This window comes from Jaculus jaculus, chromosome 7, assembly GCF_020740685.1.
Source record: "Jaculus jaculus isolate mJacJac1 chromosome 7, mJacJac1.mat.Y.cur, whole genome shotgun sequence".
Classification (NCBI taxonomy): Eukaryota; Metazoa; Chordata; class Mammalia; order Rodentia; family Dipodidae; genus Jaculus; species Jaculus jaculus.
The window spans coordinates 95230816-95302904 of record NC_059108.1 but is presented as its reverse complement, the minus strand read 5'-3'; positions in this window follow the sequence as shown (position 1 = coordinate 95302904).

Sequence of the window (72089 nt, the reverse complement as noted above, 5' to 3'; positions counted from 1 at the left end):
ATGTTGCTATGTGAACTTGAAGCTACCAGTTTGTTCAGCAAATAATAGTGTGACACTCATTCTATTATGATCATTTTTTTTTTCTTGAAAGTTAAGTTACTTTTATACATTGCTGTTTTGAGCAAATAGCATTGTCTTTGGATATGTACTGACTACCTAGATTATGTGGAAATTTCATTTTAAATTGTTTAAAGAACCCCTGTACATTTTTTTTTTCCAAAATGAGTACAGCCATTTATAGTCCCACCAACAGTACATGGGTGTTTCTTTTCCTTTGTATCCTCAACAGCACTATTCAGCTTCTTCCAATTTTTATCAATATTCACCCCAACATCCAACTACATTGAGGTGAAATATCACTGGTCACTTGATGATTTTCACCACATTTGATCAATGCTACTAAGATGAATCAATGGAATTTTGCAACATTAATTGCATGAAAGTTGAAAGTAGAACAGAGGCAATCAGAGACCTAGAGTAGTTGAAAGGAAGATTTGATGTGGAAGGTTTGATTGACAGCTACTATGTTATAGTTGGACATGAGTTCTATTGAGCAGTAGAAAAACTATATACAAAATTAATATATGTGTCTTTTCATGATAGGAGATATTTTTCATTATGTTTAATCAGAATTAATTGAAGGCTGAAGAGACGGCAAGGCAGTTAAGGAAATTACTTGCAAAGCATAAAGCCAGATGCACAAGGCAGCACATGTGTCTAGAGTTCATTGCAGTGGCTAGAGTTGTGGTGTACACATTCTCTCTTTCTAACTGCCTGGTTTCTTCTCTTTCTCTTTCTCTCTCTCTCTCTCGCTCAAATAAATAATTAAAATATTAAAAACATAATTTATCAGTCAGGTGTAGTGGTGCACGCTTTTAATCCTGGCACTTGTGAGGCAGAGGCAGGAGGATTGCCATGAGTTCAAGACCACCCTGAGACTCCATAGTGAATTCTAGGTCAGCTTGAACTAGTGTGAGACCCTACCTTGAAAAACCAGAAAAAAAAGAATTTATCAGTGTTTGGGTTGATAATATGTCTACCATGATGAATGATGAGTATTATTTAGTTTAAACACTTATCAAAACATCACATGCTATCCAAGAATTATGTATTATTATGCATCCATTTAAAACAAAATAGTACATCAAAACCACAGTAGGTTCAAATCCTCCTAGCTTGAAATTCATCAGGTCAAATGGTACTACACTTATCTCTCATGTAGTTATACATAGCTATAACAGTTATTTTCATATTCCTCAGACAAAGCACCTGATCAGAATAAGTTTATGGATGGAAAGGGCTTATTTCAGCCTTACAGTTTTAAGGGGAGATTTTATCAGGGCAAAGAAAAGCAACTGGCTCACATCCATAGCAGAGAGAGAAAAGTAAGCTTGAGCTGACTCTAAATATGCAGTAGAGTCATCAACTCCAATATCCACCTCCAGCAATACACCTCGAGCAGCAAGACTCCACCTCCCAAAGATTCCACCAGCTGAAGATTAAGTGGGAAGCTTAATTACTAACACCTGAGACTACGAGGGACATTTAAATTTAAAACAACACAATAGATAAAGACAGTGCATCTACTTTTCAGGATCTTCTCTCTCTCTCTCTCTCTCTCTCTCTCTCTTTGTGTGTGTGTGTGTGTGTTACAGGTGTTTGAAGATGGAAGATGGACATAGCCACCATGTGCATAGATAGAGGACAGAGGAAGATGCTCAGTGTCTTCCTCTATCCTTCTTCCACCTACTCTGTTTCATACCAGGTCGTCACTCACCAATCCTAAAGCTCCTTTTTTTTTTTTTTTTTTTTTTTTTTTAGTGAGAGTGGCAGACAAAGGAGCCACAATTATCCTCCACACTCTGTTCCTATCAGTGACATCCATGGTCATGTAGCTCTTTTTACCTTGGCAAAAGGGATTAAACTCAACTTCTCGTGCTTTTCCAGAAAAAGGTATTACTCATTGAACCACTAGCCAAGTCCCACAGTATGCTTTCATTAACCCCTGAGCCATCTCTCCATCTCAGATCACTATGACTTTTAAATGTCATTATAGGAACATAAGAATACCATTAATTCTTTCCATGAATCGTTTTGTATTGTCTTTAAGCTTAGACTTGACCAAGGCTAAGCAGATTTTACTATTTGTTAAATATATATATTTAGACAGCAACAATGAAAAAGAGTAATGCTGTTTAAATATGTAATGAACTTTCTAAATATGACTGGCCTGGTTTAAATGGGAAATGTCCACCTTAGGCTCCTGTGTATGAACATATATTCTCTAGCTGGTTGTACAATGAGGTAGTACTACAAATAACTTGTAGAGAATGAACTGATTTCTTTTCTTATCATGTATTTGTGGAATGTTACAAAAACAGTGCAGATATAAAGATATTTAAGTCCATCTGAAAATTATGTGACCAAAATTGTGTATGTATACACACACACACACACACACACACACACATATATATATATATATATAATGAATAAAACTGTTAGTTTTTAGGTTGTTACCTATTTACAAAAGTTTCACTGTAGTAATCTCAATGTTTGAAATTATATGAAATGGCAAATCTGAAAATACAAGTTTCCAAAATTAAAAAAATAAATAAAAAGTAAACCTTATTTTTTCCTAAGGTAGGGTCTCACTTTAGCTCAGGCTGACCTAGAATTCACTATGTAGTTTCAGGATGACTTCAAAGTCATAGCAATTGACCTTTCTCTGCCTCCCGAGTGCTGGGATTAAAGGTGTGCACCACCACACCCCAAAATAAAAATTAAAATAAACTTTTCTTTTTAATATTTTCTTTTTATTTATTTTTTTACTTGACAGAGAAAGAGCAGGAGAGAGAAAGAGAGAGGGCAAAGAGGGAGATAGTAGTCAGAATGGGCATGCCAGAGTCTCCAGCCACTGCAAATGAACTCCAGATGCATACACCCCCTCGTGCATCTGGCCAACATGGGTCCTGGGGAATTGAACCTGGGTCCTTTGGCTTTGCAGGCAAATGCCTTAACTGCTAATCCATTCCTCCAGTCCCTAAAAAAAAAAAAAAAAAAAAAAAAAAAAAACTTTTTAAAGATAACAATGGCTATAAGGAAATAAACATAATAAACATTTCTGGTAACTATATTTATCCTTATATTAAAATTAATGAATATGATAAAAAATAGAGAAATATGTTAATAACACAATGTCACTGGAGAAATGAGTTTGAGTTTATAGAAAATCAAGACCAAATAATTAAAATTAATAAAATAAATATCTACAACATTAAATAAAATGAGTTCTTAGGTAAGGAGAATGGCACCTCCTTTAACTCATGTTTGGCCAATTTGATGTTGGGAAAGAAGTTAATAAGATTATATAAAAATTTTCTCTGGACTCAGTGAGAAAAATGAGGCATTAATATGGACAGGAAAAGAGATATAAAGGGAAAAGAAAGGGAGGGAGAGGGACTTAATAGGATGGTATTGTATATATGTAAGTAGAAGAACTGATTAAGGGGTGTGAAAAGGCCGAAGTAAGGTCAGAGGAAGAGACTGAGTAAAGGAAAGGTGTAGGGAAGGCTAATCAAAGTCTAATAGGATATAAATATGTCATATGGAAACTACTTTTTTGGACAATGGAACACACAGGAGCCATAGATTGTTATTAGAAATTTTTTAGTGCCAGGGATGGGATACCTTCCAGTGAGTTGTTGTCCAGGGAGGTCCCTGATGCCCCCAAAACATTATTGCCAAGGCCCTTGTTTTCCCACCAGGAATAGATGGTAAAAACCTATTACTGAAGATTCCACATTCTTGGCCTGCAAGGTCACTGATTAATCCTGCTGGAGCTGAGCTGAAAACCTCCTCCATGTAGACCAGCCAACAGAAAGCTGGAAAAAGCTACACTGCATGCAGGTCAGTGGGAGAGAGAGAAATCACCTGTGAAGATACTCATCAGCAGACACTGCAAGCCTTATCTTTGGCTAGCTGGGCCAAATGAACCAATGGTACAATAGTGGCTCATCTGTTGTAGGGGAAACCAATCACCCTCTAATTTGACTGGAAGCCTGCTCCATGGGAGGGAATTCATCCCTGATACTGAAAACCTAAATCGGGGTAGTTATGAATCCTAGGGGTGTAACATCTGCTGCTGTCTTACTAAATGTATATACTATGCTCACCAAACTGCCCAGTAAGCACTTCTCGTAATGTCCATACCCATTTATTAATGCTACTTTCACTTTTGGTTAGAGAACATTCTCTTTTCAGATGGAAGTGACTTTGAGATGACTTAGAAGGCACCATGGAACCTAGAAGAAGTGACATAGGAGTGCTCAACACTGTAATATCTCTATCACACCTTCTAAGACTCAGGGTCCATTGCAGAAGAGGTGATGGAAAGAATATAAGAGCCAAAGGAAGGTTAGGACTCCTTAAAACATGCTCCTCCAGACCCAAAATGGCATGGATATCCATGACCTCACAGTGTTTGACACTACCTACACAACCCCATCATAATATAAGGAAAAGATCATAGCATCCAAATAAAAGAGAGATTGATTGAGAGGCAGAGGGGATATGATGGATATTGGAGTTTCAAAGGGGAAGGTGGGAGGAGGGAGAGAGGTAATTACTATGGGACATTATTTGCAATCAGGGTAGTTGTAAAAAAAAAAAAAGAAAAATAGATAAATAAAAAATTAAAACAACAAACAAAAAAAAGTAAAAGAAAGCCAGGTGTGGTAGTGCACACCTTTAATCCCAGCACTTGGGAGGCAGAGGTAGAAGGGTCACTGTGAGTTTGAGGCCATCCTGAGACTACATAGGTAATTCCAGGTCAGCCTGGATCAGAGTGAGACCCTACCTTAAAAAATCCCAGAATAAATAAAAAATAAAATAAAATAACAGGAACAGGAACATCAAAAGTTTGATGGAAACTTGGGAATGTCCATGGCAAGTTCATAAATGGAAAGAGAATAAAAGCTATTGAGGTGCCTAAGGGCATGCAAATAAAATAAGTTCCAATGGGACAGGGCTAAACAGATTATATTAAAAGATGCTCCCAGACAGTAAAATCATTTTGTGTTGATGTTTATATTCATCAATTTGAACTGGAGATAACATCTTGCAACTGAAAAAATAAATTTCTCTAGATGAGTTCCAGATTATGAGAGCTCACAAGTGATTGAGGAATATTTATATTGTTAATATGCAAAAAAAAATTACCCACAGCTTATAGAAATAAATATTTGACTCTAAATGCTGTTGTTAAATAAAATTAACATAGCATGTGTACCTTTGTGGAAAAAATTATAAATGATACAATATTGAATAACTTAACAATTTAAGATTGAAATTCATGGGGCTGTTCTTTACACTTGAGCTATATTAACATATAATGTATGATAACATAAAATATTAGCATATGTATGTATTACTGCCATGTATTAGAGTTTGTATCTAAATCTTTTAAGTATATATTACTAGTAATTCCTCTTAAAATTAATACTAATCTTTATGCTATTTTTGGTATGATCCTTTCATTCAATACATATCAAACTATGTGCTATAACAGTATACAGATTCCAGAATGCATTAATGACAAGGATGAAAGAATGATACTTAATCTTGCCCTCATTAGGTTTTTTTTTTTATCAAAGATAACAATCAGGAGCAATGGTTGTTCAAGTTTGTAGTTCAGATAGCTATTTCTATGATTCAAGAGACTTTTTTTTAAAAAAAGATTTCTTCTATTCACATAGAACTTTTTGGGATAATGTTGATCATGTCCAATTACAAATTCCAACAGAAAGTATTTAGTATGTAATTAACTGAACCAATTGTTACTACAGCACCATAATGTTTCAACACTTCTTTGTAATATATGTTGCATAATTTAGAACCAGTTTCATGCTTGCAATCATCTTTACATTTCTAGCCTATTGTCACTTATGCTGGGTAACTGAGAAAACATCTTTAAAACACAGTGCTTCATAACCAAAACTGTGAAATTGTATACTTAATGATTGAGAGGCTTCAGCTCACATAAATGTATTTAATATACACATATAAGTGGACAAAAGACAATTTAGGAAGGCTTTTCTTAAAAAAAAATATTTAATTTCTTTACTTACTTGAGAGAGAGAGAATGGGTGTGCCAGGACCTCAAACCACTGACACCAAACCACATGCATCTGCCACTTTGTAGGTTTGGCTTACGTGGGTATTGGAGGAAGGGACCTTGGTCTTGAGGCTTTGCAGGCAAGCAACTTAAATGCTAAGCTGTCTTTCCAGCCCACATTTTTTGATATATATCATATATGTCATGTGGTTTGAGTATCAGTAGTGTTCATATACATACACCTTATCAAGTTGTTCAAGTTAAATATTTACAGTTCTTTATGCATATGTTATTTCAGTGAAGCTCATAAAAATATTTAAGTCTGGATAAACATGGGATACAGAATTAGGAAAGTTATTTGGTAGAATGATAACATATATGTTTATGTATATCACAGATTAAAGCAGATGGTTCTTCATAAGCAACTGAATCACAAGTAGATATTTAGTGTATCTTCAGTAGCAATAAAACAAGTTTAGAAACAAAGATGCCTCAATTTCTTTTTTTTTAATTTTTTTTATATATTTTTTTAATTTTTATTAACATTTTCCATGATTATAAAATATATTCCATGGTAATTCCCTCCCTTCCCACCCCACACTTTCCCATTTGAAATTCCATTCTCCATCATATTACCTCCCCATTACAATTATTGTAATTACATTTATACAATATCAACCTCTTAAGTATCCTCCTTCCTTCCTTTCTCTACCCTTGATGTCTCCTTTTTACCTTACTGGCCTCTGCTACTAAGTATTCTCATTCTCACGCAGAAGCCCAATCATCTGTAGCTAGGATCCACATATGAGAGAGAACATGTGGCGCTTGGCTTTCTGGGCCTGGGTTACCTCACTTAGTATAATACTTTCCAGGTCCATCCATTTTTCTGCAAATTTCATAACTTCATTTTTCTTTACCGCTGAGTAGAACTCCATTGTATAAATGTGCCACATCTTCATTATCCACTCATCTGTTGAGGGACATCTAGACTGGTTCCATTTCCCAGCTATTATAAATTGAGCAGCAATAAACATGGTTGAGCATGTACTTCTAAGGAAATGAGATGTGTCCTTTGGATATATGCCTAGGAGTGCTATAGCTGGGTCATATGTTAGATCAATATTTAGCTGTTTTAGGAACCCCCAGGGTTTTCCACAATGGCTGGACCAGATTGAATTCCCACCAGCAGTGTAGAAGGGTTCCTTTTATTCCACATCCCCGCCAACATTTATGATCATTTGTTTTCATGATGGTGGCCAATCTGACAGGAGTGAGATGGAATCTCAATGTAGTTTTAATCTGCATTTCCCTGATGACTAGCGGCGTAGAACCTTTTGTTAGATGCTTATATGCCATTCGTATTTCTTCCTTTGAAAACTCTCTATTGAGCTCCATAGCCCATTTTTTGATTGGCTTGTTTGATTCCTTCTTATTTAACTTTTTGAGTTCTTTGTATATCCTAGATATTAATCCTCTATCAGATATATAGCTGGCGAAGATTTTTTCCCATTCTGTAGGTTGCCTCTTTACTTTTTTCACTATGTCCTTTCCAGTGCAAAATCTTTGTAATTTCATGAGGTCCCAGTGATTAATCTGTGGTTTTATTGCCTGAGCAATTGGGGTTGTATTCAGAAAGTCTTTGCCAAGACCAATAAGTTGGAGGGTTTCCCCTACTTTTTCCTCTAGCAGTTTCAGAGTTTCAGGTCTGATGTTAAGGTCTTTAATCCATTTGGACTTAATTCTTGTGCGTGGCGAGAGAGAAGAATCTATTTTCATCCTTCTGCAGATATATATCCAGTTTTCCCAACACCATTTGCTGAAGAGGCTGTCTCTTCTCCAATGAGTATTTTTGGCATTTTTATCAAATATCAGGTGGCTATAGCTACTTGGGCTTACATCTGGGCCCTCTATTCTGTTCCACTGATGTACATGTCTGTTTTTGTGCCAGTACCATGCTGCTTTTGTTACTATGGTTCTGTAGTATAGGTTAAAATCAGGTATGGTGATACCACCAGCCTCATTTTTGTTGCTCAGTATTATTTTAGATATTCAAGTTTTTTTGTGATTCCAAATGAATTTTTGGATTGTTTTTTCTATTTCCATGAAGAAAGCCTTTGGAATTTTGATAGGGATTGCATTAAATGTGTAGATTGCTTTAGGTAAGATTGCCATTTTCACAATATTGATTCTTCCAATCCAAGAACAAGGGATGTTTCTCCACTTTCTAGTGTCTTCTGCAATTTCTCGCTTGAGTGTTTTAAAGTTCTCATTGTAGAGATTCTTTACTTCATTGGTTAGGTTTATTCCAAGGTACTTTATTTTTTTTTTGATGCAATTGTGAACAGGAGTGATTCTCTGATTTCATCCTCTGTGTTTTTGTTGTTAGCATATATGAAGGCTACTGATTTCTGTGTATTTATTTTGTATCCTGCTACATTGCTATAGGTTTTGATCAGCTCTAACAGTTTGCTAGTAGAGTCTTTAGGGTCCTTTATGTATAGAATCATGTCATCTGCAAATAATGATAACTTGATCTCTTTTTTTCCAATTTATATCCCTTTTATGTGTGTCTCTTGCCTTATTGCTATGGCTAAGACTTCCAAAACTATATTAAATAAAAGTGGAGACAGTGGACACCCTTGTCTTGTTCCTGATTTTAGTGGAAAAGCTTCCATCTTTTCCCTATTTAGTAATATGTTGGCTGAAGGCTTGTCATAAATACCCTTTACTATATTGAGATATGTTCCTTCTATTCCCAGTCTCTGTAGGACTTTTATCATGAAGGGATGTTGGATTTTGTCAAATGCTTTCTCTGGGTCTAATGAGATGATCATGTGATTTTTGTCCTTCAACCCATTTATGTAATGTATTACATTTATAGATTTGCATATGTTGAACCATCCCTGCATCTCTGGGATAAAGCCTACTTGGTCAGGGTGAATGATCTTTTTATATATTCTTGTATTCTGTTTGCCAATATTTTGTTGAGAATTTTTGCATCTATGTTCATGAGGGAGATTGGTCTGTAATTTTCTTTTTTTGTTCTATCTTTGCCTGGTTTTGGTATCAGGGTGATGCTGGCCTCATAGAAGGAGTTTGGTAGAATTCCTTCTTTTTCTATTTCCTGGAAAAGCTTAAGAAGCAATGGTGTTAGCTCTTCCTTAAAGGTCTGGTAAAATTCAGCAGTAAATCCATCTGGGCCTGGGATTTTTTTAGTTGGGAGATTATTGATAACTGTTCGGATCTCCATGTTTGTTATAGGTCTATTTAAGTGATTAATCTCATTTTGATTTAATTTAGGTAGGTCATATAGATCAAGGAAATCATCCATTTCTTTCAGATTTTCATACTTTGTGGAGTATATGCTTTTATAATATGTCCCTATGACTTTTTGAATTTCTCTGGAATCTATTGTGATGTTACCTTGTTCATCCTTGACTTTATTAATATGTGTCTCTTCTCTCTTTCTTTTGGTCAGATTTGCTAAGAGTTTATCAATCTTGTTTATCCTTTCAAAGAACCAACTCTTTGTTTCATTTATTCTTTGGATTGTTCTTTTTGTTTCTATTTCATTAATTTCTGCCCTAATCTTTATTATTTCTTCCCATCTTCTGATTTTTGGTTTGCCTTGGTCTTCTTTTTCCAAGGCTTTAAGGCGAAGCATTAGGTCGTTTACTGGTGACCTTTCTAATTTCTTAATATAGGCACTTAAGGCTATAAATTTACCTCTTAGAACTGCCTTCATTGTGTCCCAGAGATTTTGGTATGTTGTGTTCTTATTATCGTTTGACACTATAAAGTTTTTGATTTCCTTTTTGATTTCTTCATTGACCCATTCATCATTTAGTACTGTATTGTTTAGTTTCCATGATTTTGTGTATGCTCTATAGCCTTTCTTGCTACTGATTTGTAGTTTAATTCCATTGTGGTCAGATAGAATGCAAGGAATTATTTCAATTTTCCTGAATTTGTTAAGATTTGCTTTGTGTCCTAATATATGGTCTATCTTAGAGAATGTTCCATGTGCTGCTGAAAAGAATGTATATTCTGCAGCCTTTGGATGAAATGTCCTGTATATATCTGTTAAGTCCATTCCTTCTATGACCTCATTTAGTCAAGATGACTCTCTGTTTATTTTTTCCTGGGATGACCTGTCAATTGATGAGACTGGGGTGTTAAAGTCACCCACCACCACTGTGTTTGGTGTTATCTGTGACCTTAGTTCTAATACTGTTTGTTTGACGAATTTGGGAGCCCCCATGTTAGGTGCATATATGTTTAGGATTGTAATGTCCTCCTGTTGGAGTGTGCCCTTAATCAATATAAAGTGACCTTCTTTATCTTTCTTGACTAACGTTGGAGTAAAGTCTAAACTGTCCAATATTAGGATAGCAACCCCTGCTTGTTTTCTAGGCCCATTTGCTTGAAACACTGTCTTCCAACCTTTCACCCTAAGGTAATGTCTATCCTTTGTATAAAGGTGAGTTTCTTGGAGACAACAAATTGTAGGATCCTGCTTTTTTACCCAGTCTGCGAATCTATGTCTTTTCGTTGGGGCATTGAGGCCGTTGATATTAAGAGATATTATTGAAAGGTGTGTATTTATGTTTGCCATTTTTTGTGTGTGTGGTTCTGGTTCTACCTGTGCTCTCTTCTGTTAAATAGTATTTGAGTATTGCTTGTTTTTTCTAGGTTCCTTATATGAGTGCTTTTCCTTTTGTTCAGCATGGAGGATTCTATCAAGTATTTTCTGTTTAGATGGTGTTGTCTTCAAATACTCCTTTAACCTGCTTTTGTCATGGAATATCCTTATTTCTCCATCTATTTGAATGTATAACTTTGCAGGATAAAGTAACCTTGGTTGACAGTGGTTATCTTTCACAACTTGGAATATATCACTCCAAGCCCTTCTGGCTTTAAAAGTTTGTGTTGAATAATCTGCTTTAATCCTTATGGGCTCACTTTTGTAGGTAATTTGATTTTTCTCTCTAACTGATTTCAATATTTTTTCTTTGGTGTGTGTATTTGGAAGTTTGATTATAATATGGCAAGGAGAGGTTCTTTCCAGGTTTTGTCTGGCTGGGGTTCTAAAGGCTTCCTGTATCTGTATTGGCACCTCCTTCCCAATTTGGGGGAAATTTTCTTCTATGATTTTGTTGAAGACACCTACTATGCCTTTGGATTGGAATTCTTCTCCTTCTACTATGCCCTGAACTCTAATGTTTGATCTTTTCATATTGTCCTGAATATCTTGAAATTCCCACTCATACTTTTCTATAAGTTTGTCTTTCTCTTTGTTGGCCTGTATTAGATCTGCCACCTGGTCTTCTAGCTTAGACATTCTGTCCTCTCCTTCATCCATTCTACTGGTGAGATTTTCTACAGAGTTTTTTATTTCATTAACTGTGTTCTTCATTGCTAGTAATTCTGACTGGTTTTTCTTTATTATTTCTATTTCCTTATTTATGTCTTGTATTGCCTTCTTTATTTTATGAAATTGGTGTCCTGCATCTTCTTTGATTCCTTTGATTTCCTCTTTAAGTTCCTCTTTGACTCCTTTGATTTGTTCTCTTACTTCTTTGAACATATTTACAATCATTCTTTTGAAATCTTTTTCAGGCATTTTCTCTAACTCGTTCTCACTGGAGGTCGTTCCTGATGCATTAATATCTTTAGGTGGATTTATATCATCTTGCTTTTTAGTGTTTCTTGTGTTATAATGTGTACATTTTTGCATCTTGGATTAAGTTAATGCTTAGATTTTCTAGCTAGCTGGGTATTCTTAGCTGTATCAATTGATTTGATGTTATATATTTTCAGGGTAGGAGCTTAAGGTGTTAGATGTGGCTCTTAAGACTCTCAGAGTATCTACAAAGGTGCTCCTAGGTGTTGAGTTTCCCTGCTATGGGAGTATTCAAGTAGGCTGAGTGGAATAAAATACCAGTAGATTCTAAAATTTAGCTAAACACTGTACCCATTCAGTCAAAAACAGCCCGAAGTATGTATGCCAGAGTAGTTTTTATAACAACCAGATCCTCTATCAACACAGAGGTTAAGATTTCTGGTCTGTTGAGGGATCCCAGTCAGCTTGTGGCCAAGTGAGACCCTTCCCTGGTGCAAACCCAGTTACCTTGGATGATTTTGGTCTCAGTCAAGTTGCTGCCTGGGTCGTCGGGCTGCTGTTCTGATTTCTGGAGCTGGGCACTGGCTTTTCCTGCAGGGTAAACTAAGCCTGGCAACTGTGGCCCTGCAGATAAGTACCCCCGCTGCTGGAACTGCTGCTGCTTCTGGGTCTGCTGTTGTTGCCGCTCCTGGGTCTGTTGCTGCTGACGCTCCTGGATCTGCTGCTGCTGGGGCTGCTGGTACCGGTTCTGGTGCTGCCGATGTTGATGCCGGACTCTGCTCCTTCTTGGGTCCCACTGTCAGCTCAAGTTGGCCTGGCTGGGTCCCAGGAAGCTGCTCTGTTCGCTGGAGCTGGGCTCAGGCACTGGGGGAGGGGAGGGAGCCGCAGCTGCACTGGTTGTCTCGCTGCCCCACGTGTTCTTCTACCTCGCGGTCTGCTCCTCCACTGCTCACTGCCGCTCTCCCTTCATGTTTCCTGAGTTGCAGAGAGCGCGGTGTGAGGGGAAGCTCCCGCACCTGGCTTTTCTTGCAGCCGGAGCCAAGTCTGGCGGCTTTCTGGTGCGCCCCGCCACAGCGGCTGTTGGCGGAGCTGCCGGGGCCACTTTTGCCGGCCTGTGTGGGCTCTGGATGCTCTGGATCTCTCCTACTTCTCTGCTGCCGCTTCAGTTTCCTATACACCTCACTTTTTAGTAAAAGTGTGTATTTTGCTGAGGTTTTTTGGTCTTTTCCCCCCCAGGCTGCTTTGGCGTGGTACCTACACTGCCATCTTAACCGCAAGTCCCTCAATTTCATTATCAGTGTTCTCCTTGGAATATCTGTAAAGAACAAAAATATATGTTTAGGAATAGGCCCTATTAAGCATGGGCCATCTTTCAGTGTCACACATGGTCATTTGTCACTTGCAAATGCAACTGGAAGATGCTGTGCAGACATGCATCATTGATTGATTTTCAATGTGATAATATTTATCTCAAACAAGACCATGATTCATGTCTGTGATATATGTGACCTAATTACAAAGATGATACAATTACTACCTGTAATATTTTATGAAGTTCACCTTATTTTTTTTAAAAGTTAGTTGTGCTATTATTATTTATTAGATCCTGGATTGACATTGGAACCACCTTTGTCAGCATACTGCACTGCTCACCACAACTCAGGTACTGTTGTGGTATTTCTTCTCTTATTGGAGTCATACTTATAAATATTTATGCATGCTACTTTAATATCCTATTTAGAGCAGGTTTCATCTGACAGGAACTCATGCATAACTTCTTTAACCCCAATCATAGCTGTGTTCTTACTATAATGCTTTTCTGGCTATGGGTATACATGATGGATCCCTGCAGTTGTGAAATTTCATTGTTTCATTTTTTTTCTTAATTCTGAGTAGAATTTCATTATGTAAATATACCATAATTTGTTATACATTTATCCAATGATGGACAACTGTGTTGGTCCAAGTTCATAGCTATTATGAGTTGATCAGGTATATACATGGTTGAGCAGATATCTCAGAACTGATATAAGGAGCTTTGGGGGTAAATACACAGTAAAAAAATAAATGGGTCTGTTGGTAACTCTATATTCATCCTTAATGCTATGAATTTTTCCCCAAGGACTGCCTTCATTGTGTCCCATATGTTTTAGTACAATGTGTTTCCATTGCCATCCAATACTAAAAATTTTACAATTTCATCCATTATGCATTTATTGTTTAAAACTGTGTTATTCAGTATCCAGGAACTGGTATATTTCTTGGTGCATCTCTCTTTTTTTTTTAATTAGTTTTTTTTTTTTTTAATTAGTTTTCTATTCTGCAAGTATAGGCAGTTTGGTACCATTATTAGGCTCATCTGTGGCCTACCAACTCCCCATTGGCCCCTCCTTGTTGAGGTGTATGGGTCATGCATTGTGGGGTTAGCCCACAGTTATTGGTATGTAAATGTCTCTGTATATCATGACCCAACATGTGGCTCTGACATTCTTTCCGACCCCTCTTCCGCAAAAATTCCCTGAGCCATGTTGTGTTCAATTTTGGTCTGCTTCAGTGATGAGGTGTTGGGGGCCTCTGAGGCTCTGGCTCTCTGATTTGGTAGTCATTGATTTTTCTCTGTGTAGGTCTCCTTCCCCCTTGTGCTGGTATCGGGTTCATCAGGAAAACAGCACCCTTGCTTATTTCGCCAGTTTTCCTTAGTTTCAGTCAGGGCCCTTTTGAGGTGATGGGGTGGCTCTCTCCTTATGATCTGCATCTATCTGAAAAAGATCATCGGATTCTCCAACAGAGAGTAAGTTAGCACCAGGTCAAATGAGATAACCATTACTTTTTTTTATAGAGACGGTATCTTGATGTTGGAGAGTGGGCTTATGTTTGCATATGTTTCTGACTTGTTTTGCAGTTCCAGCTATGGGTCTTGTACCACTGAGGGCATCAGTCAGCTGAATCAAGAGCAGTTGGTTCCCCATCATGGCTGTGTGCCACAATTGCACTTATGTGGGCATAAAAACAAGTTATTTGCTGCTACGTAGGTTGGACCATGAGTTGTGTGGACAGATATTGGTCATTTCCCCAGTTGCCCATGTAGCACCTTCTGGCACTAGACACACTGACTATCTGGGGACTGACTCTCTCCTGGCTTCCAGCCATGTTGTTCCATTTTATGTGTCAGCTGCATATGATGTCTTAAGCAATAGCGTCTTACCACTAACCTTTGGTGGGGCATCAAGTACTCTGACAGAAATCTGTCATTCTTTTAGAAAACCTTGTAGGTTTCTCTGATCAAAAGCTCATTGTGGGTGATAGCCCCATGCTGGTACTGGGAGTTACAGGTCAGTGCCCCTTGAGAAAATGAAGGAAAAAGGTAACTAATAATATAGGAGTTAGAGAGGTGAGAGAGAGAGGGGGGAGGGAGAGGGAGGGAGAGGGAGAGGGAGAGGGAAGGAGGGATGATATAGAGGATTTAGGTTAGACTTGATCCTATCTTCTCCAGTGTCTTGTGGTTCAAGTATTTCCTGTAAGGGCCTGGTGAAGGTTCAGCCATTTGGTCTGCCTTTTAGGAAGTAGAATTTTATGGTACCATTGCCGTTTTGTTCTAGATTAGTGTTTCCCACCCCTTTGATGCCCTCCCCTCCCTCCCCATCCCTCCTAGTGTCTAGTCTATGAAATGCTTGCTGGGTATGTAAGGTTACTTGGGTAGAGTCACGTTATGTGCAGTAGATGACTGAGAATATCTGGTGCTTTTACTTTAATTCTGTGATTGGGTAAGTTCAATGAGAACGATCTGTTCCAGGTTCAACCATTTTTCCTCAAATTTCTTTGTGTCATTTTTTTCTTACTGCTGTATAGAATTCCATTGTGTAGATATACCTCATCTCAGTTATCCTTTCTTCTAGTGATGGATATCTAGGTTGAATCCAGCTCTTATCTATTATGAAATGAGACACTACAAATATGTTTGAGCAAATCTCTCTGGCCTGTGGTTTGAAGGTTTTAGGGTAGATGCCCAGTAAGGGAATGACTGGGTCTGTTGGTATGTCTATAGTCACATTTTTCAGGAGTCTCCATAATGCTTTCCAAACTGGTTGTACCATCCTGCATTCCCACCAACAGTGGATGAGTGTTCCTGCTTCTCTACATCCTCTCCAGCATTTATTTTTGTTTGATTTTTTGATGTTTGCTATTCTTATTGGGGTAAGGTGGAATCTCATAGTTGTTTGAATTTGCATTTCTCTGATGACTAGAGATTATGAACATTTTCATAAGTGTGTGCTTGCCATTTGTGTTTCTTCCTCTGTGAACTGCCTGTTCATCTCTTTGCCCCATTTTTTTAGTGGGATCTGTGACTTCTTACTGTTTAGATTTTTGAGTTCCTTGTAGTTTCTAGAGATTAGGCCTCTATCAGTTGGATAACCCACAAATATTTTCTCCCATTCTGTGAGTAATCTACTGGTTTTGCTTATTGTATGCTTGTCTGTAAAGAAACTCTTCAGCTTCATATGATCCCATTGGTTGAGTGACTTTTTAAGATCGTGAGCTACTGGGGTTTTGTTGAGGAAGTATTTTTCCATTCCTATATCATGGAAAGTACTTCCTAAATTTTCTTCCAGTAGTATTCCAGTTTCTGGTCTTATATTGAGGTCTTTGATCCATTTGGATTTGAGTGTAGTGCATGGTGAAATGTGTGGATCAAATTTCAATTTCCTGCATGTGGTTATCCAGTTTGTCCAGCACCATTTGCTGAAGATGCTGTCTTTTTTCCAGCCTATATTGTTCAGGCCTTTGTCAAATATCAAGTAGCTATAGTTGCTTGACCCAAAGTCCAGGTCCTCATGTCTATTCCATTGGTCTATACTCCTGTTTTTATGCCAGTACCATGCTGGTTTTATTACTATGGCTTTGTAATATAGCTTTAGATCATGTATGGTACTGCCTCCAGAGGTATTTCTTTTGCTGAGGATATGTTTGGGTATGCGAGGCCTTCTGCCTTTCCATATGAAATTTGAGATCATTTTTTTCTATGCCTGTGAAGAACACTGTAGGGATTTTAATTGGAATTGCATTAAATCTATATATTGTCTTTGGTGTGATTGTCATCTTCACAATGTTTATTCTACCTATCCAAGAGCATGGGAGGTCTTTCCATTTTCTCAAGTCCTCCTCAATTTCTTTTTGAGTGTTTTTATGTTTTTGTTGTATAGATCATTCACTTCCTTGGTTAACATTATTCCAAGGTATTTTTGTTGTTGTTGTTGCTATTGAAAATGGGACTATGTCCTTTATTTCTTTCTCTGTGTCTTTGTCATTTGTATACAGAAATGCTACTGATTTTTGTGCATTGATTTTGTATCCTGCTACTTTGCTATAGGAGTTAATCACCTTCAGGAGTTTTGGGATGGAGTCTCTTGGGTCTCTGACATATACAATCATGTCATCAGCAAATAGAGCTAACTTAACTTCTTCCTTTCCAAATTGTATCCCTTTTATTTTCTTCTCCTCTCTTATTGCTTGAGATAGGACTTCCAGTACTATATTGAAAAGCAGAGGTGAGAAAGGACATCCCTGTCTTGTTCCTGATCTTAATAGGAATTCCTTCAGTCTCTCGCCATTAAGTATTATTTGGGCCTTCAGAGCTTTGTATATTGCCTTTATTATGTTAAGATATGTACCAACTATGCCAATTCATTTCAATGTTTTGATTATGAAGTGATGTATCTTGTCAAAGGCCTTTTCTGCATCTATTGAAATGATCATGTGGTTTTTATGACTAACCTTATTTTATGTGGTGTATTACATTGACAGATTTTGGTATGTTGAACCACCCTTGTGTTCCTGGGATGAATCCCACTTGGTCCAGGTGGATGATGCTTTTGATGTGTTGTTGGATTTGGTTTGCGAGTATTTTGTTCAGGATCTTTGCATCTAAGTTTATTAGGGAAATAGGCTGGTAATTTTCTTTTCTTATGGCATCTCTGCCTGGTTTTGGAATTAGGGTGAAACTAGCTTCATAAAAGGAGTTGGGTAGCTTTCCCTGTTCTTCAATTGTGTGGCGCAGTTTAAGGAAGATTGGTTTGAGTTCTTCCATAAAGGTTTGATAGAATTCAGCTGAGAAGCCATCTGGTCTTGTACTCTTCTTTTTGGGGAGGTTTTTTATTACTTCTTCAATCTCCATGAGTGTGATGGGTACATTGAGGTGATTAATCTGCTCTGAGTTTAGCTTTGGTAGATGGTATGCATCTAGGAATTTATACATCTCCTCCACATTATCTGGTTTTGTGGAGTAGAGGTTTTTCAAATAAGTCCTGATGACTCTCCCAATTTCACTTATGTCCGTTGTTGTCTCTCCTTTTTTGTTTTGAATTTTGTTAATTTGAAGCCTTTCTTTTAAGACACTGGGGAAGTTTTCTTCAATTATTTTGTTAAGTTAGTTCTCCATGCCTTTGGTTTGAAATTCTTCTCCTTCTGGTATTCCAATGATTCTGATATTAGGATGTTTAAGTGTATCCCACAATTCCCTTATGTTCTGTTCACAGGAACTTTTGAACTTACTGAAGTTTTTAAACTCTTGAACTTTTTCTTCCATCTTGTCTTCCAGGTCAGAGTTTCTGTACTCCACTTCACTGACTCTATTCTTGAGAGCCTCTAGAGAGTTTTGGACTTGTTCAATTATGTTTGCATTTTCTACTTCTTTTCTATGTATCATTTCCATTGCTCTGTCAAGCTCCCTTTTCATATCATTTTGATTTTCTTGATGATTCTTGGAATTCATTCTTGCATTTCTTTATGTCTTCATTTAGTAAGGCCAGCTGATTTTTAAGGTCCTCTTTTTTTTCACTTTCCCTCAATTGCCTTAATTCTCTTTGAAATCCTTCCAATGTCTTATCAATTTGTTCTAGCTTAGTGATCGTAGCATCCACACGATTGCTGGTCCTTTGTTGCTTTCCTGCAAGTTCTATCAGTAGGTTCATCAGGGTTACATTGCTCATTGCTTCAATTTGATTTTCTGATCCTGATGGTTCTTCTATGTTTTGGTTAGATGTATTATTCATTGTAGGACTAGGTGATCTAACTGGATTTTCTTACATTTGATTTTTCATGTTATTTCTTTTGCACTGTTGTCTGCCCATGACAGTGTATGAGCATGTAGGTGGGTGGATCAGCATGTGCTCTTGTGTGATGGGAATCTGAGGCAGCCTGGGGCAATTGCTAAGCAGCCTGTGCTTTGGATCCCACTTACCAGAGCCATCTATCTACTGCCTGACAGGGGCGCCAAAATTGCCAGAATTGTCAAGTGGCAATATGCTAAAGCTGACTGCATTTGAGCTTGTAGGGGGACTAAGGTTCCAAGGCCTGAAGCAGCCCTAACTCTGGTTGGGAACACTGGGACCCAGAAAGAGTCTGTGTTCCCCCATCTCAGGAGAATGGGGGCTGGTTGGAAAGACACTTGAACTTTGCAAGCCAGAGACACAGTCTGGGTTTGCATGGCAGTTGCTGTGGGACTGGACTCACTGAATGTGCAGCAGCAGGAGCAGTAAGGTGGGCAAATGTGCAGAGCAGTTTAAGCTTCCACAGTGGCGGTGGGCCCATGGCCTGGCACAGCTGGGGGGAGTGGCAGCAGCAGGGTGCAAGACAGGGCATGGCGGTGGTGTGAGGGACTGTGGGAGGGGCCAGAAGTGGTGCAGGACCACGCGCGGGACTGTGGCGGGGCACAGGACTGTGTGCAGGAGGGCGATGGGGCATAGGACTGGACGCGGGACAGTGGCAGGATGCAGGACAGTGTGCAGGACCATGCACAGGGGGGTGACGGGGTGTGGGATGGGATGGAAGGTGGTGGGGCATGGTATGGGGCGCTGTGGGACGGTGTGTGGGACAGTGATGGGGTGCAGGATAGGGCACAGGATGGCGGGAGTGTGCAACAGATATTTGGTGAAATGGGCGGTCTACACGCCCATGAAGGGATCTGCAATTCCCTGATTTTTCCCCTTCTGAGCCCCCCCCCCCCCCCCCCCCGACTAACAAGAAGACAGAGAAAACTCTTAATTTCTTACCTTTTCTTCCCCGGTATTTGCAGGGCAGATAGGTGGTCGCCCTCTTGGTTGGAAGTCTCACATCTCTTGATATTAGTTTCTAGCTTTACAGTGTTTTTATCTGATATCATGCAAGAAATTATGTCAATTTTCCTGAATATATGGAGGCAGGCTTTATGGCCCAATATATGATCTATTTTGGAGAAGATTCCATGGGCTGCTGAGAAGAATATGTGTTCTGTAGATTTGGGGTAGACTGTTCTGTAGATGTCCATTGGGTCTAGTTGATCTATGGTGGTGTTGCACTCTCTTACTTCCTTGTTGGTTTTCTGTTTGGATTATCTATCGATGATATTGGAAGTCCCCAACTATGATAGTGTTGGTATTTATTTCCAAGTAGGCTTTGCTTTATGCATTGCATTGAACCTGTGTTTTCTGCATATAGATTGATCATTATGATATCTTCTTGTTGGGTCATTCCCTTGATGAGTATGAATTGCCCTTCTTTGTCTTTTTTGATTACTTTTGATTTGAAGTCTATTTTATCTGATATTAGTATAACAATGCCAGCATTTTTCTTATTTCTGTTATCTTGGAATATTGTTTTCCACCCTTTCACCCTCAGGAGGTATCTATCTTTAGTGATGAGGTGGATTTCTTTATTCTTTCTTTTTTTTGGGGGGGCGGTGTTGAGGTAGGGTTTCACTGTAGTCCAGGCTGACCTAGAATTCACTATGTAGTATCAGGGCACCCTCATACTCACAGCAATCCTCCTACCTCAGCATCCCAAGTTCTGGGGTTAACAGCATGCACCACCATGCCTGGCAAGTTTCTTGAGGACATGAGATTGTTAGGTCCATTTTTTCTGATCCACCCAGTTAAATTGTGTCTCAAATGGCTGAATTGAAGTCATTAATATTTAGGGTAATAATTGTGAGGTTTGATTTAATCCCTGCCATATTGTGATTGTTATGATTTATGGGGTTTAATGTTTTCTTGGGCTTTGTAGTTTTATTTCTTTTAAATATTTTATTTATTTATTTATTTATTTATTTATTTATTTATTTATTTGAGAGAGAGAAAGAGAGAGAGAGAGAGAGAATGGGTGCAACAGGGCCTCCAGCCACTGTAAACGAACTCCAGATGCATGCGCCCCCCTGTGCATCTGGCTAACATGGGTCCTGTGGAATTGAGCCTTGAACCAGGGTCCTTAGGCTTCACCAGCAAGCGCTTTACCACTAAGCCATCTCTCCAGCCCAGGTTTTGAACCTTTTCTAGGTTTGATTATTATGGTTTGCTTCTTGTAGGCTCTTGAAATTGTTTCTTTGACTTTTCTGTGTCAGTAATTCCATGAAGTATTCATCATAGGCTTTGCTTTGTGTTCATATAGTTGTAGAACTGACCTTTATTATGGAATGTTTTTCTTTCACCATGTATCATGAAGGATCCTTTTGCTGGATACAGTAGTTTGGGTTGTAAGCCATAGGTTCTTACACTTTGCAATGTTCCATTCCAGGCTTTCTGGCTTTCAGGGTTTCCATTGAAATGTCTGAGGTACTTCTTATGGGGTTGCCTTTATATGTAATTTGTTTTTCTCTTGCTCCTTTTAGGACTTTCCTTTTGTTTTTGTTGTAGAGTCTTAACGATATCATGTCTGGGAGAGTTTCTCCTTTGGTCCAATCTGTTTGGAGTTCAGTTAAGCTTCTTGTATATTAATGGGACTCTCTTTTGATATGGTAGGAAAGTTTTCTTCAATAATTTTGTTGAATAAGTTCTCCATGCCTTTGGTCAGAATTTCTTCCCCTTCTAGTATACTCATGATCCCAATATTGAGAAGATTAAAGTTATCACACACTTCTCTCATGGTCTGTTCACAATCATTTTTGAACTTGTTTGAATTTTTGGGCTTATGTACTGTTTCTTCTGTCTTGTCTTCCAGTTCTGAGATTCTGTCCTCTGCATGACTGGCTTGATTCTTGAGGGCTCTATAGAGGTCTGGACCTGTTAAATTTTGTTTTGTATTTTCTATTGTGCTTTTTGGTATAGTATCCATTTATTTGGTAAGTTCCCTTTTCAGGTTACTTTTTGATTTTCTTAATGCTTCTTGGCATACTTGTATTTATTCATTTATTTATGTCTTCATTGAGATTAGCCTCTGTTTCTTGGCTCACCTTCAGATCACTTAACTCTCTTTTTAGTCTCTCTGCTTTTTTTTTTTTTTTTTTTGATTATGTCCAACCCAGCAAGGACAGCATTCTTACTAGTGTTGGTCTTTCACTGATTTTCTGCAAATTCTGCCATTTACTTGGTTAGCATCACTTACTGGAGTTCTGATCTGATTGACTCACTTTGTGGAACTAGGCATACTTTCTGGAGTTTCTTCCATTTGATGTTCCATGTTGTTTCTTTTGTGCTGTTGTCTTCAAATCACAGTGTAGGGATCTTAGTTAATTCAGGATAAAGCTGAAGCTTACGCCTGAAGTGTCTTCAGTGATTGTTCCCTTTTATGTTTGACTCAAATAGGCTTTTGACGGCACAGGGGACCGTCTGCTCAGGTATGAGGAGTTAGTGTGATCCTGGTGGTGTGGGGACTTGGAGACCCAGTGGCTAGGAGAGGAATAAGATGAAGGTATGATTCGGGTGTTGGGAGAAGGAGTTGGGAAGAAGCCAGTATGGTCCCAGTAGCAGGGAGGATGAGTCAGAAAACTGATAGCATAGTATGGTTGCAGGAGGAGTCCCGAAGGAGATAATAAATTCCTTGTAGTGGGGCAGGAAAAGGAGATTGTGCTGTCCTGGTGCAGGGAGGGGGTGAAGAAGGGAGGAAAAGTGTGGTCCCAGTGGTGAGTAGGGGTAGGAGAAGGAAAGAAAGGCACAGCAGGAAGAAAGATGACAGAGACTTGGCCCTGATCTTTGGAGCACACAGGTAGCACAGCAGAGAACCTGACCTTGGTATAGGTGGCTGGGATGGGTGTTTGAGTGTTCTGGGGGTCTAGTGGGCTACTTTTGAGCATGGTAATCAGCAGATTGCCAACTTTTCTCCTCCACGCCCTACTGGATGTCTTCTAGGACCTGCTGTTCCTGTAACCCCACAGATCTTTTCTGCTATTGTCCTGTTAGCTTAAGCATGGTTAGGCAGATGTCATCTTGACCAGGAGTTGTCTTGTTCTTTAATTTTTACTAGAAATCATTGACAGAGACCTGTAGATATGGCTTAATGTGAATGGACCTGCCTAGCATCCTCAAGGCTATGGGTTTAATCCCCCACATATATATATATATATATATATATATATATATATATATATATATATATATATATATATATATGTATATGTATATATATATGCATGCCTTTAACATACATTGAAGGTTCCAGACCTTTTTGACTCCTGCCCATGTCTACTTACTTGGGTCGTAGGTGAGCTCTGTTCATTCTCTTCATATAATGTGTGCACTCTTCTCTGTGATTTATTGGAGGCTGATGTTCTCATGTAGTCCTAGGTCGGCTGTATACTGAAAAGTGAAACAGGAGTGGATATTGAGGAAAGAGTCTAGAAATAGAAATTTTTATCTGTCATTGTTGTGCTTCTTCTTAGTATAGTCCACTTTACAAAATAATTGCAAAATATAATGTAATGTAATGAATTGTAAGCTGTTGGAACAGTGATATTTTTCTCTTTGAAAACTTCAAAATTCACCATTGATGATGGTCCATATCCACTATATCAGCACTGGGATATTAACATGGGAGGATTGCAAGGTCCTTGAACTACATAATGATATTTACATCCCAAAATAAATAAAATTTTAAAAAAGCTATTGAAATTTAGTGATAATGAATAATATGTATAAAGACTTTTATCATGACTGAAGAGATGGCTTAACAGTTAAGACACTTTCCTATAAAGCCAAAGGACCTCAGTTCAATTCTCCAGGACCTATGTATGCCAGATGCACAAGGTGGTGCATGCATCTGAAGTTCACTTGTAGTGGCTAGATGCCCTGTTGTGCCAATTCTATCTCTTTCTCTCCCCTCAGCCCCCTATGTATGTCTGCTTTTTTCCCTCTCGTTCTCTCAAATAAATAAATAAATAAATAAAAACACTTTTCACCAAATATCTACTTAGTGATGATATATTATTCATAATTTTTATCCACAGGGCAACCATTATATTATAAGCAGTGTTTAACTCATCTTCAGGGATATCACTGTGTTGGCATAGAGTTGATATGGTGTGGCATAAATCTTAAAAAGGAGCGTGAAGTAATGTATACTTTGAGCACTTCCCAATTTATCTTACTTCCTACAGCTTAGTTGGCATCAAAAGCTTCCAGATTGAGGAAGCAGTAGATAGAAGCACAATTGGCTCCAGTGGAAGATCCTCCTGGAAGCTTGTAGTATCATGGATTTAGTGGAATTAGAAAAGTATGGTATAGTATACTGCCCTTTTCTGTGCCTAGAAATTTTCAATATTCTTATATTTTTCTCAAAAATATTTACCCTAAGTATTATATCATCTTGTACTTTTAAAAATATTTGTCCTCTTTTTATTTCTCAGGATATATTTGTTTTCATATTGGTCATTGGAAAATATCATGCATTTAAAAATACTATTAAAATGAAATATATTAAAATTTTTAAATTAAGTTTTACTGTCAAGATACATCTACAAAATTGTTTTCATATGATAGATATAAGTCCTAATTTTATAGGCCTTCAAGAAGTATCCATATTTTATAGTTTATGGATTTCCTTCATGCTGCTTCATATATACTTAAGCAGATAACATAGGTTAATTTTTACTTGATTTGTAATTGACTTTCTTTTCTACTGCACTTAATGGATAAGTATGGAATTAATTTAGTATAAAGTAGGCATAGTTTAGTACCATCTGCAACAAAGAAAATTGCTTATATAAATCTTCATTCTTCCTACTGGAATATCAAAACAAAATAATAGCACTTCCACATTAAAAAGGCTAAATATTTATTTTTCAATAAAACACATTTTTACATGAAAAATAAGAGCTGGCTTCCCTAGTAAAAATACACTAGATAACTTTAATTCATTGGAAAATCTTGTTTTAATTTGGTACCAACAATACATTAGAAGTTTTATATATCTTAGAGGATTCAGGAACATGACCAGTTTCAGATATACCCAGCTCTCTATACTAAATAAAACAATATTTCCACATTGAATAGACTTGACATCACATATATCAAACATTCTTAAAATTGACAGCACTTCTTTTCAACATTAATATGTATGACACACATCTAGAAGACAAAGAAAATTAACAAAAAAGTCCATGTCATAGGTTGGACAAATAACATTTCCTATCAAATTTATGCCTGTCTATCTTTCCATTACAGGCAATGTATAGATTTAGCAGTGGTTATTATTTCTGTCTTGTATATTGTGTTCTTAGATTATCTTCATGGCTGGAACTACTCTTATCTGATGTCTCTGTGTATTACTATTTAAACATTGCCTGTTGGTAACTATCTTATATAAGATCATTGTGCTATTTTCCCTCCTTCTCCATGTATTCTATTTACCTCACATCTTCATCCCCTAATACACTTTTCTGTTCATTTACGCAGTGTCTCTTTGGAGAAGTACCATGTATGTAATCTCTTTGCTCTACTGTATTCTCTTTAAGAATAAGAGTCCTTGTATTTTTCACTGGCGTTCACATAGCACAGTGCCTGTCCTTAGTCATCATTGAGCATACATTTGTAAAAATAAATTGCTGACAGGGCTGGGGAGATTATTCAATGGATATAAGATGTTTGTTGTGAAAGCATGAATACCTAACTTCTGGGGTCCAAAATCCATGTGCACCCCAATGCTGGTGTATTCTCATCTGTAATTCCAGCATGCATTGGGTAAAAGAGAAAGAGACAGGAGAATCAGGGCCTAGGTAGCTTGGCACACTCAATGCTGAACAGCTCATGAATGAGAGACCTTGCTTCAAATAAGTTGGAGTGAGGACAAGCACTAGGAGTTGCCCTCTGATATTCACAGAAGCACCATGGCATGTGGGAGCATTCATGGGCTCACAACCCATAAATACAACTGGCCACACATGTAGACACACATGATATACACTCTGCTAAATAGATGTGCACATGTGCGCATTCACACATACACACACACATACACACACACACACACCTGTGAACATATATTATACTTTTACATAATCTTAAAATCAAGTACTTATTTTCAAATAATAAACCTTTGATAACCCAAGTAAACAGAGAAGAAAGATGTAAAAAAGAAATAAACTGATAATAATCACAAGAGATGGTGTGATATAACAAAAACGTAGATTCAGTCCTAATATTAGGGATACAATTTCTTTTACACTACGGAAACAGATAACAAAAAATAATGGGCAAAAATAAAAAAAGATGTAAAATATAAATAAAAATCCTCCTTGACTTGGTGAAGGAAAACGAAATTTATTCTCAGACCACTTGCACTTTCTTGCCACCCTGATCATTGCTAAGAAAAACAGACTGAGAGAAGCATCTATTTTCATCCTTCTGCAGATATATATCCAGTTTTCAAAACACCATTTGCTGAAGAGGCTGTCTCTTCTCCAATGAGTATTTTTGGCATTTTTATCGAATATCAGGTGGCTTTAGCTACTTGGGCTTACATCTGGGTCCTCTATTCTGTTCCACTGATCTACATGTCTGTTTTTGTGCCAGTACCATGCTGTTTTTGTTACTATGGCTCTGTAGTATAGGTTAAAATCAGGTATGGTGATACCACCAACCTCATTTTTGTTGCTCAGTATTATTTTAGATATTCGAGGTTTTTTGTGATTCCAAATGAATTTTTGGATTTTCTTTTCTATTTCCATGAAGAAGGCCTTTGGAATTTTGATAGGTATTGCATTAAATGTGTAGATTGCTTTAGGTAAGATTGCCATTTTCACAATATTGATTCTTCCAATCCAGGAACAAGGGATGTTTCTCCACTTTCTAGTGTCTTCTGCAATTTCTCGCTTGAGTGTTTTAAAGTTCTCATTGTAGAGATTCTTTACTTCCTTGGTTAGGTTTATTCCAAGGTACTTTTTTTTTTTGATGCAATTGTGAACAGGAATGATTCTCTGATTTCATCCTCTGTGTGTTTGTTGTTAGCATATATGAAGGCTACTGATTTCTGTGTTCTTCTCTCTCGCCATGCATAAGAATTAAGTGCAAATGGATTAAAGACCTTAATATCAGACCTGAAACTCTGAAACTGCTAGAGGAAAAAGTAGGGGAAACCCTTCAACATATTGATCTTGGCAAAGACTTTCTGAATACAACCCCAATTGCTCAGGCAATAAAACCACAGATTAATCACTGGGACCTCATGAAATTACAAAGATTTTGCACTGCAAAGGACAGTGAAAAAAGCAAAGAGGCAACCTACAGAATGGGAAAAAATCTTCGCCAGCTATATATCTGATAGAGGATTAATATCTAGGATATACAAAGAACTCAAAAAGTTAAATAAGAAGGAATCAAACAAGCCAATCAAAAAATGGGCTATGGAGCTAAATAGAGAGTTCTCAAAGGAAGAAATACGAATGACATATAAGCATCTAACAAAAGGTTCTACGCCGCTAGTCATCAGGGAAATGCAGATTAAAACTACATTGAGATTCCATCTCACTCCTGTCAGATTGGCCACCATCACGAAAACAAATGATCATAAATGTTGGCTTGGATGTGGAATAAAAGGAACCCTTCTACACTGCTGGTGGGAATGCAATCTAGTCCAGCCATTGTGGAAAACCCTGGGGGTTCCTAAAACAGCTAAATATTGATCTAACATATGACCCAGCTATAGCACTCCTAGGCATATATCCAAAGGACACATCTCATTTCCTTAGAAGTACATGCTCAACCATGTTTATTGCTGCTCAATTTATAATAGCTGGGAAATGGAACCAGTCTAGATGTCCCTCAACAGATGAGTGGATAATGAAGATGTGGCACATTTATACAATGGAGTTCTACTCAGCGGTAAAGAAAAATGAAGCTATGAAATTTGCAGAAAAATGGATGGACCTGGAAAGTATTATACTAAGTGAGGTAACCCAGGCCCAGAAAGCCAAGCGCCACATGTTCTCTCTCATATGTGGATCCTAGCTACAGATGATTGGGCTTCTGCGTGAGAATGAGAATACTTAGTAGCAGAGGCCAGTAAGGTAAAATGGAGACATCAAGGGTAGACAAAGGAAGGGAGGAGGATACTTAATAGGTTGATATTGTATATATGTAATTACAGTGATTGTAATGGGGAGGTAATATGATGGAGAATGGAATTTCAAATGGGAAAGTGTGGGGGTGGGGAGGGAGGGAATTACCATGGGATATATTTTATAATCATGGAAAATGTTAACAAAAATTTAAAAAATAAATTAAAAAAACAAGAAAAACAGACTGAATAATACCTGACGAGAGTAATAGTGAAGTACTAATGCTAGAGTCAGGGAGAGATATTGATGGGATGTCTGAAACCAGATGTTTAAAAGTTTTAAAGTTTTGGCTTAGTTTTTCTTTATTTTTATAACATGGGGAATATAACTGATTAAATATATCAATATTTTAAAATATTCTAGAAGTGTGAATTGAACTTTTATGTTTCATAAATAAATGAACTAAATAATTACTTGATAATGAATATAAATATATAATTCCATGGATCTCTAGATGTTTATGGGTACTATAGAGAAGAGAACCACTATTTCCTTTACATATCCAATTGTCCACATTAATTTATAACTACTACATGAGTAGAATAAAAAAAAATATAATCAAGTGACTTGAAAATTCTTTGCAATTCTCTTGTCTAAGTATTACCCAATAAGTGAATAGGTATGCTCTAGTATGTATTCAAGCCTTCTAAATCACTTTCAAGTATATTGACAAGGTGAAAGATGGGATCTGGTTCATATTTCTTTGAAAGCACACAGACAGTAAGCATTTTATTCTCTGGCTGTCTTAGTAGCAGCTCCTTGGTCTGAACATATAAAAAACAAGCTATAGTGTATCTAAATCTACAAATTTTAACTAGGTTAGTGGTTTAATTGGACCACTGAGTCATTAATCCAGTTGTAAAATACTTGTATAGAATGAGTGGAATAACCAATATGACTGAAATTTTGTATTGTGACAGTCAGCAAAAATGATGATAATGAGTAAGAAAAAACGATATAATGATTTTTCAGGAAAATTAACAGACTTGAAACAGATCATGCTAAGGGAACTTAATCAAGCACAGAAGGACAAAAATCACATTTCTCCCTCATTTGTGATTCTGAACCTGGAATACCTTGAGTTGTAGCCCTACCTGAAATTGAACTCAAGGGACAGATAATAGGGATGAAAGGGTTTGGGGGGGGCAGCAAGCTAGAGGGAGACACACACAAACTAAATCAAAAAAATGAATTGTTACCATAGAAACCTTTACCCTGGACAACAGACTGAAAGATACAACCATCAACAGGAATGCAGGGGATAACCTGTGAAGAAGGGACCTGGAGAGGGTAGATGTTGCAGTCCGGTTCACATTGCTGGTAGAAATCACCCAACCAAGAGTAGCTGCTGGGAAAAAGAGATTTCTTTTGGCTTACAGGCTCAAGGGGAAGCTCCATGATGGCAGGGGAAAATGATGGCATGAGCAGAGGGTGGACATCACTCCCTGGCCAACATAAGGTGGACCACAGCAACAGAAGGGTGTGCCAAACATTGGCATGGGGAAACTGGCTATAAAGCCCATAAGCCCACCCCCAACAATACACTCCCTCCAGGAGGCATTAATTCCCAAATATCCATCAGCTGGGGAGCTAGAATTCACGACACCTAAGTTTATGGAGGACACCTGAATCAAACCACCACATTCCGCCCCTGGCGGAATCCATATCCATACATGATGTGAAATACAATGCATTCAGTCTGACTTTAAAATTCCCCATAATTTTTATCAATCCCAGTGATGTTCATACATCCCCATAGTCTAAGATCTTTCAACTGAGCCATAATACCAAAAATAATCTCAAAAAACCCAGACTGCCACAGAATAAATATTCACACTGCAAATGATGGCATTGGGCATAGCAAAGAAACATTCAACCAATACAAGATTTAAAACAACCAGGGAAAACATTAAACTCAAATTCTAAGTCCAATAACTCTAGTCAGTGACAAGTCTCCAAGTCTGATAATTCTAACCAGCAACAAGACTCTGGCATTCCAATTCTGCTCCTCCAGCTAGGCTAATCACAGTCCTGGAAAACTACACCAGGGCCAGCAGCTCCTTAGCAGCCATCTCATAGTCCTGGCATCTGCACTGGGTCTCCACTGCAAGCCACAGTTTATCCTCATGGCCCCATGGGATCTCTATGCAGGCAACCAGCAAACCTGCTCCACACTGCCCATGGCCATTTCCAAAACACAAGACCATGTTGCAAACTCAATGACACTCTTTCCAGCATTTCTTATACTCCACAATACCAGGTAGGGTGCCAATTTGTTAATCCAGAAGGGATTAAAGCAGACTGTGAAGAACAGGACACTCCTAGAGCACTCAGGCCCCTTCAAAAAAAATTGACATTCTTCCTGTTGCCCCAGCGCAGGTCAGCTAGTCCAGTCTCAAAGGTTGTAATCTCTCAGTTGCAGCTTAATGGGCGACAGTTCACCCAAAGATTTTTCTTTCTGTGCCATATCCCTCTGCTCACACCAGTTCATTTCTATGCAATGCAACCCTGCACAACTTCTCAGGACATGGGCACAAGAGCAAGCTTCTCACACAGACTGCTATCCCAGTCCAGGCACAGCTCTTTCTCACCCTCATAAGCCAAACCTCACAGTCCATAGCTTTTACTGCATTCTGGTCTTGCATCTCAGACCCGAACAGTCCATCAAGCTATACTTACAGCACTGAAAGGCATTTGTTAGGCCAAGGTTTCAAATCCTCCCACATTCCCCTAGAAAATCAGCTCCAAAAGGCCAAAGCCATATAGTCAGGTGTCTAGCAGCAACCCCGGTACCACTTTACTGTTGCAGTCCGGTTGGCATTACTGGTTGAAATCACCCAACCAAGATCAGCTTCTGGTAAAAAGAGATTTATTTTGGCTTACAGGCTCAAGGGGAAACTCCACAATGGCAGGGGAAAACAATGGCATGAGCAGAGGGTGGACATCACTCTCTGGCCAACATAAGGTGGACCACAGCAACAGGAGGGTGTGCCAAACATTGGCATGGGGAAACTGGCTATAAAGTCCATAAGCCCGCCCCCAACAATACACTCCCTCCAGGAGGCATTAATTCCCAAATACCCATCAGCTGGGGAGCTAGCATTCACAACACCTAAGTTTATGGGGGACACCTGAATCAAACCACCATAGTAGAGTAACCCTAACCCTAAAACATTTGGCTCTGGCTTGTAACTCCTAGTACCACATATTAGTTACCACATACATTGAGCTGTTGATTGGACAGTACTATTCTGTTCCCCCAAACAAGAGAGGTTTCTGTCAAAACACTTGATTACCCTGTTGCTGAAGATAACACATGCTGTGGACACAGAACATCAAGAGATCTGGTTCATATCTGGAAAGAAACCAGTTTTAAGATGGTGGGGGAAAATGGCCTACAGCATTGTGATCAAGCAGGGGACACTGCTATATGAAAGAAACCAGCCTGACAAGATGTACACATTCATGGAATGGAGGCACCCAGTCTCACTGGGTAACCAATGGCTCTGTGATTGTCTAAGAAATCCACTCAGTGGAAAAGAATCCATAGCTGTGACTGGGAAATGAGTCAAAATCCTATGGAGACCAAGATTATGGTCTCCAATAAGAAGCTCCCATTAGTTTCTGGCCCAAAGCGAGGCTGCACTCATCACAATCTCTCTAAATTAACAAAATTTATATTTTTAAATCTATGCTGATACCACTTTCTATTGGAAAATATGTTTTTCTTTTTTCAGAATGCAGCAATAACTAAAGACAACCAAAATCTGTAAAAAAAATATATATATATATATGACTCCATGCAGGAGAAGAACCACCCTCTCACATCAGCCAAGGCCTAGGTGAAACCAAAGAGACATTGATAAGATGAGCAAGAGTGCTATTTCATGAAGAAACTTACAACTTACTCCAGGGTGATGGAGATATACACTTAGTTTACACAAAACACACAGAAGTAGAAATCTTGAAGCTGCTGAGAGCTCAGCACTAATGTAGACTTAAAACACCCTCATCAAGACTCAGGGAATTCTGTGGAAGAGGAGGCATAAAGATTATAAGAGATACAAGGTAGGAGAGAATATCAAGATGCAACACCCACACAGTGACTGCTGTTCTCACAACTCATAACTCACAAGCCCACAAAGAGTATCAGCAACCCCATTGAGGAGGTCCCTCAGCGGGATGGGGGCAAGGAGGAGGGAACTGTACCAACACATGATGTGTCCATATAGATGTTCTACTTGATAAAAAGTATGTGATGCTGACTGTTCAATGCAGGGGTGAGGAAACAGATGCACACTATATATTTTCATGAAAATATTTAGTCATCAGAAATTTCAAATTAAATTAATATTATGGCACATATTATTTATACTGTACTATACTTTTTGGTAAAATAAACATGCTATATAACTATTTAAATAAGTATAATTTTACAAAAGTACTTTATCTAAGAAAAAGTCAGACTATAATCTGCAAAACAATAAGCATATTGTTCCATATTCTCAAACATTCTAATGTTTTAACTCAGTTATGCAATAGATTTCTCACTATGACATTGGTTAGTGATAAAATCAATTTAACTGGAGAAAACATTTTCATATCACCAAAGTATAATGAAGAACAGTTTAATGTCCCTCAAGCTTCACTTGGATAAACATACTAGGTAAATTTATATAAATTTCATATACAGAAAGAATCCCAACCTGACAAATGATATCAACATTTCCTCTGTTTGATATTTCTTTATAATAACGTTCCCAAATTGAGTGCAGAGTCCTATTATAATATGATAAGCCAGTTGCAGTGTCACTTTCTCTGTATTCTTACCCTCCTTGCTGGTGCTTGCATGAGCTGATGAATCTGTGTATGAAACTTGCTCTTAGAAGCTGTAGCATGTTCACTCTGCATGGCTGAATTCTCCTGGGATCACTTCTCCGCACAGTTGAAGTGTGTCACCAGTGCTCATGCTTTTTATTCTTGCTGAGGTCCCTTAAGGCCTACTTAAAATTCTTTTAACTTAGTATCACCTAACTGCTTCACACTCCAAATAAGAGTCCCCATTGATGTTAGTGCTCTACCTATACAATCAGTGTTAAAGACATTTTCTCTGCCAATACATTTATCCTATCTTCTTATTCAGGGTAAACACAGGGCATCTAAATAGGGCTGACTCATATGCCAATACAGGACATATTCATGTTTCTCCAGAGAGCTCATCTTGAAGCAGGAAGGTGTCTACTCTCAGAAACCTTTAACAAGCACCACTTTCTTATGTACTTTTGCTCAGTATTTTGAGTCAAGCTAGAGTTCTGAATTTAAGTGATTTTTCTTTTGTTTCTAAAATCTCCTCCTGTCGCACAAACATGTTTCTACTTGGGGCTTCAGGTAAAGTTGGCCTCCTCAGACTTAATTGTATATATCTAAGTAACAGACAAGAACAGGATTAGATTTCATTTCACCCATGAAAATCAGAATGCATACCCAGAATGTAAATCAAAATGTGTGCCTTGGGCTGGAAAGATAGCTTAGCCTTTAAGCACTTGCCTGTGAAGCCTAAGGACCCCAGTTCGAGGTTCAATTCCCCAAAACCCACGTTAGCCAGATGCACAAGGAGGAGCAAGCATCTGGATTTCATTTGCAGTGGCTGGAGGCCCTGGTGTGCCCATTCTCTCTGTCTCTCTATCTGCCTCTTTCTCTCTGTCTGTTGCTCTCAAATAAATAAATTAAAAAAATAAAAGTAATGTTTGCCTTGAGCTTCGGAGATAGCTCAGTCAACAAGTGCTTGTCTTGAAAGCATGAGGACCTGAATTTTAATCCCAGTTCCCATTCAACAAAAATGTGATACACACCTGCAACCAGAGTGCATAAGTGGTAGAGAAAACAGCCTTCCTGGTCAACCTGTCTAGGTCAATTGGTAAAATCAAGACCAATTAACCACCTTGTTTCAAAAAGGAAGGAGGGCTGAAAGACGGCTTAGTGGTTAAGGCAAAGCTGGAAGACTCAGATTCGGCTCCCTAGAATCCATGTAACCACATGCACAAAATAGCACATGTGCACAGGATGGCACACACTTCAGGAGTTGGATTGCAGTTCCTGTCACGCCAATACTCCCCCTCCCCATCTCTTTCTCTCTCTCTCATAAATAAAATAAATAAAAAAGATGGAGATTATTCATGAGGAAAAGTACCTGAAGTTGTCCTCTGACATTCATATGACATACAAAAGTAGTCACCCACATAGTTATACTATATATGCAAACATGCAAAAACACATGAACCCACTCTTCCCCCCACACGTGTGTGTGTTTGTGTTTGTGTGTATCTGTATAAAATGTCTCACCCAAGAACCATGATACACTCACTTCAATTACTTATCCTTTTACTGAATGGACCCGTGACCAGGTAGCCGTGGATCAGTACCATGGTGGGGTAGTGCATGATGCACAAAGTAGGAGTATGGTATTGACAACAAAAGGAGAAAAGTATGGTGATGAGTTTTGAATTATGCACATAGCAGCAGTTATCATTTATGTCTTGTTACTAAGGTTTGGTAAGGTAAAGATAATTGGCGCAGTTCTTTCAAGAAAACCCCCAAATTATAGAAAAAATGGAAAAGAAACAGTACTGCAAAATTTTGACAATGATACATTGCCTTGCTAGGTTTCTTACCTTATTCATTTACAACTTCTTACACTAGAAAATGAATGTAGGCCACATAATAAGAAAATGAAAATAAGAATAATGATAAAAATAACACAATTATAATTATCTGCAGTACAATATTAAACTGTAAACTCCTTTGTCTTATAGTTTCTCTTCTTACATATATTATTTTTGTTTTTTTCTTATTCTATTCTTTTTAAAATTATTTGTACCTTTTGACAAATGAAAGAAATCTAAGAATCAAAGATTTTTATAATCTTACATGTCTAGTAAAGGTATACAAGAATTCTAGTTGCAATGTATTCTCACCAACATTGAGTATGGTAAAACTACTTCTTGGAATTTGTTTTATTTTGATTTTTTTTTACAGATGGTGTTTCATGATGTCTTCCATATATCTATGGATAAGAATAAGTCATGTAATGGTGGAACACTTCCTCAATCTCCCTTTTAAATGTGTCTGTAAATGTTTATTCAACTTGAATTGATTTTTTTTAATTATGAACTCTGTAAAGAAAAATACCTTCTCAGATATATGTGTATATGTGTGTGTGTGTGTGTGTGTGTGTGTGTGTGTATGTGTGTGTATGTGTGTGTATGTATATATTCTTTCATCTTATGTTATTTTCGTGAATTTGAAAATAAATTTGAACCAAAGTTTATTATGTTGTTGATGAAATTTATCTTATATTTAAGGAAACACCCTTATCCAGTGAGCCGTCTTTCCAGACTAATTTGTCTTACTTCTTTTCATTTTCATTGGTGTATATGGTATGAGTGTGTGTGAGTGTTTAGTGTGTGTATGCCTGATCATATATGTGTGGGTGCAAAGAGTCAATGCTAGGGGTCTCTATACATTACTCTCTGTTGCAGTCAGGTTTGCATTGCTGGCATAAGTCACCTGACCAACAGCAGTGTTGTGGGCATGGAAAGGGGTTTATTTTGGTTTATAGACTCAAGGGGAAGCTCCATGATGACAGGAGAAAGTGATGGCATGAGCATAGGGTAGACATCACCTCCTGGCCAACATAAGTTGGACAACAGCAGTAAGAGAGTGTGCAAAACACTGGCAAGGGGAAAGTGGCTACAGTGCTCATCAACCCACCCCCAGCAATACACTGCCTCCAAGAGGTATTACTTCCCAGCTCTCCATCAGCTAGAAACCTTGTACTCAGAACACTTTGGTTTATGGGAGACACCTAAATCAAACCACCACATTCTCCACCTTATTTACTGAGACAGTGTCATTCATGGAGCACAGAGGTCATAGATTTAGCTAGTCTAAATATCCAACTTAGTCTACCTCCCAAGCACTGAGATTACATGTGTGCTGTGTTGCAATAATCAGATTAGTGTCTGGGTCATTTCACCAGCATAACACCTATTTTATTTTGTATTTATTTTGGTAAAATTTATTTGAGCATAAGGAATATTTGTGTAGCACAGGTCAAAGCACTTTCTCCTAAAAGTTCTATATTTTTAGTTGTGGGTCTGTGATGCAGTTTATGTTAATGTTGGCTTACTGTTTTCAGTAAAAAATGATATTTGTAGCCAGATGTGGTGGCACATGTCTTTAATCCCAGCACTTGGGAGGCAGAGGTAGGAGGATTGCTATGAGTTTGAGACCAGCCTGAAATTACATAATGAAATACAGGTCAGCCTGGGCTAGAGTGAGACCCTACCTCGAAAAACCAAAAAAAAAAAAAAAAAAAAATTAAAAATTAAAAAGAGAGAGAGAGAGAGAGAGAGAGAGAGAGATACTTGTTATTTCATTACTACTTTTTCTTGCATTTTATTTTACTTTTTATTAACTCTGAGTTAACAATTAGGGTAATGATAAGTCCATTAAATAACAAGAGTAATTCATTGTAATAATTTTTTGTGTGTTTAGTGTTATGATATCCTTCAAGATGTGTCAAATTCATCAGTGTAGGAGACAGCTTCATATTGCTCGAATGAGATTTCAAATGAGACACAGTTTTATGGGATGAAGGGGTTTATTTCAAGCTTACAGATTCAGAAGAAGTTCTAACTATAACAGAAGCAGCTGGCTTCCATTCATAAGTCCAAGAAAGAGAAACCACAAACCGGCCAACAATCATCAAAAGAAGTAAACAGAGGACTACAGAAAATAGGAACTGCAAGCAGCAATGACTCCCCAAAGCTCAGACTATTCTGCATACCATTGTGCTGGAATTCAGGTCTTATCTCAATTACATCTCCTCTAGCCAGGAAGCTGGAGAACCAAGCTACAAGTTTACAATAAAATACCTGAGCCTATGGAGGACATACATTCAAACTACCACAATCAGTGAAGGAATCTGCGTTTTTAGTTCTTTTATATATTTTTTATTAATTAGTTTTGTATTCAGCATATACAGTCAGTTTGGTACCATTATTAGCCCCCACCCCTTGGACCCTCCTTGTTGAGGTATATGGGTCATGCATTGTGGAATTAGCCCACAGTTATGGGTAACATAAATGTCTCTGCACATCATGACCCAACATGTGGCTCTGACATTCTTTCTGCCACCTCTTTCACAAAATTTCCCTGAGTCATGTTGGATTCATTTTTGGGTTGATTCAGGGATGTGGTGGTAGGGGACTCTGGGTCTCTATATCTGATTTGGTAGAAGTTGATTTTTCTCTGTGTTGATCTCCTTCCCCCTTGTGCTGGTATCTGGTTCACCAGGAAAACAGCACCCTTGCTTGTTTTGCCAATTTTTCTTAGTTTCAGCCAGGGCCCTTTTGAGGTATGACTGGGTGGCTCTCTCCTTAGGATCTACATCTATCTGAAAAAAAGCAGCAGATTGTCCAGTGGAGAATAAGTGAACACCAGGACAAATGATATAACCCTTACTTTTTTATTAATAGAAAATTTAATAGGTGTTGGCCTCTTGTAGCCCATGATTGATTGTAGCTTGATAATGGACAGTGGGCTTATGTTTGGATATGGTTCTGACATGTTTTCCAGCTACAGCTATGGGTCCCATACCACTGAGGGGATCAGTTGGCAAAATCAAGAGCAATTGGTTCCCCACCATGGCTGTGTGCCACTATTGCACTTGTGTGGGCATTACATCAGGTTATTTGCTGCTAAGTAGGTTAGACCATGAGTTGTTTGGACAGATATTGGTCATTTTCCCCAAGTTGCCCATGTAGCACCTCTGGCACTAGACACACTCGCTGTCTGGTCACTGACACGCTACCAACTTCCAGCCATGCCATTTCATTTTACGTGACAACCACATAAGGTGTCTTCAGCAGTATGGTTTTACCACTAACTTTTGGTGGGTCATCAAATACTCTGACAGAAATCTGTCTTTCTTTTAGGAAACCTTGTAGGACTCTCTGATGAAAAGCTCAATGTGGATGATAGCCACATGCTGGTATTGGGAGTTACAGGTCAGTGCCCACTAAGACAAGGAGGAAAAAGATAACTAATATACAAGAGCCGGAGAGAAGAGAGAGAGAGAGAGAGAGAGAGAGAGAGAGAGAGAGAGACAGAGAGAGGGCGGGAAGCTGTAGAAGATTAAGGTTAGTCTTCATCATACCTTCTCCAGTGTCTTATGGTTCAGGTGTTTCCTCTAAAGGCCTGGTGAAGGTTCAGCCATTTGGTCTGCCTTTTAGGAAGTAGAATTTTATGGTGCCATTGCTGTTTGTGTCTATATTTGTGTTTGCCACCCTCCATTGCCCTCCCCACCTGTCTTAGTGTCTAGTCCATGAGATGTTTGCTGGATATGTAAGGCATCTTGTGTAGATTCAGGCTAGGTGCTGTAGATGAATGAGAATATGTGGTGCTTTTATTTTAATTCTGTGATTGGGTAAGTTCACTGAGAATGATCTGTTTCAGGTTCAACCATTTTTCCTCAAATTTCTTTGTGTCATTTTTTCTTACTGCTGCATAGAATTACATTGTGTAGATATACCACATCTTAGTTATCCAGTCTTCTAGTGATGGACATTTGGGTTGATTCCAGGTCTTAGCTATTACAAATTGAGCCACTAAAAACATGGTTGAGCAAATCTCTCTGGCCTTTGGTTTGAAGGTTTTAGGGTAGATGCCCAGTAAGGGAATAACTGGGTCTGTTGGTATGTATATAGTCAGCTTTTTCAGGGGTCTCCATATTGCTTTCCAAAGTGGTTGTACCATCCCACATTCCCACCAACAGTGAATGAGTGTTCCTACTTCTCTACATCCTCTCCAGCATCTATTTTTGTTTGATTTTTTGATATTTGCTATTATTATTGGGGTAAGGTGGGATCTCATAGTTGTTTTAATTTGCATTTCTCTGATGATTAGGGATGATGAACATTTTCTTAAGTGTGTGTTTACCATTTGTGTTTCTTCCTCTGTGAACTGCCTATTCAGCACTTTGCCCCATTTTGTGAGTAGGGTGTTTGATTTCTTACTGTTTAGATTTTTGAGTTCTTTGTAGATTATAGAGATTTGGCCTCTATCAGTTGGATAACCCACAAATATTTTCTCCCATTCTGTGCGTAATCTATTGGCTTTGCTTATTGTATTCTTGTCTATAAAGAAACTCTTCAGCTTCATATGATCCCATTGGTTGAGTGACTGTTTAAGATTGTAAGCTACTGGGGTTTTGTTCAGAAAGTCTTTTTCCATTCCTATATCATGGAAAGTACTTCCTAAATTTTCTTCCAGTAGTATTTGAGAACATGAGGGAATTGTGGGATACACTTAAACATCCTAATATCAGGATCACTGGAATACCCGAAGGGAAAGAAATTCAGGCCAAAAGCATGGAGAACTTATTTACCAAAATAATTGAAGATAACTTCCCCAGTCTCTTAAAAGAAAGGTCCATCAAGATCCAAGAAACCAATAGAACTCCAAACAGACTGCACCAAAGGAAATACTCTCCAAGACATATTGTCATTAGGACTCTAAACATTGACACCAAAGAGAAAATCTAAAAGCAGCTAGGGAAAAACAGCGTACCACTTTCAAAGGTAACCCCATCAGAATTACTTCAGACTTCGCAATGGAAATCCTGAAAGCTAGAAGGGACTGGAATGAATCACTGCAAAGTCTAAGAACCTACAGTTTCCAACACAAACTACTCTACCCGGCAAAAGTATCCCTCACAATAGATGGTGAAAGAAAAATTTCCATGACAAAACTCAGCCTTACAATTATATAAACACAAAACCAAATCTACAGAAAGTATTTCAGGAAATTCTCCACAGAGAGAAAACAAATAACCAAACTCAAATTCCTACAAGAAGAAGGTCACAATAACCAAACTCAGAGTAGGCAAAAAAAAAAAAAAAAAAAAAAAAAGAACTTTAACGTCCATGAAAACACCAACCCAAATATACCATCACAATATGGCAGAGATCAAATCAAATTTCACAGTCATTACCCTAAATATCTGAATATTAATGGCCTTAATTTACCCATCAAGAGACACAAGCTAACAGGATGGATCAAAAAATTTGTCCCCTCAATCTGTTGCCTTCAAGAAACCCACCTCACCACTAAAGACAGACACGTCCTCAGGGTGAAAAGGTAAAAAACAATATTCCAAGCAAATCGGAATAAGAATGAAGAAGGCATATGTATGTTATTATTGGATAAAATAGACTTCAAACAAAAAATAATCAAATAAGACAAAGATGGCCACTTCTTACTTATCAAGGGAACGATCCAGCAAGAGGATATTACAATCATAAATCTGTATGCACCAAACACAGGGGCACCACAGTTCATAAACCAAAACCTACTTGACAATAAAACAGAAATAAGCACCAACACCATCAAAGTTGGGGACTTCAATACACTATTATCAGTAATAGACCATCCAAACAGAAACTCAACAGGGAAGTTAGAGAGCTCAACAAAACTATAGATCATTTAGACCAAATGTTTTCAGTTCTTTGATGTTCCCTTGACACATGCTATATTCCTTACCATATACAGGACTAGAATGAATTTTTTGTTGTTGTTGTTCTTTTTTCTCCAACTTATTCTTGGTTCATTGTTTTCCATATATGATTTTAGTCAAAGGACTATTTTAATGTTGTCAAATGTATTGACAAAAATATGCTCATGATACCCCTTTGTTATCTTTTTAACATTTTTGCAGTGTACTAGGCTGAATGTTCTCATATATTTTAAGTTGTTTTGCTGTTGATTTCTTCATCAATCTGGTATGAGTTCTGCCAGTTGTAATCAACTTTTCATAGGAGCACAATTTGTTTTCAGTAATATTCTCTGTTATGCTTTTTCTCTATTTCTAATTCATTGCATTTTGCTGTTATTTACTTCTTATGTATTTTGAATTTGATTGCTTTTGATCTTTACCTTCTGACTTCTTTATTGCATCCATCCATGTGTTCTGAAAGATGTCTTTAAATATATGAATTATTCCTGTTGGTGCTACATTAGGTACTCCCCTCCAAATTTGAAATGCTGACCTGGGAGTGGTGGTGTATGCATTTAATCCCAGCACTCTTGAGGTTGAGGTAGGAGGATCACCATGAGTCCAGGTCACCCTGAGACTACATAATAAATTCCAGATCAGCTGGGGATAGAATAAAACCTTACTCAAAAAAAAAAAGAAAGAAAAAAAAAAAGAAATGCTGTTGTATTGTAATTAGATGGCAAAGTTTGTAGTTTATTTTCATTCATGAAGTATTTTATTTCATTTCCAAAACTTTCAAGATCACAGATATTTTTCCATTAAATAATTTATTGATTTATTCTCTTATCAAATATACAATAATTTCCATTTTGTCAAATATAACAGGAATATTTAATTACCACATTACACACACACATATATATATACCTGATCACATATTTTCCTAAGGTTTACAATATGTAAAATTAAAAGCTAATTTTCACTTACGTTTACCATAGTATTCATATTATAAGAATCTTATGATACTTGCGAAGATGACTCAGCAGCTAAATGTACTTTCCTGTCAGGCCTTCTGGTATGAATTCAATTTCCAAACCAACCACATAGCTAGATGCTGAAAGTGGTATGTGCTATGGCAAGAATCCCTGGTGCACACAATTGAGCATTCCTGCAAACACATACACATGCGTGAGACAGTGCCCACATATGCACATACACTGACTAGTGTAAATTATTTTTTTTAAAAAAGAGGGATGGAGAGATGTCTTAGCAGTTAAGGCCTTGTCTGCAAGGTGAAAGGACCAGGTTCAATTCTCCAGGACATAGACAAGCCAGATGCACAAAGTGGTGCATGTGTCTGGAGTTCCTGTGCAGTGGCTGAAGGCGCAGCTGTGCCCATTCACTCTCTCTGCTCTTCCTCTCTCTCCCACATACATAGATAAAAATATGTTTAAAATATTTAAAAGAACCTTATTAACTTTTTTCCATACTCATGTTCCTATACTATCATTAATACACATTTCTTGCACTCCTACTATAAACCTTATATATTTTTTTGTTTCCTATAGGTGATATTACTTTGATGAAACTAAAAATGAAGGGATAGCACTTATAATTATTTAAATAATTTCCCAAATGTATACTTTTGTGTTCCTTTCACTTACCTTTATATGTATTATTTTAAGTTAGGATAAGTAGGTTCTGTCTTTAGATTTTATATTTCGGTCCTGGAGACAATAGACATTTTCCAATATTTGCCTTTTACACATTATTATTTTATATTTTGAGTTTTTTTCTTGGTTAGAGAAACAAATTTGAATTTTTCCTTTTATTTCTTTAAGCCTAACATTAAAAATATTTAATACAGAAAAGATTATATAATCAAGTGTATTATGAAAATTGAACATCAAGTTCTTGTATAAGTGTATTATATATCTCTTGGCTATCCATAATACACTAGCTAAAAGACAAAAAATGAGCTTGTCAAAGTCTGCATGGAGTATTCAATTATAGATACTGAGTATGTGTATAATAAGCATATATATAATGTAAGGTTTGGGAGTAACCAAGACCCCAGAGTACTCTGAAAAAGATGAAAGTTTTTATTCAGGAAAAGCACAAGCTGCCAGGGCTGGCACACAAGAGAGAAGCACAGCCAACCTGAGTTTTCAGGTAGTGGCTTTATAGGTAGTTTTCAGTTGGGGCAAGGTGAGGAAGGAAAAGGAACTCCTTTGTTAAGTTGAGTAGAAAAAGTTCCTAAGGGGAGATCATTGCATTAGCCATTTAAAATAGCTAGGGTGTGAGATCAGAACAGTGACCAAGTGCAGTAAACCATGACCTGGGGGAATTGTTAGGCAAGGAGGGGATAATGATGGATGGTTTCTTGAGGAATGTGGATAATCCACTTCCTTATGCTACTGTCATCATTCTGCTGTCCTTGGTGACTCCATCTTGGGAGTCCATCCCAAACTAACATTTCAGCCTTTTGTTAATGATAAGAGATTAAGGCTAATTTCTTTTCTGTAATATCATCATGCTGATCATAGGGGCAATGAGTTCTATGGGAGAGGCTAGATAATGTGGTCGATGGGTCTCCCTTCAGGGAAGATGAGGAGGAGGGAGGTTCATTGTGGCTACAGGTGGCAGAGTGGTAAGACTGATAGTGTGAACCTTGTCAGCATCAGTGTAGCATGCTGTTGTGTCTTGGTCCTGAATGAAACAGAGATTCTCTCATATCATCCCTGTATTGAAATGGCTTCAAGGCAGTCACTGATGACATCTATTATAGAGAAGGTGAGGGATATGGGCTCTGCACACCCCATGAAAGGACAGAAGGAATAATTAAGGACCTTGATAACCTTGTTAATAGCTATGGCATCAAAATGACAGGCACAAAGGGAGGATGAGCACTCAGAGGCTAGGGTTAGAGGGCTTGGAGCAATAGATTATGAGACAGAAGGCCATCAGTGTATTCAAGAGGAGCATTTTAGGACCAGGGGAAGAGTAGGAACTTGAGAGAGTTTGAGAGTGCCTGTTGGGGTAGCAGTGTACTTATTCCTGGATTAGGCAGGGTAAGTTGCTAAGGAAGGAGGGGGCTTGAAGAGTAGCTCTGATTCTGGCTAAGGCAAGTAGGAGGAGCCAGGGCCAGAGTAGGTGAAGTTCAGAAGTCCATTTAGACAGGTGAGTTTTGAGAACAGAATTTGTTTTTTAAACCTGTGCAGTGACAGTGAGTTGTTGCCCAAAAATGAATTGTGCCCTTTGGGCCAGAAGAGCAGCTGCACCAAGAGTGCATAGGCATGGCTGCCAACCTGGGACAGAGCATTTTAGTTGGTCAGAAGAATAAGCTACAGGGGCAAAGGATAGACCCTTCATTTGGCCCAGAACTTCCAATGCCATACCCCTTTTTCTGTGGAATAAAGTAAAAAAGACTGCTGAATGTCTGGAAGTTCAAGGGATGGAGCTTGCAAGAGCAGGCAGGTGAAGACAGCATCTGTCTCTGACTTAGGGCCTAAGGGTTTATGAGGGTTTCCCTAGCTTTGTCTTAAAGGAGCTTTGGCAGGAGGTCAAAGTTTGGAATTATTATTATTACTATTTTTTTTTTTGTTAATTTTGTTAAATAAGCAGTGGCTGGCTAATCAGGTACAGGCAGAGGCAGAAGGCATGAGTTGATGTTAAACTTCAGTATTGTAAAACAACATCAGACAAGCGAGTATATTAGTCTAAATCCTTGTTTATATTGTCACTATAATTTGTAGTTATATATTTCCTGTTGGGTCAATAAGACCAGGAGGGATACCAGAATTAACTGTATATTTTGGAGATCAATAATGGCACTGTAGGATAGACTTTTCAGGGACCTGTGAGAAATTCTATGACTCTCAGCATTGTCATCTGGTAGGATAAGTCAAGGCCATGCTGATCAAGTGGCCCTTCCTCTTTTGGGAAGCCTGGAAGAATGATTTCCCTCTGATGTAACTCTCCTGTTGCAGTTACACTGACTTGGAATTTATCTCTGGGTCTCCATATCCTCTCTAATCAAGAAGACAGGTAACTTACCAGAGGCTAGAGGTAAACAAGTGTTCCATCGTCTCTTGTGGCCTTCTAATCTGGGAGCAGGACCAAAATATTGGTTATTCTTTAACTCCAATGTTCCCAATTGATTTTTGCTTTTTCATATGATTATTAATCACTTAGAAAGACTTTACATATCTGAGTAGCAAAACAGATTAGTTAAAATGGTGCATAACATATCTGGTTAACAAAGCAGATCTGGTTAGAGAATGACATAGTAGTTTAAAATCATTCTGATTAATCTTTAAGTTGAGTTGTCAGGTGACAGTTTAAGCTATATCTGGGACATAGAAAGCATGAACATTCTATATTTTAAGTATATGTCACTTATTAGTATAGGCAGAATATTTTAGTAGCTCTGAAAAAAATATTTTACTAATTATTTTATCAATAACTTTAAGACAGTTGATCTAATCTAGAAACTTTATGCCAGGAAAAACCAAGATGGTATAAAAACTTGGCAACTGTGTTTGAAAACAACTTTAGCTAGTCTAGAGACCAATGCAATTACCAATTACCCCAAAACTGAAAACAGAACATCCACTTAAGATTATTTTTCTAGGGAAGGAAACATGTATTAAGTATCAATATCTCTATAAGCAATGAACTTAACATACCAAAAATGAGACAATTCATTAAGTGAAGCCTTGACTGAGACTGATTATATATAGTTTAAGAATGAAGTAAGCCCGATTTTAACGTATATTAGAGACAATATGACAGACACAAAGTAATTACTTAAATAAGTACCTTTTCCCATTGAACAATTTTATGGCTTAACTAAAGAAATATTTATGACTTTTATATGAAGCTTAGACAAAATATAGTAACATTGTTTGTATACAGTGAATTTCCCTAAGACATGTGGAGCTTTTTCAATTTCCCTAAGAACAAAATCACAAATTTTTTTATAAGATTTAGATTATAACCTCAGTGATAAACACCAAGGAAAACCAGCATGAACAAGAAAAGAATCCTCTTAAAATTACAGAGTTTTAGCCAGTCATCATGGTCCAGGCTTATTGTTAGTGAAACATGGTCTTTGTATAAACCAAATTACAATATTCAGATATCTAGAAAAGTCTGATATTAACAAAAAGTTTGGTTCACATATTTACGAGACTAAACTATGAACAAAATATCTGCTAACAGAACTTAAAACAAACAAGAAATATATACTATGTATTAACATTTTGACTTAAATATGAAGACAAAAAATTTTTATACTTTTTAAAGCTCATCAGAATTGAAATACCTTTGTACTACACACACACACACACACAGACACACACACATTCTTTATGAGGAGATTTAGCACTTTTAAAAGATAAATAAAGCCGGGTGTGGTGGCACACACCTTTAATCCCAGCACTCGGGAGGCAGAGGTAGGAGGATTGCCATGAGTTCAAGGCCACCCTGAGATGACAGAGTTAATTCCAGGTAATCCTGGACCAGAGTGAGACCCTACCTTGAAAAACAAAAACAAAAACAAACAAACAAAAAAAAATTTTAAAAAAGATAAGTAAGGTGTCAACCCAATCTATAAGTCAATTTCTGAAATTAATTCAGCTATACCTAACATATCCAAAGGATAGAGGAACTGAACTAAATTGCCATGATCTAATGAGAAAGCAGATAGGAAAAGAGAGGGAATAGGCATGCCAAGGCCATTTGCCACTGCAAAAATCTCTGAATAAATGCTTCCCTATGTGCATCTAGCTTTGCAAACAAACATGTTTAACTGCTGAGCCAAAAAGACATATTTTCAATCTCCTCCAAATCATACATAAAACTTGCACAAAATTTCATGACACAATCTGTAACTACTCAAAACTTAATCAATTCTATAATTCTGTCTGTGGTGCTCTGGTAAATTTGCTCAATAATCATGCAAGTTAAATTTAAAGTAACTAAAATTGTGATTGCTTGAGGAACGGAGGAATTATATCATAAATCACAACATAAATTTGTTTAGAACTTTTTATTTTACTGCTCACCATGAAGTAAATAGTTTCCAAGTGTATGACAGGTAAGTACTGGTCAATGTCTCCAAATGTGGTCTACTTAACTTATAAAATAGGAAAAAAAGAGTAATAATTCTTCTGTGAAATGTATTGAAGTAGAGTTTTAGATGTAATAATCATATGAGAAAATTAAATATCAATGAGACAAAAATAACCTTAAGATTTAGATCAAAGGTTGACAAATAGATGAACCTATCTTACTTGTTTGGGTACCGTAAAGTCAGTTTTTCATGGCCATTATCATGACCAGCTTACCATCAATGAGTTAAATTCATAAGTTTACAACCTGAATACCATAGCAACCTGCTATTAACTAGGGCTGTTAGTTGGTTTGTTAGTCTTATGTAAGCCATAAGCTAATAATCATTTTTGTATTTCAAGAAGTCTGTAATCTGATCATGTACTTTAAGACTTAGGTAATCAACTGTGTCTCTAACCTTCTGTTTAAGTTTACTCATACCTTCATCAACATACTTTACTCATACCTTCATCTACATAGTTTTACCGTACAATCTATATAATCACTATGTAATAATCATTTTCCTCAAACATTTAATGAGTTAATCCAATATTAAATCAAATATTAAAAGTTTCCTCTACAATTTATCTTCTTTAGTCAGTTCATCATGTTCACCATGAGACTTTTAATATGACCATTTAATATTTTCTATCCTCAAAAGTCCTTTTGAAATAACCTTTTATGAAGAGTAGACCAGACTTGACTTATGCTACTTACTAAGAATAAACATATATATTTTATTATTTATTGACTTTGAACTTTGTTTCTCATAACTTTTCTGAAACACATTTTTTAAAAAAATGTGAAAGCAGATTCAAATATCATTATAAATTTTAGAAATTTTCTTACAAACTCAGCATTATTTCTAAATTTAAACATAAATCTTGCAGCTATTGTTTGTTAGTAGTTCCATAAAAGTGTAGAAAGAGAAAGTAAAAGTAAAAACAGTTACAAATCTCTTATAAGAAGTCTTTATCTACTCACAGTGACTTGGCACTCACCCATCACTGTGCTGGGGTCTGGATCCTGAGATTCTCTCTGCCAGACAAGGAAGCTAAGAAAGAATCATTAGGAATTTTCCAGCAGCATAAACCCCAGAGAGATCTGTGTCTTGTCTCTCTGCCCAACAATGAGATTTGTGTGTTAGGCACCCCTCTTACTCCCAGGGCCACCTTGCCATCTACAGATCAAGCCCTTCAGGGGAAAGCACTAAGTAACACATGACAGGTACATCTACCTTTTTTTAAATTTTAATCATTTCTAAATTCCTGGGAGAGTTTTGGTCTTCCCTCACGGCTATAAGGCAGCATTCTGATCCTGCCATTTTACAACTCTTTAAGAGTAGAATTGACTTGCATTTTTCTTTGCCTATGATCTTAATTACTTTCAGTGTTCCTTCTGCAGGTCATTCAGCAGTATGGCCAAGAGGTCTAGTACAGTGAGCTTGATAGAGAATATCCCCCAGAATGAAATGGCACTGCTCAGAACAGAAATCATTTTTCAGACTTCCGGTTAAAATGGCGGTGTAGGTACCACGCCAAAGCAGCCTAGGGGGGAAAAAGACCCAAAAAAACTCAGCAAAATACACACTTTTACTAAAAAGTGAGGTGTATAGGAAATTGAAGTGGCAATGGAGAAGTAGAAGAGTTATAGAGCATCCAGAGCCTGCACAGGTGGGAAAAGCGGCTCTGACAGCTCGGCCAACCACCGCGGCCGCGGCGCAGCAGAAAGCCGCCAGTCTCGGCTCGAGCCGCAGGAAAAGCCAGGTGCGGGATTTTCCCCTCACACCGCGCTCTCCGCAACTTGGGAAACGTGAGGGGAGAGCGGCAGTGAGCAGCGGAGGAGCAGACCGCGAGGTAGAAGAACATGTGGAACAGTGAAACAACCAGAGCAGCCACGGCTCCCTCCCCTCCCCCACCGCCTGAACCCAGCTCCAGCGAACAGAGCAGCGGCCCGGGACCCGGCCATGCCAACTTGGGCTGACAATGGGACCCAAACAGGAGCAGAGTTCGGCAGCAACATCAGCGGCTCCAGCACCGGTAACAGCGGCCCCAGCAGCAGCAGACCCAGGAGTGTCAGCAGCGGCAGACTCGGCAGCAGCAGCTTTAGGGGGAGCAGCGGCAGTGGACACAGCAGCAGCAGCTTCAGCAGCAGTGGTGGCTCCAGCAGTGGCAGCTACAGCAGCAGCAGAGGCAGCAGCAGCGGCTCAGTTTGCCCCATAGGAAAAGCAAGTGCCCAGCTCCAGAAATCAGAACAGCAGCCCGACGACCCAGGCAGCAACTTGACTGAGACCAAAATCACCCAAGGTAACTGGGATTGCACCAGGGAAGGGTCTCACTTGGTCACAAGCTGACTCGGATCCCTCAACAGACCAGAAATCTAAACCTCTTTGTTGATACAGGATCTGGTCATTATAATAACTACTCTTGCATACATACTCGGGGCTGTTTTTGATTGAATGTGTACAGTGTTTAGTTAAATTTTAGAATCTACCTGTATTTTATTCCACTCAGCCTGCTTGAATACTCCTATAGCAGGGAAACTCAACCCCTAAGAACATCTTTGTAGATACTCTGAGAGTCTTAATAGCCACACCTAACACCTTAAGGTCCTACCCTGAAAATATATTACATCAAATCAATTGATACAGCTAAGAATACACAGCTAGCTAGAAAATCCAAGCATTAACCTAATCCAAGATGCAAAAATATATACATTATAACACAAGAAACATTAAAAAGCAAGACGATATAAATCCACCTAAAAGTATTAATGCATCAGAAATGTCCTCCAGTGAGAACGAGTTAGAGGAAATGCCTGAGAAAGAGTTCAAAAGAATAATTATAAATATGTTCAAAGAGGTCAAAGAACACATGAAAACAATCAAAGAAGAAATCAAAGAGGAAATCAAAGGAATCAAAGAAGAGGCAGGACACCAATTTAATGAAATAAAGAAGGCAATACAAGACATAAATAGGGAAATAGAAATAATAAAGAAAAACCAGTCAGAATTACTAGCAATGAAGAACACAGTTAATGAAATAAAAAACTCTACAGAAATCATTTTTCAGTTTTAGGGCTGTGAGCCACATACATACTCATATACACACAGTCATTTCAAGTGCACTTTTTATACAGACTCCAGACAGTCATTTTCCCCTCACACATTCATTCATTAATTCATTCAGGAGCTATGCATTCCCATTTTAAATTTCTATTCTGTTTACAACTCTAGAGACCAAAATCAAATGTTGTTACCAGGCAGGGGCTCATGACAAGCTGAAAGAGCTGGAGGAGACTGAGGAGCTGTTGGAGCCAGGACTTCTATGGCATCCAGGTAAAAAGTAGAAGGTGAGGATGTGTATGGGTGAGGGGTTGAATTAGACCACATTTCTGAGACCTTGGTTAGAAGGACCTGGTGAGAGGACCAGGTAGAGCAGAGAGAAGGCCATGCATGCAGAGTGAAAAATGCTTGAATATAGTAAATTTTGGACACCTGCCTGTATGTTGGCAGAAGTTTTCTAAATTAGTGAGAATTTGGATTAAAAGTACCATTATCAGGCCATTTGGACCCATTTTCCACCTTATATTGTGGCCAAGCAGAATTATAGAGAAAGATCAGATGAAGAGGTTTGATGTCATCCAAGAGATGTAGAAACTTAAGTTCTTAAGGAGACAGAGAAAGAGCAAAACAGGGGTGAGAGAAAGGAACCAGAGCTTAAGTTTGGTTTACACAGAATAACTATGTAAATAACAAATGGGATATACAATTTCCATGTGGAAAGAGGCCATACAGGTATCAACTGTTGGCTCTTTAGCCTGTTAGTGGGCAAGGTGGGCATCTGTGCTTCTGATGTCATAAGTGGGTGACAGTGAGAGATGAGACCTTAGGAGGTAGAGGGAGAGGAGGAAGAGGGAGAGTGTCTTTAGAAGGTGCAACTGAAGCAAAATGTGCCCCTTGGGGTGTGGTTGACTGGAGTGCGAGAAGTCCTAGGTGTGGAGAGTGCATCCTTCTCAAGACCTGGGGTTAGGGCCCCAAAGTGGGCAAGTTGTGTAGCCTAGCATGCTGGCATGGCTTCCATGAGGAAGGATTAAACCCAAGAGCAGGCCAACCCCAGAGGACACTTAGCAATAAGGAGGGAGGAGACAAAAAAGGGAAGAAGATTTAGGCCAAATTGTGGTGGGTGTGAAAGCCAGTATCACACAGCAATCATCAGAAGCCTTCAGAGGGTCAGTGGCAGCTAGGTGGTCTGTTCAGGGGAAAAGAGGTCTTGCCTCTATCACCATTTTGCTGTTTGGTGACTTCATCTTGGGACCCCATCCCGACATAATAATTATATATGTGCTTGAGGTGATGTGTTTAAATATTCACTTTTGTTGTGCATGTAGTCTTTTGTAAATACACCTAAACTCGAGATAGTGAATTATCTAGGATGTAAAGATAGCTCCACGGTTAATATGCTTGACTTCAAAGCCTGAAGATGAAAGAATACCCATGTAAAGTTAGATGCACAATGTGGTGCCTGCCTCTGGAGTCTGTTTGAAGTCACTAGAGGTCTTGAATACCCATTGTCTCTCTATGTACTTCTCTCTTTCTCTCACAAATAAATAAATAAAATAGTAAATGAAAAATTGGAATCATTTTTTTCTTCTTTTTTTATTAGTTATATACATGCTCAGTATGTTAACAGCCATGTTGGTACCATTGTTAGCCTCCTCAGTGCCCTCCCCCCGCCAAAGGGACCCTCACTGGTGATTGTGGGTCATGTGTTGGGGGATAGCCATCAGTTATGGGGAAGAGGCAATGTCTCTGTGCATAATGTTCCAACTTGTGGCTCTAACAATCATTCTGCGGCCTCTTCTGTGAATTTTCCTGAGCCATGATGGGTTTGTTTTAGGTCTACTTCGGAGATGAGGTCTTGGGAACCCCTGAGTCTCTGGATTTCTGGTTTGGTAGGAGTTGAGTGTTCTCTGTATCTATCTCTTTCACCCTTGTGATGGTACCAGGTTCACCAAGAAAGCTGCACTCATTTCTCCAATTTCTCTCTATGGTTTCAGCTGTGGCTCTGGAGAAGTAGCATGTGCTGACTCTTTCCTCAGGTTCTGTGTCCATATGCTAAAGAATTAAAAAAAATTAAAATATATATATCTTCTGTCACCATTGTCATGTAGTCCTAAACCATTTATCTGGAAATTATTAATTTAATGTTTTTTTTTTAATTTTGTTTTTATTTATTAGAGAGAGAGAGAGAGAGAGAGAGAGAGAGAGAATTGGCACACCAGACTCCAGCCACTGCAAGTGAACTCCAGATGCATGTGCCACCTTGTGCATTTGGCTTTCATGGGTACTGGGGATTCAAACCAAGGGCTTTTGGCTTTACAGGCAAATGCCTTAACCACTAAGCCATCTCTCCAGGCCCTTAATTTAATGTTTATAACAATATTACTTAACATAGTTTCATAAATGTTGGATAAGTGACATCAATTTTTTTATTTTGGTAGAAATTAGCTTTCACTTTTTTTATTTTTATATTTTAAAAAATTTTTACTGTGTACCCTGGCTAGTCTCTTTCAACTTATTATGTAGGGCAAATTGTTCTCACTTTTTGTTGGGATCCTCCTGCCTCTGCTTTCTGATAATTTTAGATAGAGCCATTACTATCATGTTCAGATATTAACTATTTAAAACATTTTTATCTCTCTACATTACAACTTTGTAGTTTGATAATATTAATCCTATCCACAATGTATTTCCCCATTCTGTTTACATATTACATAGCCATGTTATACAATGGTACCAACATGGCTGTGTAATATGCACACATTACGCCCTTCCCCTATCCTTATTTCTACTCATCTCTTTATGTTCTGATAGGCGGATCCCAGTGAGGAAAGATGTGAAAAAATCAGGTAAGCAGATAGTGAGGGATGAGATCACAAAATGAAGGTGGTGAGAAGAATGCCACTTGCAGAGTGAAAAAATTTCTCTATAAATTTCATTATTTTCTGAGAATCGAAGTAATCCATGCTACAGTATTATTTTTAGGAGAGGGTGAAATAATATAAAATTTACTTTAAAGGTAAATTTTTAATGCATAACTTAAAATGGATTGTCATTCTATTTGTCAAATTGCAATAAAATAACATTGATTGTCAGTTTATAAAAATAGAACACAGTTTTAGAGCTTAGGGAGTTCAAGACTAATGATCAGTACATATTATTGTATGTATGAAGCCTTGGTAATTAGATGACAGAAATTTGAAACAAAACCTTTGACTTGCACCTTAATTGCATTTTGAAAGGAGATGCTTTCAGGACACAACCACTTCTTAAAGCTCCAACTGTCACTAGAGCTAGGTTGTACATAAAATTTGAAATTCAAATTTTGGGGAAAACCTATTCAAAATGTGACATGAGGCAGGGGCAGAATGAGTAGGCCAGATCCCTGTTCTCCAAGGTTCCTCCCAGTTTTCTGGTCCTAATAAGACCTGCTGCTGGTTTGGGGCTGCTTGTACCCTGGGAGCTTGCTGCTGAAATGGGCCACTTGTTTGGCCTTCATGATCAAAGTGCCCCCGGGTCTGCAATTCCCAGGTACATTGTGCCTGAAGGAGCAGCCAGATCTCTGATCCTTGGACCCCCTCCCAGTTTCCAGGTCTCAGTATGCTCCCCATTTGTGGCTCCTTTGGGGAGGTCCGGTCACTGTTCAGGGGCTGGGTAAACATGTCTTTTTCTCTAGTATCCTGACTGGCCCCTGGGTACCAACATCCCTATTCCTCTGTGTCAGAGTATGGACCACTGTAGGAACTGGCCTCCTACCTATGGCTCTCCAATTTCATGGTGTCTGGTTCTAAAACCCATGATTCCCCTGGGCTGAAGATTATAATGCAAGGGAAGTGAATAGACCTGAGTTCTAATTTCCCCAGGTATCTTTGATGTACCTGCATTCTCCACAATCTGTATATCTGTGGTTATAAACCCACTGTAAACTAATATGCCAATTTGGTTTGCTTTCAAAACAGAACACCCTCTGACCATCCTACAAAGAAAAAAACTCGCTTCCTCCTCAATAGAATACAGTGTCTCCCCAAAATGGTTATACCACAATACAAAAAAGCCAAAAAAAGTCAGAAAACTGAGAGAACTCCACCAAAGATGTCATGTCCTCAAATGGAAGCCTCCAATGAAATCACAGAGAAATCAACAGAAATTCAATCACAAAATCAAAACACAACAACCAATTGGACCCTGATTAAAAGAATTGCTTAACTGGAAGCAAACTATCAAAAACACAAAAATTATGCAAATGAACTTGAACATAATCATATCTTAGAGCATTCATCTTTTCATAGTAGGCTTAACTTCATTGAAGAAAATGTTAGAACCCTCAACAAGAGGTATGAATGAATTGAAGGTGAATCAAGAAATGGAAGATCTCAATCACTGATTGATATAGCTCAATGAAGATTTGATCAAATGTAAGAATGAATTCCAGAAGTCATCAAGAAAATCAGAAACTTGAACTGGAATTGTACCCCAAGAGATGGACACAATGAACAATAACACAATAGAAAAAAAATCAAATAGATCTTATAAAAACCTTTCTAGAACCCCTCAATAACAGTTACTCATGTGAAAGATGGAACTCTGACCTGGAAAATAAGACAGAAGAAATTGATTGTTAGGCCAAAAATTTTGCAAGTGAACAGAATTTGTGGGAACTGTGGGATACCCTAAAATGATCAAACATCTGGATCATGGGTATACCAGAAGGAGAGGAAATCCAGGCCAGAGGCATAGAGAATATATTCTACAAAATTGTTGAAGACAATTTTACCAATGTCTCAAAAGAGAGCCCATCAAGATGCAAGAAACCCACAGAACACCAAACAGAAGAAACTCTCCAAGGAATGCCATAGATAAAATGCTTAACAATGAAAATGATAAAGACAGAGTGCTAAAGCAGCAAAAGAGAAACAACTCACTACATACAAAGGCAATCCCTTCAGAAAATTACCTCAGTTTTCTCAATGGAAAGCCAGATGGCCTGGAATGAAACACTTCAAAGTCTAAAAAACTATGGCTTCCAACCCAAGCTCCTCTACCCAGCAAAATATCCCTCATAATAGATGGTGAAAGGAAATATTTCCATGACAAAAGTCAACTTTTTTGTTATATCAACACAAGGCCAAGCCTACAGAAAATACTCAGGGAATACTCCACACAGAAGAGTCAAACAATCAATACCAACAGCCAACTAGAAGATCACAATAACCAAAAAGAGAGCAGGCATAAGAAAAGTACAAAACACAAGGCAGTACCAAACCACATAAGTCACATCACCATGGCAGTAATATCCTAAAATATTAATGGTCTTAACTCACCCATCAAAACACACAAGTTATCAGGGTGAATCAAAAAATGGACCATTCAATCAGCTGTCTTCATGAAACCAACCTCACCACTAAAGATAGACACCCACTCAGGGTGAAAGGATTAAAAATGATATTCCAAGAAAATGTAAATATAAAACATGCAGTCATTGCTATATTAATATCTGATAAAAAATAGTCTTTAAACCAAAAGTTATCCAATAGGGCAAAGAAGGCCACTTCTTACTTATCAATGGAATGATCCAACATGAAAACCTCACAATCATAAACCTATATGTGCCCAATACAGGTGCACCAGTTTATGAAACAAAACCTACTTGACATCAAAACAGAAATAAACACCAACACCATCATATTCAAAGATGTCAGTACTCCATTATCATTAATAGAGAGATCACCCAAGCAGAAAACCAACAGGGAAATAATAGAGCTCAACAACACCATAGATCAACTAGATCTATTACAGATGTACATGTCTAACATGAACCCTAACTCTACAGAATACATATTCTTTTCAGCAGCCCATGGAAATTTCTCCAAATAGATCATTCAATAGGCCATAAAGCATGTCTCCATAAATTCAAGAAAATTGAAACACCTTCCTGCATCATATCAGATCACAATGCTTTCAGGATAGAAATCAACAAGAGACTCATCAAGAACTTCAGCTACTTGAGACTAAACAAATCACTTTTATTTATTTTGTTTTTTCAAGGTAGAATTTTACTGTAGCCCAGACTGATGTGGAATTCACTAGGGAGTCTCAGGGTGCCCTCAAAATCACAGTGATCCTCTTACCTCTGCCTCCTGAGTGCTGGGATTAAAGGTGTGTGCCACCACACTAAACAAAACACTTTTAAGCAATGAATGGTTTGTGGAAGAAATGAAAAAAGAAAATTATAAAATATCTAGAATTGAATGATAATGAAAACACAACCTACCAAACTTATAGGACACAAAAAGGCAGTCCTAAGTGAAAATTCATAGCACTAGATGCCTTCATAAAAAAGACAGAGAGATCCCAAATTAATCACCTAACTGTCCACCTGAAGGCACTGGAAAAACAAAAGAATCCAACCCTATGTGCTCCAGACAGAAAGAAATAATCAAGATCAGAGGAGAAATTAATGAACTGGAAAGCAAGACAATTTTTAAAACTGAAGAAACAAATTGCTGGTTCTTTGAAAAAATAAACAAGATTGACAAACCCATGGCCAACTTGATCAAGAAAAAAAGAGAAGTCTCAAGTTAACAAAATCAGAAATGAAAATGGAGAGGTCAAAACAGGCATCAATGGATTTGGAAGAATAATCAGGGCATAGTTCCAAAATCTCTACTCCACAAAATCGGATAATTTGGAAGAAATAAATGAATTCTTAGACACATACCACCTACCAAAACTAAACTCAGCAAATTAATCTCCTAAACAAACCTATCATGTCCATGGAGATTGAAAAGGTAATCAAAAACCCCCACAAAAGGGGCTGGAGAGATGGCTTAGCAGTTAAGTGCTTGCCTGTTGTGATAGTTAAGGTGTTGTCAACTTGATCTGTTTAGTAATCCACAGAAATCCCTTTCAGGTGAGTCTCCAAGGTTGCTTCTAGGAAGGATCAACTAAAGAGGAAGTCCTTCCCCCAGAGTGAGCCCTTCCCTCAGAGTGGACGCCTCGCTCAGAGGGGGACTTGATATAAGGAAGCTCTGGGTCAAAAGGGCTTCCTTCCTTCCTTCCTTCCTTCCTTCCTTCCTTCCTTCCTTCCTTCCTTCCTTCCTTCCTTCCTTCCTTCCTTCCTTCCTTCCACTTGGCTGCTGACACAGAGCATGGGGAGACTTGGCTGGAATTCGAAAGAGAGCCAATCCCCAGACAATTAGCACCTCTAGTGCTGGAAAGCGCTACATGGGCTAATGGGGAAAAATGGCCAGCAGCAGTCTGAACACTCAGAGGTCTAAGCTACTCAGAAACAAACACCCTGACAGCATGTATACACCACTGCAATAGTGACACACAGCATTGGTGAGTAAACAATAGCTTTCTGCTTGGTTAAGATTGATCCACTCAGTGTAAAGGAACTCATATCTGGAATTGGGAATCAGAATATTATGGAGACAAAGATTATGCTTTCCACTGCCAAGCTTTCACTAGTCTTTGGCCAAAAGAGGGGTTACATAGATCAAATTCACCCCAAATTAATAATGCTTATCCTACTTAAACTATTCTGACTTCACTCTCCATTGAAGAATCTATTCTTATTTTTCAGAAGCTAGTGAGACCTGAGAAGATAAATTATCCCTCATAGTTCAGCCAAGCCACAGTTGAAACCTCAGAGGAATTGGGGACATGTGCAAGAGTGCTGCTTCCATGGTGAGCCTGACAAGCAGTGAAAGGGTGCAGGAGACAGACCCTGAGGATACTCACTTAAAAAAGCAGAGATCTGGAGGCTCCTAAAAGATCATCACTGCACTGGTCTTAAAACTCACCCACCATGGCTCTGGGGATTTTGCAGAAGAGTGTGTGTTGTAAAGGCCATAGGTTGAAACATCATGCCCACAGGCATTCCCTCCCACTCAAAAATAACTGACTGAATTATATATATATATTCTTTATATATAAATCATTGTGTGAATTCTTTCTATCAATCAGGTTAAGATATAACCACTTCTGTGGGGTAGGAAGCAAAGGCCACTGTACTTATGATTATTTTAACCTCTCAGCACAGCTCCAATTCTTTTAAACATCATGAGTAACTAGCTTGCCTAGACTAGCAGATAAAGAAAATGGATTTATCTTCTTTCAATATGAACAAAAAGAGTTCAGAATTACCTTAAGTTGATAAAGAATGTGGGGTACCTTTAAAATTGGACAAAATACAATTTAGAATGTGAGATGACAATAAACCTATTTTAAGCCTGGAATCAAGCATATTTGAATGGAAATCCTATCTCTAAAATTGGGTAAGTGATTAGTTGTGAAAATGTCATCCCATTTAACCTTGTAAAAGAAAGATTATATCTAACAGAAAACTTTATTAATAACAGTACATGTGATGATACATCACCAATATGTCAGTAAATATTTGGTTGGAGTGAATGAAAAATACATAAGTTGTTTTCCTCCATTCTTATAGAGGGCTATAAATTTAAGGCATGAATCATTATATTTACATGTAGGTGTAGTTGTAAATTTCATAGGCAATTTCCAAGATTTTAATGCCCTCTCTTTATGATTTACACACACACACATATACACAGGCATGCATGCAAAAAATAGAATAAACAAATTTTGAGTCACAAGAAATAATAAGATTTTACATCCATTAAACAAAAATAGAAATAAGCTCTAAAAATTCTGCACTTACAATTAGTGGGAAATGATAAAATACAAGTAAGTTAAAATGAATGAGAACCAAGGAAATAAAAATAATATCAAGAATTGAGTTGTGGGGAAGAACGAATGAAGAGCTTTTAAAATATTTATTTAATATTTACTTGAGAGTGAGGGACAGACAGATAGACTATGGGCATGCCAAGGCCTCTTGCCATGGCAGATAATCTCAAGATGCATGTAACACTTTGTGCATCTCATCTTACATTGGTACTGGGGAGTTGAACTACTGCCAGGAGCAATTTTAAATGGCAGCTTCATTGTCCTCTTTTCAGTGTGATTGTTGTTTGGTTTAGGGAGTGAAGAAGGGAAACAAGGGTTATCTCCAAAGACTTTACTCTACTGACCCGAAGAAGAAAAGCTGGCTTTGAGATACTACTGTGTTGGCAAAGGACCAAATCTGAAGGTCTGACATCTGAGTGTATTACAAAAAGAAACCAAAAAAAAAAAAAAAAAAAAAAAAAAAAAAAAAAAAAAAACCTCACATAGTTTATGTGCAAGTGTGAGGAAAATTTTTATGCACATGTATTAGTGGGCAGACACTAATTATTGTAAACCAACTGATTAATGAACTAATGTGCAGAAGCTTAAACTCCCATTGATGAGATATGGTCACCTGTGCCAATAGAGCTAGTGCAAATATTTTAATTAGGTGGCTGTGAAAGTAAAAAGCCTCAGATAAAAGTAAAATAAAGCAAGTGTGCTTGCACAGAATGAGACAGGCTAAAACAGGATTGCTAATTTACTTAGCAATTTACAGCATGATGGAGGCCAAACTGAGCTACTTAGTGATACTCTGCCTCAAATATAAGAAAGAATGTTATTGACATACCAATTATTTAAGATGCCCTTAAGTAGGTAGTTCAAGGCTGCTATGGGTTTTTCTATAATTTTATTATTTCTTCTGCATTCTAGGATTCTAAATTGTGAGTACAAGATATCTAACTTGGACCCAGTTTTCAGGGAGGAACAAGGAAGGCGAGACAAAACAAACACTTTTTAGAGATTTTTTTTTTTTCTAAATAGTCTCATAGGAAATTTGTGTTAATCATTGCCTAGAAGGTTATCATAAGTCCAATACTAGGTACAAAAAGAGGCTGAAAAAGTTTCCTTGACTGGACTCATCATCATTCAAACTATTTTAGAAAAAAATGAAAAGAATGTACTATATTGATCTTCTGAGCCTCCACCATATTAAAAATGAAAATCTTCTGATTTTCTAAAATTTTTGTCACATATCTACTCCTATCATGTTTCATCTCTTAATTGCTACATAAGATTTATTTCTGTCACATATTTGATATTTATTAATGTTTAGTTACAGGTATCTTAATTTATGAAAAGATCTTGTGAAACACAAAGAAGGTAGAGAACTGCATTTAATTAATAAGGCAGAGAAAATTTACCATGTAGTTAAAACCAATGGTAGGTATGTATGACAAGGCATAATTGCTTATTAAGGGACATATTTTCTCAGAAGAATAAAAATATTACATGATCCAACATAATATGTAAGAAACTTTACATTCCTTAACTGATATTTTTGGTTTATAAGTTAGCATGTATCTAGCAGGATCTTATCCAAAGTAAAGGTAATATCAGAGAAAAAAAATCTTAGTACATTTTGAAAATTTACTTATTGTCTAGCTGCTCTAGAAGTTGATAGGAATCCCAAGATTTTTAGTGCATTAATTCATAAAAAGGGAAGGAGAATAAAATACAGAAAGATCTCTATAGTAATTAAGTAGCAGTTCTACCCTATAAAATAGAACTATTGCTCATGAAAGAAACAGAATATCTGCAGAGTAATTTATAGGTTTACTTCTGAGATTAACCACGTTTGGTTCTTTCTGAAAAATCCATAAATTATTTATTTTTTATTATTAGTAGTAAAAGCAATAGTATTTTTGTTTTTGTTTTTTGAGGTAGCCCAGGCTGACTTTCAATTCACTATGTAGTCTCAGAGTGGCCTCAAACTCACAGCAGTCCTCCTACCAGTTCCTCCCAGTGCTAGGATTAAAGGCATGCCCCACCATGTCCAGCTCACAAAATAAAATTTAAACAAAGAGATTGAATGATGTTTTACTTTATGGTAAAAATTGTTTAAAAACTACTTTTACTAACAGGGCACCCATTTATTACTCTTCATAACATTGTCAATTAACAGAGGAGGTGACCATACTATCTTTAGCAGGACATTGCTTCTAGTAAAATTCAGGAAAATACTGAGGATTCATCTTCAGAACTAAATGTTAGGGTTAATATCTGTTTACAAGGAAATCTAATTGTAAAGAGATATGGCATTATACATCTTTATCTTTTTTTCATTGGTAATTAGCTCATTTATTCCCTTCTCTTAAAAAAAATGATGTGATATATAGCTGTGACAAGAAAGAGTGAGATTCTATGTATTTTGCTTTTTCTAAGTGATTGCAAGCACAGCTCAGTCATATGCATGAAAAAGACATCCTCCCTTTGAAAGATAATCCCATCACAGATATCATACACTAAGAAGACTTGAAGCTCCAACATTTCCTTGGAGATTAACATTAAGGAAATTCTAGCCTTTATATCTGTTCTGCTTTATTTGAAGTATTATTGTGGACTGTTATAAGAACTCAGTGTACAGGCAAAATAAACAAAACAAAACAAACAAAAGAAAAGAGACGTGTCATATGTGACTTCCCGAGGAGACCAACATGCTGATTCATCTAGATAGGGCACCAGAGACTGACCTAAGTAATGATTCCACTGATGTGTAGCTTAGTAAAATACTGTGTTGGGATTATTTACATGAATATGTTGGATATGAGTGACTCAAAGGCAGATGCATCAAAAAATGTTTCCTGGGCTGGAGAGATGACTTAGTGATGATTAAGGCACTTGCCTGCAAAGCCTAAGGTCTCATGTTCAACTCTCCAGATCCTACATAAGCCAGATGCACAAAGGTGAAGTAAGCTCAAGGTCATACTTGCCCAATACATGGTGCAAGGTCTGGAGTTTGACTTCAGTGGCTGAGGCCCTGGCATGCCAATTCTCTTTCCCCCTCAGTCTCTCTAAATTAATTAAATAAATAAATAAAATAAAGAAATATTTTCTCCAGCATGGGTGATAACTCTCAAAAGCTACAAACCTGGTCCTTATTGAATGACTTTCAGACAATTTATCAGATCTAGGAATCCCTGTTTTCAGCCATTCTTTCTTTCTTTCTTTTTTTTTTTAATGAAATAAAGGGGCAGGAATCTTACAATTTTTGAGATATTCCAAGCTTCCTAAGCCTGGTAAGCTTCATATGCTTGCTGATTCTCATGAGCCTCATTCTCAGTCTAAATGGAAATGTTTTAATACATAGAAAAATAGTTCCCGTAGACTGGAGAAATGAGTCAGTGGTTAAGATGCTTGTCTGCAAAGCCTAAAGACTTGGTTGCATTCCCTAGTATCTAGCTAAATCTGATGCATAAAGTGCCACATGCATCTGGAGTTTGCTTTTAGTGGTTGAAGGCACCCACTTTTCTCTGTCTGTCTCTTATTCCTATCTCTCTCTTCTTGCAAATAAACAAAAATCTTTAAAAAGAGAAAATAGTTTTCCATGTACAGTCATACCATAGTAGATTGAATTCACTTACTTGACCTCAATTATTAGGTAACTCTAATATCCAAACTTCAATTTTTAAACCCTAGCAGTTATATCGAACAACATTGTATTCCAGGGCATGAGATAAGGGTGGTTTATTTGGTCCTTATACTCGGTAGAGCCATAAAATTTTACATCTCTCTTTTATAGTGGTTTCCAAGAAAGTGTTAAACTAAGAGACTGACTCTGGGAAATATGTGGAATATGACCCCATGTATCTGAATTTAGGACTTTGTCATATGAGGAGGAGAAGTATGGCCAATGCCTGTAATCCCAAAGCCCAAGAGGCAGAGGTAGGTGGGTCCCTGTGAGTAGATTACCAGCTTGGTCTACATGGTGAGAGAATCTGACCTCTCCCCAACTTCCCCACACAAAGTAGTATGGTAGTATTAAGAGGCAAAAATGACAGAGTAATGGAGTAGCTGCAAGTCATAAACCAGGTGATTTCTCTTTGCCTTGTGGTTTTCCTATATTTGTTTGCTTATTGATGTTACATCGCATGAATTTGCCATCAGAAGGGAGGGTTTTATTTTCACTTTAGTTTTGAGTGTCTCTCAGCTACTATTTATGTCTTGGTAAATCAAAAACCTCTTATTTCCAATGATAATGAATTCCTTGACTCACAAGTTGCAGTCATAATGCTTATAGTGACTTCTGTGAAGATTAGTATGCCCTGTCTTATTATTTTTTCCCAACTTTACAGATATCAGTGATGAAACACAAAACGCCATCCAGTTATCTGCTTCTCTCTTACATCTTCCTATTCATTCATTCACTAAAACTTACTTCAATGTGAACAAACAAGGTTACCCATCTCCTTATTCACATGAACACAAAGGAAAGTACACAACAAGACTTCAGCAATTCTTTTCCTGTCTCCAAAATTGGCCCATAAGGCACTCGTGATTTTTATTCAAAAATTAGTTTACCTGCCAAGTTTCTTCACTCTATCAGCAAAGCATCTCAGAATGGTCCTTCCCTGCACACTCACTAGTGAGTCTGTCTTATTTTGCCAAATGCTGATCTAGCTTGTGAGATTCCTAGGTAGGAATAAGATCAGTTTCTCACTTGAAGATACAGTGGGTCATCATTTCTGCTTTTGTTACCTGTGCTCATTTCCAGGAAGGGGTGCTCTAGTGATAGCTGCACACTTTATTCAAGGAAAGGAAACATTTATATAAGGAACTTGGATTTTTGATAATCTATTTTTGCTCTGGAGAGTATATAATATTACTTTGTCTAAACAATTAATATACCCACTATATCTTATAGAAAAAAAAATATATATATTATAAATATCATGCTACTTTAACATCTTTGGGAGTCTCTGGAAAAAAATACATCCATAGCTTCTGTTTGCAAGTGTATAGATACATGGAAAATCAACACAGAATTGTCCTTTTAAAAACATATTTATTTACTTTTAAACAGATACAGAAACAGAGAGTAAGAGAGAGAGAGAGAGAGAGAAAGAGAGAGAGAGAGAGAGAGAGAGAGAGAGAGAGAGAGAGAGAGATAGTATGAGCATGCCAGGGCTCCTAGCCACTGCAAAAGATCTCCACTTTGCATGCATCTGCCACTTTGTACATTTTCATGTGGGTACTTTATGTGGGTACTGGGGATTTATACCTCAGTTGTTAAGCTCTGCAGGCAAGTGCCTTAACCATGAGCCATCTCTTGAGCCCCAACATAGAATTTACTATGTAAACATAAATATTTAGTCAGAAGATCATACCAAAAGCTTATATAAATAGACTTCTATACCAAATTCTACAATGGATCAGGTAACGTAGAGGGCTACTGGTATGAAGAGGAGGGAATATAAGTCTAGTTTAAAGCTTATTATGAGGTTGGTGGGTTGGATTGAAATTCAGTGTCAGTTGGTAATAGTGGACTCATAGCCGGAGTTTAGGTAAACTAATAGGGGGATTAGACTAAGGAAAAATGCGTATTTAATTGTACGGTTAACATAGGAGGCTAAATTACTAATGTTTGGGTTGGTAAGGGATCAAAAGGTTGGGATTGTGAGGATTAGTAGGTAAAGGATGGAAATTGAGGTGACTATATTAATTACTTTTATTTGGAGTTGCACCAATTTTTTGGTTCCTAAGACCAACGGAATACTACTATCCTATAAAAGTGAGGGAGCCGTAAGTTTAGTTACGGAGGCAGGAGTTAGCAGTTCTTGCATACTTCCTCGGTAGACAAAGAGATTAGGTCTCTTATTTCAAGATTCACAGTCTGGTGTTTTTAATAAACTATGTCTACAATATAGGTGACCTATAATGAACTTTGGATTTATGGTCAACAGGATAAGTGGAATAAGGTGAAGAGTTATGAGGGTAGATTCTCGTGTGAATGTGGGGAGTAGGGTTTTTATGTGGTGGGACATTGAGCCACGTTGTGTCATAATAAGTATGTAGAGGGTATAGAGAGCTGTTACTAGTATGTTAATTCCCGTAAGGATGATAGAAAAGTTAGATCAAGAGAATGAAGAGATGATAATGTAAAGTTCTCCAATGAAATTAATGGATGGGGGTAGTGCTAGGTTTGTTAGGCTTGCTAGGAGTCATCATGTTGCTATTAGGGGAAGGATAGATTGTAGGCCTCGTGCTAGTAGTATGGTTCGACTATGAATGCGCTCGTAGTTTGTGTTAGCGAGGCAAAATAGTAAGGAGGAAGTTAGTCCGTGAGCTATTATTAGAGCTGTTGCTCCTATAAAGCTTCGTGGGGTTTGGATTATAATTGCGGCAATAACTAGAGCTATGTGGCTAACTGACGAGTATGCAATTAGGGATTTCAAGTCTGTTTGGCGGAGACAAATTGAGCTAGTCATTACTATTCCTCATAAGGAAAGGAGAATAAAGGGATAGGCTATATCAATGGAGGTGGGGTTGAGGATAATTGTAAGTCGTATTATTCCATAGCCTCCTAGTTTTAGAAGAATGGCTGCTAGGACTATAGAGCCAGCAATGGGTGCTTCTACGTGGGCTTTAGGGAGTCACAGGTGAAGGCCGTAAAGGGGTATTTTTACTATGAATGCTATTATGCAGGCCAATCATATGAGTTGATTGGTTAGTGAGGGGTTTAATGGGGGTGAATTAAATATAAGCAGTATAATATTGAGAGATCCTAGCTGGTTTCGTTTTACTATAAGGGCAACTAAAAGGGGGAGAGAGCCTACTAGGGTGTAGAAAAGGAAGTAGACTCCAGCGTTCAGTCGTTCAGTTTGGTTGCCTCAGCGGGTGATAATGATTAATGTGGGGATTAGAGTTGCTTCAAATAGGATGTAGAAGAATATTAGTTCGGCAGCGGAAAAGGTTATAATGAGAGATACTTGGAGCGTTACTAGTATAGAGATAAATAGCTTTTTTCGAACTACTGTCTCTTTAGATATATGGTTTTGGCTTGCAATAAGTATTAGTGGGAGGAGCCATGAAGTTAAGATTAGTAGTGGTGTTGATAGTTGGTCTGTGAAGAATAAGGTTGAGAAGTTATGAGTGGCATCATTGTGGTTGTGGAGACTGAATAGAGTAATAATGCTGATCAGGAAGCTATAGGAAGTTGTGTTAATTCATAGTATGGATGGTTTAGATCACCATGTTAGGGGAAGTAGTATAATAGTAGGGATAATGATTTTTAGCATTGTAGGAGATTTAGGTTTTGTACGTAGTCGTTGCCGTAGGAGTTAGAGATAGTGACTAGAAGAGCTAGGCCTACGGCTGCTTCGCATGCAGCGAAAACTAGAATGATGATTGGGAGTATAAATGAAAGATTGTTGTGGGTAGTAAGGGTACTGATTGAGATAGAGACAAAAATAGCTAGTATCATGCCTTCTAGGCATAGGAGGGTTGATATGAGGTGGGATCGGAATATGAGTGTTCCAAGGAGGGAGAGAGAAAAGGCTAAAAATAGGCTAGTATAGATTAGAGGCATAATGATAATTATGAGTTGAATCATAATCTAATGAGTCGAAATCACTTGTTTTGCTTTAAACTAATTATCACTTTATTCTTCTCACTCAAGGCCTTTTTGAGTTCATTCATATGCTAGGCCCAGGGCTAAAATTGATACTAGGAGAAGGGCTACTGCTAAAGCAGTTATGAGTTTATTAGATTGGGATGCTCAGGGGAGGGGCAGTAGTAGGGCGATTTCGAGGTCGAAAAGGAGAAATGTAATTGCAATCAGAAAAAATTTTATTGAGAATGGTAGTCGGGCTGATTCGATGGGGTCAAATCCGCATTCATAGGGGCCAATTTTCTCTGAATAGATATTAATATGTGGTAATCAGAAGGCAACAATGACAAGAATAGAGGCTAGTGAAATGTTGATAATAAGAGATAGGAGTATGTTAATTACTCTTCTCCGGGTTTTACCGGAACTAGTTGATTGGAAGTCAACTGTACTAAGATTAATACTAGAAAAGTAAGATCCTCATCAGTAGATAGAGACATATAGGAAGAGTCATACTACGTCAACGAAATGTCAGTATCATGCAGCGGCTTCAAATCCGAAGTGGTGTTTAGATGTGAAGTGAAAGTTTAGTTGTCGAAAGAAGCAGACTAGAAGGAATGTTGTGCCAATGATGACATGAAGTCCGTGAAAGCCGGTGGCTATAAAGAATGTTGATCCGTAGACTCCGTCAGAGATAGTAAAGGGGGTTTCATAGTACTCAGATGCTTGAAGAATAGTAAAGTAGAGTCCTAGTGCGATTGTAATAAATAAAGCTTGGATTATGTGGTTACGATTTCCTTCTATTAGGCTATGATGGGCTCACGTGATGGATACTCCAGAGGCTAGGAGAACGGATGTGTTAAGTAAGGGGGACATCTAGGGGGTTAAGAGGGATGATGCCTGTTGGAGGCCAGCAACCGCCAAGGTCGTGTGTAGGGGCTAGGCTTGAGTGATAGAAGGCTCAGAAGAAGCCTGCGAAGAAGAAAATCTCGGAAATAATAAAAAGAACTATTCCATAGCGCAGGCCTTTTTGGACTATAGGTGTATGGTGTCCTTGGAAGGTTCCTTCTCGTACTACGTCTCGTCATCATTGGAAGACAGTTAAAAGATTTGTCAGAAGTCCAATAAGGAGTAGGGTTGAGGAGTTAAAGTGGAATCATATGATTATTCCAGATGTTAGAAGAAGGGCGGAGAGAGCTCCTGTTAGTGGTCAAGGGCTGGGGTTTACTATGTGGTAAGGGTGGACTTGGTGGGTCATTAGGCATTATCGTGTAAATAGAGGCTTACTAGGAGGGTGAATACATAAGCTTGGATGAGGGCCACGGCAAATTCAAGAATGGTGAGGAGGATTAAGATAATTAGGGTTACTAATGCGGTGGGAACGCTAATAGATAGGAGAGCTAGAGTTGCCCCGCCGATCAGATGAATTAGGAGGTGACCTGCCGTGATATTAGCAGTAAGCCGTACGGCTAAGGCTATTGGTTGGATAAATAGGCTAATGGTTTCGATAATGATTAGTATAGGAATCAGAGGAACTGGAGTGCCTTGAGGAAGAAAATGGGCTAGAGATGATTTGGTTTTGTGTCGGAAGCCTAGGATGACTGCTCCGGCTCATAACGGGATAGCTATGCCTAGATTTATCGACAGTTGAGTTGTAGGCGTGAAGGTATGAGGGAGTAGACCCAGAAGGTTAGTAGAACCAATAAAGATGATAAGTGAGATCAATATAAGAGATCAGGAGCGTCCTTTGTTATTATGTATTGCCATTATTTGTTTTAGAATCAGTTGAATTAGTCATCGTTGCAGGGTTAAGACTCGGTTTGTTAGGAGTCGGTTTGAAGAAGGGATAAAAATATTGGGTATTGCAACGATGAGAATAATTACGGGAAGGCCTATGAGTGTTGGGGTAATGAAAGAGGCAAATAGATTTTCGTTCATTTTGAGTTTCATGGGTTCTCTAGCTTTTGAGAAACTAGAAATTTAGGTGAAGGGATAGGGGGGAAGATAAAAGAAGAAATTTTTGTTTGTAAGAGTACAAAAAGGGAGAGAAATATTGAAACGATAGTGATGAATCAGGTGGAAGTGTCTAACTGTGGCATACCATTATGGGGGCTTTATGCTCCTTCTTTAGCTTAAAAGGCTAATGCTCTATAAGCTTCATAATGATGTTTTAGGTCATCGATAGAGATCAGTTTTCGAAATGTTTTAATGGGACAATTTCTAGGACAATAGGCATGAAACTGTGGTTTGATCCACAGATTTCGGAGCATTGTCCGTAGAACAGGCCTGGTCGTGTTGAAGTTAGTGTGGCTTGATTCAAACGTCCAGGAATCGCGTCTGTTTTAATCCCTAGGGAGGGTATAGCTCAGGAGTGCAGGACGTCTTCTGAAGAAATTAGTATGCGGATTGGAAGTTCTATGGGAAGGACTACGCGGTTGTCAACTTCTAAAAGTCGCAGGTCTCCCGACTTTAGGTCTGTAGTGGGGATTATGTACGAGTCAAAAGTTAGATCTTCGTAGTCAGTATACTCGTAACTTCAATATCACTGGTGACCTATAGTTTTGACTGTGAGTGATGGGTTGTTGATTTCGTCTATTATGTAGAGAATTCGTAATGAGGGGAGAGCAATTAGGATAAGGATGATTGCTGGTAAAATAGTTCAAATGGTCTCTACTTCTTGGGCATCTATGGTACTTGTGTGGGTGAGTTTGGTAGTTAGTATAGCTGAGATAATGTAAAGAACTAAGGAGCTAATGAGGAAAACAATTATTAGAGTATGGTCATGAAAATTGGTCAATTCTTCTATAATTGGTGATGAGGCATCTTGGAGTCCTAGCTGAAATGGATAGGCCATAGAGATATATAGGGGGTTATCCTATGATTTGACTTCGACAAAGTCATGTAATGCTTTACTAATATCTCTGATAGAGAAAGACATAAAGGTTATGGTGCTGGCTTGAAACCAGTGACAGGGGGTTCGATTCCTTCCTTTCTTAATAGGCTTTAACGTAGGTGGGCTCTTCGAAAGTGTGGTATGGTGGTGGACATCCGTGAAGCCATTCTAGGTTAGTTGATGTAAGTTCGACTGATGCTACTTCACGCTTAGAGGCAAATGCTTCTCAGATCATAAAGATTATAATTATCACTGCTGTAAGTGAGATAAAGGATCCTATGGAAGATACTGTGTTTCAAGTAGTGTAAGCGTCTGGGTAGTCTGAATATCGTCGGGGTATACCGGATAGACCAAGGAAATGTTGAGGGAAGAATGTTATGTTGACGCCTACGAATATGACGGAGAAGTGGATTTTTGCCCAGGTGTCATCTAGAGTATACCCAGTAAATAGTGGGAATCAGTGTACGAATCCTGCTATAATGGCAAAGACTGCGCCTATAGATAGGACATAATGGAAGTGAGCTACGACATAGTACGTATCATGGAGTACAATGTCCAGAGAGGAGTTAGAGAGGACAATTCCGGTTAGGCCACCCACAGTGAACAAGAAAATAAAGCCTAGGGCTCATAGTATGGCTGGGGATCATTTAATATTACCCCCATGTAGTGTCGCTAGTCAGCTGAAGACTTTAACGCCTGTTGGAATTGCGATAATTATAGTTGCTGATGTGAAATAGGCTCGGGTGTCGACATCTAGGCCTACAGTAAATATATGGTGGGCTCATACGATAAACCCTAAGAAACCGATTGATATTATGGCTCAGACTATTCCTATGTAGCCGAATGGTTCTTTTTTGCCGGAATAGTAAGTAACGATGTGAGAAATAATGCCGAACCCAGGGAGAATAAGAATGTAGACTTCTGGATGTCCAAAGAATCAGAATAAGTGCTGATAGAGGATCGGGTCTCCTCCTCCAGCGGGATCAAAAAATGTGGTGTTTAGGTTACGATCTGTTAGAAGTATTGTGATACCTGCTGCTAAGACGGGTAGGGAGAGAAGTAGAAGGACTGCTGTAATAAGGACGGATCATACAAATAAGGGTGTCTGGTATTGGGAAAGAGCTGGGGGTTTTATGTTGATGATAGTTGTAATAAAATTGATAGCGCCAAGAATGGATGATACTCCGGCTAAGTGGAGAGAGAAAATGGCTAGGTCTACTGATGCTCCTGCGTGGGCTAGATTTCCAGCTAATGGTGGGTATACAGTTCACCCTGTGCCGGCGCCTGCTTCAACTATAGATGAGGCTAAGAGGAGAAGGAATGATGGAGGTAGAAGCCAAAAGCTCATATTGTTTATTCGAGGGAAGGCCATGTCTGGGGCTCCGATTATTAGTGGTACTAGTCAGTTGCCAAATCCTCCAATCATTATCGGGTATTACTATGAAGAAAATTATTACGAAGGCATGAGCGGTTACAACAACGTTGTAAATCTGGTCGTCTCCTATTAGGGCCCCTGGTTGGCCAAGTTCGGCTCGAATGAGGATGCTCAAGGCAGTACCAATTATCCCGGCTCAAGCAGCGAAGATTATGTATAGAGTTCCGATGTCTTTGTGGTTAGTTGAGAAAAGTCAACGTGTGACGAACATAGGTAAAATGGCTGAGTGAAGCATTAGACTGTAAATCTAAAGACAGAGGTTTTAGCCCTCTTTTTACCAGATAGGTTCTGAGGTGATTTATCATGTTGAATTGCAAATTCAAAGGAGCAGCAATTTATTCTGCCAGAACTTCTCCCGCCTTTTCTTCCGCCCTAGGCGGGAGAAGTAGATTGAAGCCAGTTGTTTAGGGTTTTTAGCTGTTAACTAAAGTTTCGTGGGGTCAGAGCCCACCAATCTAGTGGAGGATTTAGCTTAATAAAAGTGAATGATTTGCAATCATTAGATGTAGAGTGGATTTCTGCAATCCTTAGTTCAGAAGTTAAGCAGTGTTTACTTTCTTAGAGCTTTGAAGGCTCTTGGTCTATATAACCTAAACTTCTAGTTTGGCAAGATGAAAAGTGAAGTTAGAGGGAGGGTTAGGGTTGAGAAAATAATTAGTGGTGGTAGGAGGGTAGAATGTTTTAGAGAATTGAATTGCCATATTATTTTATTGTTGTTTGAGGTCGGGAATAGAGTGAGAGATGAGGAGTAGACTAGGCGGAGGTAGAAATAGAGGTTTAGTAGGGCTAGAATGGCTATTATAGTGGCTATATACGTGTTGTTGTTTATAGTCAGTTCGTTGATGACTAGTCATTTAGGTATAAAGCCTGTTAGGGGTGGTAGTCCTCCTAGTGATAGAAGGACGATTAGTATGGAAGTAATTATGATAGGGGATTTACTTCATGTGTGGGAGAGAGATGAAATGGTAAAGTTAGAGTGAAGGTTGAATGAGATAAATAGAGTAAGGGTGAGGAGGATATAGATTAGAAGGTTAATTAATATAATTGAGGGGTTATAGGGCATGATTACGATTATTCATCCTATATGAGCGATGGATGAGTATGCTAGAATTTTGCGGAGCTGGGTTTGGTTCAGTCCTCCTCATCCTCCAACTATAATGGAGAGGAAGCCTGACGAGAGTAGGAGGGGGGTTGATGTAAGGGGGGTTAATTGATATAGGATGGAGATAGGGGCTAGTTTTTGCCATGTGAGAATTATTAGTCCTGCTGTGAGAGGGACTCCTTGAGTGACCTCAGGTATTCAAAAGTGGAAGGGGGCTAGTCCTAGTTTTATGAGAAGAGCCAGTGTTGCTAGATTGAGGCATAGCTGATTGGATGAGGTGCTGAAAGATCATAGGCCAGAGGAAATAAAATTGAGGGTAATAGAAGCCAGAAAAATTATGGATGCTGTGGCTTGGGTAAGAAAATACTTTGTGGCTGCTTCTGTTGAGCGGGGGGAGGGTTTTTTAGTTAGAATAGGGATAATTGCTAGTATGCTTATTTCTAGACCAATTCAGATGAGTAGGAGGTGGGAACTAAATAGGGCGATGAAAGTCCCTGAGAGTACTGTGAGGATAATAGATAAGTTAGTAATAATTTTTATTAGTACGGGAAGGGGTATAACCAACATTTTCGGGGTATGGGCCCGATAGCTTAATTAGC